Raw genomic sequence first — 72,089 nt, 5'->3', positions numbered from 1 at the left:
CTGCCTCTGCACATTTCCTGAGGGGGCTTTTTGATATTATAAGCCCTCATTTAAAATGGATCATTGGAGCTCAATATTGTATCTGCTCTTTACTCTGGAAACAGAATCAGGCTATAGAGTGCATGTAAGGCTCCTCTCGCCAGCTGTGAATACAAGTGGAGTTTCCCATATATAATTTTTATTTTCTCAGTTGCTAAGTAGCAAGAGTTAAATGCTCTTCCATGATCATCACACAGCTTCCCTTGAAGTCTATTCAACAGTATCTGCTTGTATTAAACTCCAATTGATTTCAATAGGGGTGCTGTAGTCACAGGGAGAGCAGGATAACTTTGAAGGAATGTGTTGTGTTCAATGAAAAAAAATTAACTCTTACCTTCCTAATGTCACCCTTGCTTCTGCTTTACCAGAGCTGGACTATAATTTCATGGTTCTGAAAACTTTTTTTTTTCTTTTCAACATATTGAAGCATATTTTTTAATATATTGAAGTTCAGCAGGGAAATTAAAAAGGTACTCATAGGAGAGAGTAGGAATTTAATAAACAAGAAAAGTGATATATACTATTTTGTTTATTCTTCTCTTTTTCCAGATTACTTGACTAGTGGCATTGTCACAGAATTCCGTTCTACTCTAACCCACCAAGTAGTTGAGCACAAATACAACTCCAAATGCTGTTCCACATACAGGCCAGGCTGTTATGCAGAAACCTGAACTCAGTGATTACAGTAGCTTCCAGTTTCATACTGTGCCATGCCTGCTGGTAGCAGAAAAGAAGCTGGTAAGCAGCATATTTCTTAAAATTAAAATTAACTAGCAAGCCTCAGATGTAGAGGGAGAAAAGGAGAAAGATTAGAAGTCACTAAACAATCTCTGAATTAATTAGAAACTAATCCTATACGGTTTAAAAAAAAGGAGGAAAATGATAAAAACTATGAGTGAAGTGAGCAATAAAAGGCACAATGAAAATCAATTCCTTTTTTCATAAAGGTTAGACTTCCCAATTCATTTCCTGTACAAATTCATTGTAAGACTGATTTAAATTACATAACTGCCTAATCTTCCACAGCAATTCCCTGTCTCACACTTCCCTTTCCTTGCTCCAGTTGATCTTTTCATACATGAAATTAAACTCTCCTAGTGGAAAGGTGGAAGACGAAACAAATGCCTGTCTTCCAGAGATGCCATCAAGAAGCACTGTCCTATTTGGAGCAGCTGAGAAGTATTTCAAAAGAAATCCCTGCTTGACTAGAAATGGCAATGGGTAAGGCCCCAGAAGAGCAGGTTTTCACACCTGAGAACTGAGGAATTTGAAGGAAGCCAACTTTGAAGCTGCTGATTAGAAGACATTAATTATTTGACATTTTTGTTGCTCTAATGCATCAGTAAGTTTAGGTAGAAATCCCCAGCACAACTTTCAGCTTGGTGAACATGTGAAATACCCACACACTGTGTGGCAGAAGAGCAGAGCCCAGTGGGCAGCACTGCAGGCAGGGTGCCCAAGGCCATGCTGCATCCTGCACAGCCACACTGGCAGTGTCCCCTGCCAGCACCAACTCTGCAGCCCACAGCACGGACACCTTGCACCCTCTCACAGGTGCTCCAGTGTCTTCTCCTTTAAAAAGCAGTATTTCCACCAAAATGTAACCATTTTAACAACTGCCTGCTGTCCAGTGAAGGCTGGGCCATCTCGTTGATCTGCCAGATCATCATGGGCCAAGCACTGGGGCAGGTTCTGGTGAGCTGCTGCTCACTCTGGACTAACAACCTGCCCCTCTCCAACGTGACCACCTCTGCTTCACCAGCTGAGGGTTCAGCTCATTTCAACTCTCACTGTTTGTGCCAAAGAGTCTTCTCTCTCAGCCCAATTTACAATAATTACCAGTATGTGAAAGTTGCCTGACAATTTTTTCCTAATTAGAATTACTTCTATTGTCTACTCAACAAATAGACAGCAATATAAACTTAAGATTTTTTTTTTCCCCCAGGGCAAAGAAAACTTGCATTTCCTTTTGCTTTTCAGTATCAAGGGAAGCAGCTAGAAGCAATGCTGAAGTCTCTACCTGACATAGAGCACTGAATATATTTTAATATTATTAATACTATTTGAACAAAGCTTTTTTTACATACTAATGACCATGAGTGCATTGAAACATTATCTGGATTTAATCTCCTCAGTTGACAGTGGGCCTGATTTGAACAAAGGGAGCAAAACAGGTAATATGACAAGCTCATACTTTCTCAGAACCAGGATGGGGATGGAATTTATGGAGAATTTGCTAAAACTTCCAAGGTTAGTGAAGAGGAGCCACAAGATCATCTGCTTCAGATTTTGCTTTCTGCTCTGTGTGAGATGTAATATGAGGTTTCCACCAATGCATCACTAACTCATATTTTTAGGGAACCTGAGTCAATTTCAACTAGTCACACCTTAAATGGTTTTCTCCTCAGGAGCCTCTCAGAAATGTACAATAATGAAGCTGATGTTGACATTCAAGAAATGCTTGAAATCCGCTCCATTTCTATTGATCTGATAGGCAGTGTTACAGAACTATCACCAAATTAAGTCACAGCAGAGATCCAAATGATAAGATTAGTGAATTAATAGTGATATTGAATTAAGTCAGAGTAAAACGGCAAAGCAAATACAGCAGATAATTAAGTCTTAAATCTAAAGCAACAAGCAATCTTTGTCTAACAAGATCTGGAGAACAGAGAAAATAACTTTTGAAGAAAACCAAGAAACACCAAATAACTCTGAAAGAAAAATGAAATAAACAAGATTTCTCCTGGAAGAGTGAAATGCTTAACTGGATAACACTACAAATGCCTATTTTGGTTCTAAACATCAGCTTGTGCCATCTTGCATGAAGCAAGTCCAAAGAGTAGTTCAGGAAGCAAACTGCATTTTTTAATGCTAAATTAAATCTTCTCCTCTGGCTCTCAGTGTTGTTATGGTCACTCAGGTTTCTTTCCCCATTTCACCCTCTGCCCAAAGCAAAACTGTTAATAAGCCCCAGACTGTTACTACACCCAAAATTTAGAAAAGGTAGGACTGAAACAGACAAGAAAATTTCCTGTTATTTTCAGCTCAGTTTCTTAACCTTACCAGCAACAATATCCTCAGTCATACAACCATGCTCTCAGAGCGCTGGAAATGAATTTTAGTAGCTAGTGACAGTCTGAGGCATCTCTTATTGAAGAACTTAAATGGGGAAACAGCTGCATATCTCAAGTGTGTAAACCACTATAGTTTGGGTTTTTTATAAAATCTCAAGTGCTTGTTTGCATGGATTCTGTCATACAAACAGTGCAGTTGATTGGTGGGATATACCAAATTTTTGGTCAGTGTCTCTAAAAGTATGCTCATATATATTTTCAAGGCTTTGCAGAGAGCACATAGCAGCAGCAGATCTCTCACTGAGCAGCACATGACTAAGATACAGCAAAAAAGCAAAAGAATATAGCTTTACATTAAAATAATTTTTAAAAATCATGAAACATTAGGTTCTAGGGTAGCTTGCAGCTTAATGTTGACAATGAAGAATAATTTGAGACTTATAATATGCTCACTTATTCTCATCTCAGCTCTATACACAGTGCCTTATCACTTTAAGAAAGACCTTTCCCTCCTAAATCACATTATTTCCATTACTCAGGGAATTACAATATTTGTACAGTTTATACACATGTAATACAATGGGATTTGCATAATATGAAAGGCATTAGTGCTTTGATTAGGAGAACCACCTGCACAACTTCTCAAGCATTAGTTTCTAGCTATTCTTTTAACCCAAGCGCTCCCATCTCATATGTTAAACCTCCCAGTGAACTGCCAAGTTTTGTCTGGGCTACAGTGACAGAAGCTGGCACTGCTTAAGGCTCTGTTAATCCCCAGAAAGCCAATGTGTGAGGACATGAGGTCCTCTTGACTCACAGGAGACACCATGCTCTGTCAATTCTGCTGCCAGGACAGAAACATCACAGATGTGGTGCCGTACATGCTCCTCAACCAGCAAAACAGAGAGGGAAATAAGAGACCAAAATCTTATTCTTCCTGAACATTGCATGGAGAGCAATGCTGTGTACTTTCATGACAGACACATCCTTTAAATCCTAGTGCCTTAAAATCCTGAATTGATTTGTTAATGAGATTCACACCCGTGGAAAGTCCTCAAATAATTTTTTAATTCTGTAAACCCTTATCTTGGCAACAATTGGCTTTCACTGCATCAGCTTACCAGGTGTCCTAGCTGTCTGTGGTGGTAAGGACAGGAAACAGAGCAGTCTCAATTCTAGAGCAAAGGAGACGTTTCAATAGTGCTGTAGTATTTGAGCTCACCATTTCTGGCAGGCAATCCAAGATTATGCACTTATGTTGGAGAAGACCAACACAGACAGCTATTTCAGAGGAAAGAGTGAATTTTCTCTTAGTGCCTACATTTGGGGCACAGGAAGGGGCTCAATTATGCAAGACTCTGGTCATCATCTCAAAGACTGCAGAGTTTGAGTCCTGATAATTGACAGTACCACAGCTTAGGATGAAAAAAATCCTTTCACACAGATTCACAGGGAGTGTGCTATTTTATACACAGATTTAGCTGTAGAAAATAAAGCAGGTTATCTCCTAAAAATGCAAATCCTACCTTATAAATCCTGAACACAGGTTGTCCAGATCAGCATTTGAAAAACTCCTGAAAACAAAAAACCAAAGTTGTACTCTTCAAACTTCCCAAAATAGTAAGGACTTAAATTTCTGCTTATTTTTACTCAGTGTCTTGTTAATCCAACACAGGCTTTAACAACTAAGCCTGATATTTAGCTTCCCAAGAAAAAAAAAAAAAGAAAAACATTCTCCACTGTAGCATGAATCTCCCCCTTCAGGAATTTTCATTGCCCAATTTTGACAGATCAGTTTACAAGTTTTTGGTGTTATGGATCAGATAACAAAAACAAATAACATCAAAATATCTAATCTAGCAAAACAGTTTTACTACTTGCATGTTTATGTTGGTTCATCACAGTGCAATGATCAGCAGAGTTTTCTGTCTCGAAACTCACTCTCTCTATGGAATTTTTACTAAAAAAAGTCCTTTTGAGATCAGTAAGAAAGACTGATGTGCCCCTACAGGTGCAGTGCTATACTAAAAGCATTTGTGCAGGTGCACAAAACCTGCCAGAGATCTCTGCAGAACATCACTTTCCAATAAGACATTCAAGGCTGCCCTTGCACCAGGCAGCCAAGGCTATTACAGGATATTTAGCACAAAGCCAGTTTGTGCTTACCTCCTTTACTACAAAAGCTGCTTCATTTACAAATCACTAACACCTTTAAGTGAAGAACAAAACACGCATCTCTGTGGCAAAATCAGAGGAATTTCTTTTATAAGGCTATAGACCTATCACAATATTTAAATAATGCTATGATTGTCTATTACAATATTATTAGGTTAATATTATGATTTCACTTTGTCAGTTCAAGAAAATTACATATTGATATCTTGTTTTTCCACAGCAGCTTACCCTGCTGTGTTTATTTTGCTTGGCAACTGGATTTTGACTTTTAAATAAGTGTGCAAGTTGGAAAGAATGAATTCCATTAAGTAATCTTTTATAAATAAACAAAAGGGATCACAAAAAAGTACTTTTCTGATGTCTTGAGATTTTCTGAAGTTGCAGTAAGCTCTTCAAAAGGCAGAGAGAAAATAACATTGTCTCAGTGAAACTTGATGCTAAAAATGGAAAGAGGAATGTAAAATTTAAATCTCTTCCTTCAATGCATTAAGACAAGATGAATACTTATTTTCCTAGTCCAGACATCAGGTAGTCACAACAGAACTACAATTTACTGCACCACATCTATGGGTAAAACAGAAAAGTCAGGTGCTCCTATTTTCCAGTGAAAAGACATGTGTTTTCTAAACAGATATCGTGCATAGTACCTGTGTTCTCCCTATGGTATATTTGTGCTTACACAGTGGTTAACCATTAACTAATATGTTTAGTATTCTAATTTTCTTCTAGAAATATTATTTAAGGGTCTGCTAGGAAAAAAAACACCCAAACATTTTTAGGTAATAATTTCATAATAAAGAGCAAATTTCTTAACCCCTTCCATTGTGAGAAAGTGATTTTTATTTTATGACTTCTTAACACTTACATTTAGGATTGCCAATTAAAGATAAATACATAAATCAGATCATGTGTTTTTCCTCCAAAATTTCATTTCCTTTATAGGACCAGAACCTATCACTTGCATTTCCACTGAGGATGTAACTTGCATCATGAGCAATCTTATGGATATTGTTAGCCTCATTTGCTCAATAGGGTAAGAAAACAAGTATATGACACAGATTTTATTTTTTAGAATGAAAAATTATATTTGCAATTGCTTTTACAAGGCCATCTCAGAAACACCAGCTCCTGATTCCAAAACAAAGGACACCACTCTTTGCAAGTGCTGTAGTTTAATACTTAAGACAAAGTAGCAATAAATCTTTTTAGTTCTATTAAAATACCTCTGCACTCAATTCCTCACTGTATTAAAATCACTTTAGAAGGCAGTTGTTTAGCTTCTCATTCTGTCTCCTGATCATATTTCTTCCTCTTTTCAAGAAGATGACAAGTAACATTAAAATACTGCTGCATGGGGAGGTTATAGAACATACCACAGATGTTATTGAGTAAAGAATGCAAAAGAGGGCTGGGGGAAACAAATGCATGCTGAGCAGACTCATAACTCAACTCTACTTGAATCTTCTTTTACTTGGAAAAAATTTATCATGGCTATATTCTTTTAATTGACTTAAAAAAAAAAAACCCAACTAATTTTTTTTTTCTTGCTCTTCATGCTTTATAGCCTATACCTGCCAGGGTAACACCAGAAAGAAGCACATCCTGAGCTCTCCCACCAATCTGCTGCCATCAAGACTAATTCTCTAGCACTAGCCTATTCAGAAATTCAAAACAGAAGTCGCAGGCTGAATATATAGTCAGGCATCATTTAGTAAGAATTTTCTCTATAAAATTACTATGGAAATAATATTTATTAAAATGCATTTTAAAGTTCTTGAATGACAGTGAGAGACTTAATAGACAAAGATTTAGTTGTGATGATTTACAACTAATATTTGTTCTATTTTACTACACTCAGCAAGAGGAAGAAGGGGTGTTACAGCCAGCACTTCATTCAGCACAGGGCAAAGCTCTCCAGAGCAGTGATGGTTTGGCAGTGCCTGGCAGCAGCTCAGTCAGCTGGGCAAAACCCCACCACCACTATGTAAGCAGTCTCTTTTCCAAGATAATTAGAACTCACAGAAACCACCAAACACTAATGAGGAAACAAATGCACACGAAAGAAAAGAATTCAGACATATTGAGGCCAAATCTGCCCAGAGCACCAACAAATGCTGTGAGCACATACCAAAGAAAGACAATCTGTGGCATCTGAAAGACAAATAATCACTCTGAGATGTTCAACTTTTTGGCAGCTAAAAAGTCTGCTAAACCCCAGAAATATGCAAGGTGTAAAGGGCTTCAGCTTTGTCAGAGCTGATTTTCCACATGGAAGCTGGCTGGGTTACAAAAACACACTCAACTGACAGTACAGTTCAAGTGTCAATTAAGATAAGACATCAAACAATTTACTAGTAATTAAGAAGCTACTCAGACATGACAAATAGATTTGCTACTAAAATTTGGTCATGGTCTTAAAAGATCTCTTACAATTGTTAGGGTGGAAGAAAGCAAAGACTGAAAGTTATGAGTGTAGGAAAATGAAGATTCAAAATAAATAGAGCTGAAATAAGAAATACAGTGAAGTTGATTGCTATATAACCCTAATATTTCAAAGGATATGAACTTAATCTGGACTTGAAATGAAGTTCAGAGTTAAGAAGAGCCTTGCTTCTGACCTAACAAGTAGCTAGAATATTCTCCAACACATTTTATATCACCATTTTCAGATTGTGCTATTACTTACAAACTCTGTTACTTGTTACATACCTGCTAGTTATCAATTTGTGAATCACCTTAAAATGTCATGGTTGCTGACCAAAATACTGTAAAACTTCTAATAGTCTTAACTTGTCTATATATTTATATATATAAATGTAATTAGGAGAATTCCTGAGGATATTTTTTGTTAAATTTGCTATCTCCACTATGTCAAGCCCTATTACTTCAAGGCAGGCATATCTGTTAATTTAACTAACACTCAGTATCCATATGCCTAAATGAATGCTTCCATTTGGAAGTGGGTTTGTCTCAACTGAAAGCAGGTCCTTGGTAAGCATGGTTTATTTTTGTATCCCTCACAAATGCAGAGATACCCTTGTCTGGATAGACTCTGACTCACTGGAAATGTCACTACAGACAGGTAGAGGCCTCAGGCAGAGATCAAGGTCCTGTTATCTTCAGCATTTTATAATCTTACTCTAAGGGATCACCACTCTTACAAAAAAAGATATCTTCAGGAATGAAAGGGCACAACAGATGAATGAAGTGAGGGAAGAGGAGGTGGAGAAGAAAGGGCAGTTAAACCAGCAGTAAAATGTTTTCCCGCTTAGATTGAAACCATGTGCAAAATTCAAGTTGACAACTGTTTTGGATATTTTGACTTATCAGATATATTTAGTTATTCAGTCAATATAACCCTTCAATTTCCCTCCTAATTGTTTTGGGGAGAAGGAAGGATGGGGAATTTTGCTCCTTTCCCAATTACTTTGATATATTTTTCCCCTATGTTCTGTTTCTAGAGGTATTAAGACCCAGTAAAACATCAGCAATCCCTCCTACACAGACTCTCCCCTCCTCTTCTTCCTCTTTATTCCTCAGAATATTAAATTCACCTTTCTAAAGAGATGCTTTTAGGGTAGTTTTTATTGCTTCCCCCCCTTCTTCTTTGACAGTTGATTCAGCAAACTGATCCAAGTCAATGCATACTGTGGGACAGCTGCTGCCAGTGCAAGAGGGGTGGGAGAGCCTTTGATGACAGTGTGACTACCCCTTTTCATCAGGACAGCAGCATCTGAGATGCCCTTCAGCCAGCCATTGAAGTATATCTTGTTCCATTCTCTTTCTTGGTCCTTAATACTGTGATTTCCAAACCAGCGCCTGCCCAATGCCCTTGTGGGTGGTGAGGGTCTTTTAATCCCCCCTCATTCCTCACAGTTGTGGGTTTCATTTGGTTCTGTTTTGTCCACAAGTGCTCTGCATGTTGTTCTTCAGCTCTTGCATTACTGTTGCCTCTCAAGCCATAGGACAATCAGGGCAGGAGGCAGAGTCATTAATGAGCAGGTAATGAAAGATTAGGAGACAATTAGTTTGATGTTGCAATATTGAGAAGGAGCCAGAGAAATGAAGGTGGGCAGAAGCTGGGAGCACTGGCAGAACAACAAGTTCAGAAAGTGGTTTTAGCAGCAGAACAGACAACAGGTAAAATTAAGAACAACTCTGCAGGCATTGGGGGCCGACAGGAGGATGTTTAAGAAACAGATGTGAAACAGTATGAATATGAAGGAGTGCCCCAGTCTTAGAAATGTTCTGCAGGAGAGAACTGGTGGGGCAAGGACACATGGGGGCACAAAACAATACAAAAGAGACAAAGCAAAGGGTTATTGCTATCCAGGGCACAAGACAGATGGAGGAAAGCTACATGGAAGAAAGAAGAGGAAAAGCCATAGTGTGGTTGAATTGACAGGAACATAGTGATTGATTTTATCCTTCATCTAACAAGTATCTGGGACAGTCTGAGTTCTGAACTGTGTCTGCCAAGGGAAAAAATCTCCCTCCTCCTGCTTCAATCCTTCCTGAGTGCCTTCAGTAAGCAGAACAGCCTCTCCTCTGCTCAGGATAATAGACATGAATTCATTAGGTAAAATTCACACCACATCATCCTGCTTCCTGGCTGCACAATCCTCTTCATCCTGATTAAAGTGCAGTCTTGCTGGAGGGATACACCAGCCGCCAAGCCTATTTTTGTCTCAGTCAAGCACAGCTCCAAATATCATTACCACATGGGGTTACCATTTCCTATCCCACAAGTTTCCGGAACAGCATTTTTCAGGTCAAAATACTGTTTCAGTAAAATCAAATCACTTCCTTCAGAATGCAAATCTTTATACTTGTTACATGATAGACATTCAAAATTAAAAACCAGCTTAATACATTACCGCATAAAACTGTTTCAAGAAGGCTAAGGAAACACAGCATAATGGGAGCTTTAAGAAAAATTACAAAAATCAGGCAGCCCCTTCCTTTACTTCTACTCTTTCTTCTATAAAGTTCCATCACAGCAAAATTTCCTCTTGGCCCCAGCCTTTCCCCTCCAACACCTTCTACAGGCTTGTTACTACTTTGGAAACCATTACACTATAATAAAACTTCAGATCTTTTGCCTTATTTACAGTTATAAGTATTCTGGTTTTGCTAACAGTACTTGTTCATTAGTATTAAAAATACTTATGTTAATTCAATTTTTTTAGTAATGACCAAGTATTTAGAATAATTACCTGTCCCCATCCTGTGAAAATCGCAATTTTTCTGTTCAGCAAAAATGTGTCAGTCTCCAGTTAAAATATCAGACTCTACCTCTCAGCCTTCAAGAGCTGCTGATATTCTCTGCTAACCAAGCACAGTGAGTTCAGAAAGTGGGACTCTACCAATTTATTTTGTCCGAGTCTTTATGTGTAGTAGATGTCTAATTCTGCAAAGCTGAATCAGGTAAGGTAGCAGACCTCACACTTTATCACCAATGAATTAATCATGATTCTAATTAGCCAGCATGATTTATTTTTTCTCTTTTATGATAAAAAGATAGTCAAGTAGTATGTTAATTGTGGTAGATTCTCCATTCCCTCCAGTTATTAAATTAGGGTACAGTTTTGTTCAAGCTAGAATTTACCTGTTGAAGGCATTATAGGTTCTTAATCATTTTTCTGGAGTTGCTCTTTGCTACCAGGTCTTGTCACCATTGCTTGTAACAAAAGATAATAGCTTCTATTTTCCACTAGCTGACAAAACATGCTAAGTTTATCTCTGTATTCCAACTGAAAACTAAGATTTACAGCTAGCACAAATTGAGACAGTTTACTCTGTAGTCGTGCACCTGATGGTGACTCTGAAGCTGGTTTTCATCGGTTTGGTAAGCCAAAGTTTATGGCACATTTGACAACTTCAGTAAAAACAGTAGTGTAGGATGTTGCATATTACATTAGTGAATGTTTCTGTAAGCTACAGGTTATTAGGAAGATTCATGCCGTGGCAACAAATTCACAATCATCACCAATAGGAACTGAAATTACCATCTCTACCATTTCTGCTAAGAATTAGAGGGAAAAGTCAGCAAAAAAAAAGTAAGAAATCATAACTTGACAAACACCAACCAGCAGAAATTCCAATGTACACCACTTCAGTAAAGAAAAACTCATTTTTCACTGAGGCCTGTGCATTGCCGTTACTAATAATTAATGGTACAAATTATGGGATCAGAGGAGGGTCCTTCTGATGTGAGAGAAAAGGGAGGGAACTGACTCACCCAGTGAGACTATCCAGAGTCTGTTACTGGCTCTAGTGCAAGATTTTAATTAACATTGAAATGCATTATATTTAGCCCTATATTTAATCTACAGCATCTAGCACAAATCAGTCACCTCATCATAGCGATTGTTTTTAAAAAAATAGTCTGGGCATGAAATCATGATTTAGTTTGTACATTAAGTCTCTAAAGCAATATAGTTCTAAACCTTATTTAAATGTCCAAAAGCATAAGAGAAACAGGATTATAAACTACAGACACATTTCAGGCTAGAAATAAATATTTTTAATAGATCAAAGGGTGATCTATAGATGTATAGATCAAAGGGTGGGTGGGGTCTACCACTATAGAATGAAACTATTTGAGCCTGTAATATTCTTTTACCTGCTTGACCAGCCAGAATTTGATTTTCTTGCCCTTACTGCTGAGCCCAATTACTTTTCCTTCTGCAGTTTGTGCCTGAATGGCTTGACTGGCTAAACAGTAAGGAATAATGGAGAAGAGACAAGATATTTCTCCTCTTTTCTTGACACCTGAAACATGCAGAAACAGAAAGGCAGAGAAGCAAATTGGTCAACCACAATAAAAAAACCAAAACCCTATAAGACATAATGAGTGAGGCAAGATGTCAGGATAGTTTGGTGAAGAAACAGCTCTATAGAGGATAACAGACACTATGGAGAAATAGAGATGTATTGGCAAAGGGCAGAGGAAAAGAGGCATGTTAAAAAGGGCACAGGTAGGTACTGGGAGCTGGAGGGACAGATGCAAGTAATTGAGGATGATACAGTGGCAGAAGCAGAATCCTACTGAAGGCTGCACTGCTACACAACTGTAAACTGAACCAGGAGCCTCACCCTCACATCATTCCTTTCTCATGAAGTCAGAAGCACATTTCATCTTTCTTCAGTACCCTATTCTCACAGAGCTACTGCATTAGTGCAAACTGCACAGGTGTGCACTGCAAACCTTGGTACTGACTTCTTCCTAGAACTGATTCCTTCACATCTAAAATTTCTTAAGAGTTTCCCACTCCAGAAGCTCTACTCAAGAGCATGTAAATCTAGCACATTTCCCAAGAGTCATCAGCTGCCTAATACAGAGTAACAACAGGATAATACTGCTTGGAGAATTGTTACCATTTTAATCCAAGTGCCTCTGCAAGCCCTGCACCCCAGGCAGAGGCAGGCTACAGCTCTAAAGCTGGGCTTGTGCACATGCCCAAGCTGCTGTCTGCACCACACTGACAGCACTGCCTCTGTAACAAGGCTTATTTGGTCCCAGCTTGTTATTCAGGCCCTGCATTAACCCACCACAAACACAACCCTGAACACTGAACCACCTCTAACTTCCTCTGACAATCCTTTAATCTTTAACAGCCCTTCATGTTTTCTCTGCATCAACTACACCTACAGATGCCAAATTACCAATACCTACAGAGCGATTTGCAGAAGTGACAAGTACCCATGCACTCACCTTACAATTTAAAAAAGTTTCTAACATATGAAGTGCTTCAAAAATGAAATTCACTGAGTTCTCAGTGCGAGACAAGCTTATAGTATTAACCTTGCTTCTCATAGCCTCGTGTCTAAAATGTATCTACAGCTAATGACAGACATTTTTCTCTCTCATACACACAGTCTCCTATAATAGATCCAATTTAAGGATGAGTTCATTAATACTTGCCACAATACTACAATTGATGACAGTGCCATACACAAGTCTAGGCATACATTAACATGCCTGGGTTTTTTTATGGCAGGGCTAGAATAGCAAGTAGTTAATAATACATGTGACCACACACTGAAAGATGGAGGAAAAATACCTTTCACAGAAAGCATTGAATAAGGAGGGAATAAGAGGAAAAGAAAGGAAAAATTAGAAAATGGAAAGAAAGGAATGATCATGCCATATACTAACATACCAAGTTTGGGTTTCAAAGCTCTGTTGAACTCTGAAGTTTTTTAATTTCTGTGCATTTCACACTGTAGGCTTAATAGCATTTCAAGAAGAGGAATATTGGCTTGTTATTAAGATGGTATCTAATAGTCTGTAAAACTACTACATAGCAAATCTATTATTCAGAAAATTGAAAATGTTCTAGCATCAGTGTTATCTTGTGTTTCACCTAAGTACTGGGAAAATACTTTCTGTGAGAAGTGGCACCATTTCAATATTTTCCATGACAACCATTATGCCAGATGTATTGTTTTCCCACTATTAATACATACTGATAAATTTTATGATGGAAGGAGAAAGATCTGTTTTAAAAGCACTGAGAGCAATAAAATTACAAAGCAAGAACAAAGCTGTAATTATAATGTACAAATTTGAAGTTATTTAGTGAAGTATTATTAAACATGTGTCAGTAAAACTAAAATCTTGGGCAAAACTAAAATTTGATGTCTACCCTCAGTATTCTTCTTAACAATATCTTGTCCAATATTTAAGTACTAGATCTACTGTCTAGAGACTTTATCCTGCCAGAAGAGAGAAAGCAATGAGTACCCACACCATAACAAGTTCATAAAATGTCTGTGTACTGACAGAAAACCTATTTCCAGTAACCCACAAATAACACAAGTTATGAAATCATTCATTATTTCAGCTGCAAGCAGGGAGCATACTAAGATGCATTTATAATAGAATGGGAAGAGGCATGCAGTGAGTAATATTTCAGTGCAATTAAATATAATTTCAATAATAAATTATGTACCATTGTAAACCCAGTGCTTTATATAAATATCACCTATGACAGTACATTAGAGTGCATTTGTGTTTTATTTATATTACAGCAAGGAATATGTAAAGGTTCTAGGATTTCCCTGTTGAAGTCAAGGGTAAAAATCAAGCAATCCTTGTGAAGACCAGCTCTGTTTTACTTTTTATTAGAACTCAGGCTCTGCTATTTTTGGTTTGAAAGACACTGCTTGAGACTAGAGCATATGTTGCTTTCTTCTAAGTTGTAATATTTTAGCCCAGATGTGTTTGAGTATACACATAGCAAAGATTAAAGGATTTGTTGCAATCACCTCTAATTTTTAAAAATGTATGAATAGCAGGCTTAACTATGCAAAAAAAAAAAAAAAAAAAAAAAAAAAAAAAAAATCCAAAAAGAATTTCAAGAAAACATTGAATATGTTAAATCAGTGTCTGGTGGCAGGGGAGCAGGTGCCATCAAAGACAGATGCTGTTTCCATCTCTTCAAACACTTCAGCCCTGGAGGAGAGCTTGAGTGAAGACATGCAGCAGAGGTGGGTTGGAGGAAGTGCACATTAGAGCTACTATGGCAGAGAAGAGGCAGCTGTCAGGCTCCTGAACCTACAAACTGTTACTGCACAGAGCAGTCTTGCGAACCATGAGGAAGCATTGGAAGAAGTTTGGACACTGTTGCCCAGCTTAAGCAGTTGCTCTTGTAACCTGAGACATGCAGATTTTGAAACAGATACTATTTTTGTCAATGAGTTACTGACTAAAGATTTAAACTGCTAAATGAAGTTACCTGACATGAGAGAGAGCTCTTGGGAAATCCAGTACTACTGATAGCACTTAGATTCACATCTGCAAGAGTTTGTAATAGCTTGAGTTTTGAAAGGGAACCTTTGAGAGTTGACTAAATGTTAAGGAAAATGGATTGACTAAAAAGTTGATAGAGCAAAGAAGCATTAAATTATTCAACAGCTACATCCTACATACTTCCACAGAGCAGTATAATCCTGATTTAGCTGTGCTCCCATGAGTTGCCTCTGAATATATTCTGAGGTTTATAAATATGCTATGAAATACGATATTTTCAAGAAGTTAAGAACTAGAAGCTGGCAGCAATTGTGTGTCCTGGGTCAACAGTCTCTTTAGAGATCAAAGGTCCCAGTCTAGATGCTTTATCCCCTCAGCCCTCCTGGTTCAGTGTTAGTTGGATAAAAACCTACAAAGTGAGTATTTTTATTTTCTAATCAACCATTCACACTGCGTTTTACTTTAGGAAAATCTATGAGTATTTAGGGCCTTAGACTTCATAGCCTGAAAGTTTCTTCCCATTATAAGCTCTAGATAAAAAGAGCATTTGAGGCTACAGGTGCAGACATAGCTTTAATCAAGGTTTATTTAATGCCCAAAGCAGTGAGATAATTCATCCATCAGCAGAGCCAAGAGGTGTGGGCAAGAACATATGCTCCATCATCTCGAATAGATGATCAACTTGCCTTTTCATTTCCCACCACACGACCAGCAGTCATGTTTTCTCAGGCAGAGCGTGGCTGAAAGCTCTCAAGGAAGCAATTTTATCCACTCTTCCCTGAAAGGGCCAGTGCCTTAAAGGCATAATTAAGTCCTAAATACATAATAGTTAGTGACATTTAGCAAAGCATGTCATCTCTGGCAAACTGCCACTGTAGAAGAAACAGCAAACAAATCTATTTGCATTGTTTTCAGTTGATTTGTAATTTTTTTTGTAGCCGTATTGTCAGCAAGTGCAGAAGAAAGTATGAGATGAAATAAGCTGGTTAACAGACTGAACTAATTATATTGATGCAATGAAAAGAAATAATACATTTTGTAGGAGGCACTATTTGGGGACAAAAATAATCTCTCTAAAGCCACACAAAATGCTTTATTCCTGCTACCAACACTTGTACGGCTTGCACTGCTTTTAATTGTAGAGCTTGACAAATAAAATGATCATTAGAAATTCAGAGCACCACCATGTCCTGCTCAGTTTTGGATTAGAGAGACTTTCCCTCAGCCCTGCCCAGCCTTGCACACACCTCCCCTTCCACGTTTGCTCTAAAGAATCAATGTTTGACTTTAAAATCCACAGCAGAAGGGTATTACTGGGTGAGAATGGCCAAAACCTCAAATACCTCAGTCTGCAGTCTCCTTGCTCCCAATGTGACACCACAGCAATTGACAGGAATACTTCGTCATAATCTCCCCCACGGGAAGAAGGGAAAAAATTAATCTCAGAAAAGAGAATAATGAAAGCAGAACATTTTAAATGTCTCAAACTCACAGCCAGTAAAGGAGAGCATGGAAACTGTCAAAAAGACACTATATTAAACGAGGAAATTCTGTTCAGGTGCTCCCCGTTAGAGATTACATGAATAATCACATTTCTTCCCTGGTCTCTCTTCCCACAATCTCAATTTTCAAATCATATCTAACAGACAACAAAATCATTTTCAGCTAAACACCCTAGGTCATACCTAAACCACTCAGTCCTTCTATACTCAAGAGCCTTCTTGGTGGAGGGAAATTATTTGTGTATCCTGTCAAAGCAGGTGAGTGCCAGCAATTATTTTCAGTGGTTTCAGAATTACTGCCTGAGCCTCAGTCATGCCCTCGGCCTGAATTGCTGGAGAACACAACTTCCAGTAAAGAGGCTGGGTTTGGTATGCAGTGGATACCCTACAGCATGGGGCTGTACAGCTGTTTGCCAACTTCACTAAGGCAACAGCAACCTTCAGTAAAGGAGGCGAGCGATATCAAAATTGACAACATGAGATTCAGAGCTCCTCTATTAATGGAAGAGTCTTCTGCATTTAGTAAGAAGATGTTATTACTAAGTGTCTTAGTAAGTGAGCATTTAAAATAACATACTTTGAGAGGATAGAAAATCAGAGTATTTCAATGACAGCAAGATGCAGCCTTATTGTACATGATACCCTCTGTAATATCAAGTTTAGATAAATTGAGTTTATATGTATATAAAGTTGCTCTTAATATTACAACTCAAAGACATTCACCATCAAGCCATAGTCATACACCTGTGCCAGAAACTGCTCACCACACAATACAAGATAAGGACAATCTCTTAGCTCCAGAGCCAGGTTAGAGAGACCAAGCATATGAACACTACAACTTCGCAACTATAGTTGCTGTGCAATTAGGTTTTTGTTCATTTTTTCCCTTTCAGCATGGGACTCCTAAAATCCCATGATAAAAACTTCACAAAAAGTTTCATCCACAAGAGTTACCTTCTCTTTAGCTGGTGGTAAGGTCTGATTTTCACTTTTACTTATATTAAAAAAGCAGTAACTATTAAATTCAAATTAAGTTGAACTACCCTGTTTCTTACACAATCTTTGTGGGATACTGAGGGACACTTTCAAGCCTTGCTAGCCTGCGTGTTACTAACACGACAAGTTCACATTTCAGTGCAGTATTAATGCCCCCGTGAACAACATGAAGCATGGAAATAATTTCATTACTTGAAAGCAGTTCACATCTTGAGCATCTGGAAGTGCCTGAAAAACCTCAAGAGCTGTGGACCATAACATGCGCAAAAAAAGAGCATGATTTACAAGTAGAGAAAAATGCTATTTAAAAATACCAGCTTAGCAAATGAGATCTTAATACCACTTAAGAGCTTTTTACACTACTAACTATATATCCTCAAAGCAATCATGCTTTTACAAATATGAAGATTAAAGACTTACTGAGAAAATACTTTGTCACTTGTGCAAAATGAGCAGTGTTTTCTGTTTCACATAGACAATGCTTTCGATACAACAGGCTACAGAGATTTAAAGCTATAAATAAGGAAAATAACTTTGTGCCTAAGATAGATATCTAATTCCTCACACTAAATACTAACGCAAAATAGTAAGCACTATTTTGAAATAAAGCACTTCCATAGGGCATATAAATGAAAACAGATTAAAATTATCTTAAAATGGAAGATGTTTTAAGCAGCAGGTTTGACCCTTATTTTAAAATGCATTGGATAAAAGAACATAATTTTTGCAGTTCCAGTGATCAGGCATCTACCCCATTCCAGGAGGCATGAAGCTCCTGTTGGGTGGCCTTGAAGCCCGCTCTCCAGCACAGCATGAGCAAAGAAGACATCTGTACCCTTATGGCAAAGATCAAACAGAGAAAGCTTCAAATTTCATTTACAATGTTTGTAATTTTTCTTCTGTGCTTTGCAATCTCAGGTCACCAGAAATGTTGTTTTACTGCACACAGAGGAGACACACAAGCCTCAATTCTCTGTGCTCCAGCTACAAGACAAGCAGAAAGCCTATGGAATCCTAGTCCACTCCATCCAAGAGTGACAGGTCTTTTCTAATCCTCCAAGCTGCATATAGTGCTCCAAGGCAGTGCAAGAAGGCTCCTGACAGTCAGAAGCTACTTAAAGGGAAAGAACAGCTCTCAAAAAGAAGAGCTGGGGAAAACTGGGTCATGAAAGGCAGTTCTCCTTCAGCTACAGAACCAAAGTCCAGCTAACAGGTAACTCCAGCAATGCTCCTCCACACCTCTGCTGCTGGGGGCAGAGCACTGTCCTTTTCACCCGAAGCAGCTGTCACCACAGGTGCCACAAGACAATGTGGCAGCACAGGGAGTGCTTCTTGTGACAAAAGCAGTTCTCACACCCATCTCAGCAAGTGGTACATACACAATCAAATTTATGCCTGACTCACTGAATGTGCTCCACAGAAGTTGGTGCTTGGCCAAACAGGCCTCTGGACCCCAGAGCCAGCTTTCCCATTTGGTTTTCCATGTGGCTGTGAAGGAGAGAGAGCAGGCACAGTTCAGAACAGATCCAACCAGATAATGTTAATTCATGATCTGCTGCTGATGCATTTACTTCAAAGTTTTGCGGTGAAGGGTTGGGGTAATTTTCTCTCTTTTTCTCCCTCTACCATCTGAGATTCTGGAGCCCCAGACCTCCTCACTACAGAGATATCACTTAAATGAAATCACTCCAGTGAGCCACCTGTTTTATACTTTTTGTCAGTTTTATACTGTGTTTGGATGGCAATTTCTCTGAGGACAGCACCTGTCTCTTATTCCATATTTCTGTATTGGCAGCACAAAAGGCCTCACACATGCTGGACCATGAGTCATTGTTTTAACAGAGCAGTGAAAATATAAGAATTATGCCACAGACATCAGTTAAAGTTGGGATTTTATTCTCACTGTTAAATAAAAAAAAACAAAAACACAGAAAACAAGGCAAGAATTCCTGCTTTTCACATACAACTTCCAAACACAGGGGCAATTATTGCAATTACTTCATGCATTAACCTTTGTGCTATCCAGGATGGAGGAAATGCAGCTAAATTGCTTATCAGAACTAGTGCATGCAAGTGAATTAGACACGGTGAATGCTGTAGCTGTGTCTGATTCTGGTTTAATAGCTTTGGATGATATTATTTGGCATTAATTTCTCTCTCTCATTTTATTTTGTCACACTTGGCATTTACTTCTGTGGTACTCAGCTTCACAGTTCAATACAACTGAAGTTACAGTGATGCTGAAAACACTGCTTTAATATCTTAATGGTTCAGGATATATTTGCACTTAGTCTTCCATCTTTGATCACAGCACTGCACAACTATCTCTGCAGTATTTATTGTTTCCAGTGATGCAAAGTGCTGGAGTTATTAAACCTTGTTTTAACCTTATGCTTTTGTACCTCAAAGTACTTTCTTTCCTGATGCAATCCAGAACTCAAAAGGTCAGTTATGCACATTACATTGCAAGGCTTCTGCTTTTTCCTACCTTTGAAGGCATAGGTTAAACAAAACAAAAACCTGAGCCACAATGACAGTTCAAATACAGAACTTTTCATTTATTTTCTCTAAGCTCACACAGCTTGTAAGACCAGAAGAAGCCCAATCAACATCATTAAAATAAACTGTTCAAAGTCTTTAAAAGCAAGATAATGGCAGGGCAGTTTGCAGGTGCCACAAACAAGCTAAAGTCTCCCATGGTATTTTGCTAACAGAATTCTTCCTTTGCTCATAGACTCTAATCTTCAACTAACATCCAGTCACAGTGGATGTGTAGAAGCAATAATGGAATTTGTCTGCCATTCACTTGGGTCTGAACAGAATTATGTACTTGCATTACAATATAACAATATTTGTCTTTTAGTTAGAAAAGAGCAACAAAGCAGGGAATTAAATCTTCCAAATAGTGAGCATGTAACAAGTACTAAGATGATAGTATTTAAACAATCTCCATCATCTTCTCCCTCCCTACCCAAATCAATAACTCAATTATGGAATCACCTCTACTCTTTCAGGACTCACACTCCACTTTTAGTTAGGGCACTAATAAAAGACCAAGTCTTCAGGGAAAACCAAAATTCCAGTATAAGTTATGCTCTAGTTTAGCGACCATTTAGCAGAAACTTTCCTGTAAAAACATGATGTGTAGCTTTTCATAGCTATTTTCTCTCCTCCTCCCACCTGAATAGCCACTCATGCCCAGGCAGCTCCAGCACCACAAAAAACTGCAAATGCCCCCCTGAGCTGCCCTACACCCCCACAGTGCTCCTGTACCTGCTGGGACAATCAGAGTAAAGTCACTTGAGAGATGCACATAAGGAAGTTTATGACTCATTCCTTCAATAAATGCTTTGCTGGCTCACTCAAACATCCTGCCTCATTCCACAGGATAAAGGTGTGCTGTCTACCTGTGACTATTTTGAAGCCAAAACACTTGAGTCAAAAATATGCCCAGAAAGGCACAATGTTTCTGGATCAAAGGATCATCAGAAATAAAAGCTTCTGAGAGGGAAAGTCAGCCTTGTTTGCTGCACACAAAGCAAATGCATTTTAGTGAAGAATGCATTTGGGCCCAGCACTAACTGACAGAAAAGCAATCCTCTGGGTGCCAGTAGATTCAACCACCTGGTTTTTAAATTCTGTTGTTCATAGCCAACCTAAAAAAACTGGCTCATTAAAAAAATTTAGAGCACATCTTCCTAATTTTCAGTATGTCCTAAACACACATTCAAACCTACACTTTTGGGGTTACCCCCATTCAACTTTAAAACTGATTAATGTTCATTGCCACCTAATTTGTTGTATTTGTTTCTAGATATCCTATACATAAATCAGTGGCTGTCAGCTTGCGTAACTCCCTTTTCCATTTTTTTCTATTCCATTGCACCTGCTGCTTCTCAAGAGTGACTACTTAATTGTGAAATAAAAGATCATTATTTAATACTTTAGCTAGGAGGAACAGAGTTATGTGGTCATAGATTAATAAGGACTCTGAGTTTTACAGTTTGCAGTTGGATTCATGTTAAACATGTTTTGTCATCTTCTGTAATAAGGTCCTGAACTACAGAAGGAAGACAGATCGCTCTGAGAATTTGCTAATGCCACTGGCATATTTTGATTCTTCCTTTGCCCCCTTCAGGGACCTACTTAAGATTTTAATCTTTTGAACTGCAGTAATTTCTTATGCCTTTGTGGGAGTTTTACTTTATTCCCAAAATATATTGTAATGTATCAGTGTTATAATCCTCATATTTAAATGACGAGCCACAAATACTTAGGGAAATTGGAAACATCTCCAGCTTATTCCTGTGATAACCAGTAATTTTTCTGGTTTCTTCTGTGTCCCTTTGAATCATCACAATAATAACACTGGGTTTTTTTGCTAGAGGAGTATCTTTAAAGTAATTAAATCTGTTTTCTCCCACTGAACCAAGGAGAAAGCAGAAATATCTGATAAGTTAATAGTTTCAAAGGTAATACAGTCTCTAGAAGCACCTATTGCCATCATAATCACAAATTCATACTCCCCAAATATTATCTGAAGCTCTTCACTGAGGATTTAAGCACAGCTGAAAGAAAACCAGAATTTAGCCGTATATTTTCACTTTTTTCCTTTTTTAAATATAGTGATAACAAATTCAGCTCTGAACTCAACCATCCAGTGTGGCCAGCTTTGCATCATATGCATTTACAAGCTGCTGCAGGTTGTCAGTCCACACCTCTAGTGTGCTCAGCTGTCTCTGAGGGCTTTGTGTTTGATGAAGGATTTCAATGCTGCTGTTAAATAATATATTTTTCCTTAAAGCAAACTAAAGTTTTTGTACGTAGGGTGAAGTCTCTAATGCTTCACTAAACAAATGAGCTATTACCTTGTGTGAAACAAAACTACAAGACTGACCAGAAATGAAATTTGTGCTTTTACTTACACTTGTGCAGTGTTTCCTTTACTGGCTCATGTAAATATCTACCTGAGAAATTGGTAAACTATAAAATACCACCTCAGTTAACACTCTCAGTTTTACAAAGTAGACTCCTATTTTGACTTTTTCTAAGCTAACAGGTTGTGTAGGCTACTGTTTTAAAGCCTTACTGTTAGGAGTTTGAAAGGAAATTTGCCCATGATAAACTAGTTTTGAGGGTAAGATTTTCTATCCCAAGTGTCTTTGCAAGCTACCCAGCTGTCTGTGCTAATGCAGAGCCTGTTCTTTTTATCACTGGATATTCACTTACACCAACACAGGCACTCAAGTACAGGCAAGTGAGTCTGCACAGGGAATATCAGCGCAGGCACACACCCACAGGCCACCTAATCTGCAACTAGCATGGCACTGCAGGGTCACATCTTCAGTAACTACTGACAAACTATTGTCCTTGCTTTTTTGTACACATCAGCTACTCACTGGCTTCTCATCCTCCCCCTCTCTCCCCTAGCAGGTTTTGAGATCCAACCATAGTTCTTCAGGCCCTTACTAGATGGCATTTCATACTCTGCCATGAACAATGTCTGGAGCTTGGCCATGCCTGACAGACTCATGCTCAAATCACCATTTACTTTTCTGAACAATAAAAACCACCCTGGGTGTGTTTCCCTCACACCACCTTAGGAGTGCAGTGGGCTATATTCCAGTACTGTTTTACACCCATGGGAACACATAATGGGGAAAAAAAAAAAAAACAAACCCAAGCCCAAGAGTTTTCAGTCCAAAAGTCAGCTTTTAGAAGTGCTGAGAACAGATTGTAAAGAAATTATCTGGTTTGTTAAGTTAAAAACCAGTTACCAACCAAATAATTACTGTTTCTTGGGGAAAAAAAGTTATGTATGCCTATAATTGTCCATTCAGGTATCAGGTCCTGTTTTGCTTTCAAGGTTCCATACAATTAAGCTATTTTTAAATTACAAGCCACTCATCATTACTTGATTACCCATTACCATGTAAGTGAATTAGGAAAACAACACTCAGAATTTAATAAAACATAAAACAGATTAGCAATTAAATGCACAATTGTTCTATTGACTTGTTTTCAACAAGCTTTCTCAAGACTTAAAATATGTACGAACGCTGCCATTTATAGTGTTCATTTTAGCTTTTAAAAAAAAATGCTTCTTTATTTCATTTTATAGAAGGAACCTGAAATTTATCAGTAACACTATCAATGTGACAGTGAAATGAACTGAATGCACAACTTTATGTATTAGAGTGAATCTTCCTACCTGATATTGTTGTATATAATTCCTTCAGATTTGAGCACATGGTTAATGTAATCAGCAGTACTCTTTCAGGTTCTGAGTATTCAAACAAGCACAAGGTTCCTTAAAAATATTTTTAATCCCTGTGTTATACTAGAAGATATTAATTGCCATATATTTTTTTTTAATTTAAAAAGGAGGGGGAATCCTTGCTCCAGCAGCTGTGATTTTCTACATAATGGCTCACTTAATTCCTTAATTTTTTCTATAAAACTATGCTTTATACATAAGAGTATCAATTCACCAGAAAAGCAAGCAGTGAATAAACCCTTCTGTCACAGCTTAATTACTTGATCAAACAGGATAAATATATTGGATGGCAATATCAAAAGTCATGTGAAATAAAATACACAGGGGCAGTGAAGAATATAATCCTGCCTTAAACCTTGGTCCCACTGGAAGCAAGAGTAGAACTTACTGCAAGATCAGGTTCTTAGCCCTCTACCCTTGTTCCCACTATGCAAGAGCAGATGTCAATAGCAGGTTTGGATAAACCACAGCAGGGACATGAGCAAAACAACAGTGCAAGCCTGTCTCAAGTCAATACAACCAAGGGAAAGTAAAAACATCTGGGGAAGAAGCATTTGTTCCACATGATCAGCAGAAAGTCTCTGCAAGGGGAGGAAAGGGACAGTAGATGCTTTATTTTTTGCAAGGGAGAGGAAATTGCAAAGTACAGAGCAAGCTACACTGCTTAACACACCAGTCTGGGGAACTGGGGCAGCTAATTAGCCATCCCTCAGACAAAGCTTCCTCCTTCCCCTGTGCAGTCACAGGCCACACACATTTAGCAGGACCAGCCTTGCTGAGGAGCTGCCAGCACCCTTCTCCTGTCCTCAGCACTGATGGTGGGCACAGGTCCTCCGGCTTATCCTGCTGGGAACTAAGGAGAAAGATATTGCTGGTCCTCTTCCTGGAGGTGTTTATGCCTGCTCCCAGACCAAGTTCTTCCTTCAGGTGTCTGTCCTACAGACATCTGGGTGGAAATGGCTTAGCAGGAGGGCATACTACACCGTACTTAGGAGTTCTCGGCTTCAGTCAGCTGTTGATGTCAAGAACACATCAAACACCAATGCACAAATTAGGCATCACCATATCATCAGAGTGCTTCTAACATGGTAACAAACTGCTTTTAGCACACTCAACTTTATGGTGAAAGTAAAAGCTTTTTCTACATTTTTGTTGTTTATTGCTTAAGTAACAGACACATATGTTGTTCTTTTGCTAAGTTGTATGGTACTATACTTGAGCAGGAGTGGTATTCATATTTGTGTCACCAAGGTCTGAGATGATCCTTTCTTCCCAGGCAAACACATCTGTCAACAGCAAATGTCACTGAAATTACCTCCCCCACCTCTGGCTTTCACTCCAGCATAGTGAGATGAAGCCTTTGGTTCTTGTGACCAAGCTAAATTCAACCACATACACTTGCTCCTTTCCCCTCTAGTAACCACATTTGTGAATTTACATCTCACTCCCTTCAAGACATTTTAGCCACATGGAGTCCCTCTCAGCTTCCAGTTGATGCTGGGCAAACATGAGTCACTTCTCCAGATTCTCTAACATGACAGGATCCTGCTTCCCACTGCAAAAGTGACACTCAGTTAAAGCATTTGCTGGTGATGTTCCATGGCAGTGCAAGGTATTTCACTATGGTCATGTTACTTCTCTCAGGTTACATTCAGCACACAAGTGCTGCTCAATATTGCTGAAGTCCAAGTATCAGTGTCCCTAGGCTGAGAGGATGCATAACCTTCTTTTAGTAAAGCATCTTGTAGTGCTACAAAACAGGCAGCTGAGCAATTCCCATTTGCAAAGAGTGAGGATAAGAAAAAAGATGAAAACCAAGGCAATTGGTCCAAGCATTATGCACTGAAGTTTTTTGAAGCAATTAGATTATTTAGGAAGGAGTAAAACATTAAAACATTTATAAATAAAATAAAAAATAAAAAACCCAAAGTCTGGTTAGCCTGACAATTACAACTTCTGTTCAACCAATTAGTAAAAATAAGAAAATAAGTTTCAAAGAACATTAACTTGAAAAATACCAAAGAAAGATATTTAAGATGGTAGGAATAGCTACACAGGGATCCACCCTATTACATATTGCCACTGGACCATTGCTTAAATCTAATTTAGAATCCTTCCATCCTATAGAGCTCGTAGAATTGTTAGAAAAACAATTTGGAAAAACCTATCTCCATGGAATAAGATGTCCATAATATCCCACTGTTGCATAAATGGTTTAATTTATTTATCATTATTTTGGTTGAATTGTGAAGAAGCTGGTTTAACAAGGAAGCCTTGTTGGACAAACCTAAATGCCATTTCAGCACACTTAATATGTCTTACAACGCCTAACAGAAAAAATTCCTTTTAATATGAAATGATCACACTGCATCTTACAAACACTGGAAAGAGATGATTCAGTCAAGAGTAAAAAAGTAATTTTCCTTTCCTCTACTGTGTTTTTCCTTTTCTCCCAGGGTATATGAGGGAATAAATACCTTTTAAAGAGTAGTTGTTTAAGACTGATCTTATCTTTTACCTCAGGTCACAGCACAAGAGGATACATTGCCTTTTTCTTTCAGCTGCAAAGGATTTCTTGCTAAAAGGACATGGTCACTCTTGTTCCTAGGAGAAATTATTATCAAAGAAATAACACTATAACAGAGTGTGAACATGCAGTCTGGGGCTATCAACATTTGTCCTTCGTCTTAAACTTGTCTTTGTTAATAATAAATTGTCTAAATTGATTCATAATAATGACAATCTTCCCCACAGGATAAGAACCAAGATAGTTGTTTTCCTTCCTTTTATTCTGTCAGTGAAAAAGAAATCCTCTTTCTTTCCACTGGGCTATCTGCTAATTATGAACAATTAATCATTACTCTGAGATTTTACACTATGGGATTTTAAAGTACTACAATTAACAAAAACTGAGCATAACATTCAACTATTTCAATAATTTTTTCTGCACTTGCCAGTGTCTTCTGTAGTAGTTTCATTTCAAATTGGATGCAATTCAAAGAGACAGGAGCAACAGCAACTAATGCCAGGCTCAGGTCAGGTCCAACTTTTTTTTTTAGAGTGTTGGATAATCATGTTTTATTCCAAACCAAAAATATGTTTAAGCTGGAACAGAACCAGAAGGACAGTTTGGGAGAGCTGTTTCACAGTTTAAGAATACAATTCATCAATAACTGATGAAGAAACAATTAAGAAGGGGATTTTTATCACCACATGATGGAATTAGAAGCAAGCACAAAGAACATTCATTAAATAACTTTACATTATGATGACAATAATCAACTTAGTGTATTTAGTACACCCTTAAAAATATGAGACTGAGATTCATGACATGAAATTCAGAAGGTCTAGAAGTTGAGATCAGATAAGCATTCCAAGACAACTAATTAAGAGTAATCAGTCAGATCCTGCATGAGCCAAAACTGCTACAAGTCATTCAGCAAAAGGTTTTTTCAGAATGCAATAGGAGCTGCAGTTTTTTTTCTTCCACTGGCTCAGCAGTTTGAAACAGGCTGAGCAGGGCACCAAAAATCCTACCCATGAGATAAGAATTCCCAGTGCTCTTCTATTGCACCCACCTAACATCAGGGAACAAAGCAAGCCGAGCATGCAGTATTTCAGCACTCACACCACAATCCTATTTTAAGAGGTTCAGCTCCCTGGTCAAAACCTTGTCAGACAAGCCCATTAAATTACATAAAAGAACCTACAAATAAGCTGTAACATGATTTCAGCTCACCAGATGGTGGTATTAAGGTATTGCAAGAGGCACTAAACAGTGTTTGAGCAACATTTATTGTCTGCCCCAATATGTTTCTTTAATAGTGCTGGATGTACGAGGAATACAAAGTGCTCCATCTCTTGCTCACTTAGTGAAAATCATTTTCCAAAATCTGCTCCACATAACAGGAATCATCAGCTCTTAAAGCAACATGCCATATGGCATTCCTAAATTAGAGGTTAAGTGGAACAAAATCCCATGAAGTCTAGGCAATAGTTCAGGGAGAGGAGATGTTTCCAATCATGTTTTCAGAGGCATTTGTCTGACCAGGCACAGTGGCTCAAGTGGAACTCCTGCTCAGGCCTTTCCTGCTCCATTCAGACCCTCATAATCACCCATAGGACACGTACTTAACTGCTTGACACTGCAGGCAATTATTCTTACACATTAACTGGGTGTCTTGTCCTTTCTATTGTTTGTCTACCCAATTTACACATAAATCCTTACTTTACATTTTATATAAGACAACTGGTATGAAATAAAGGGTTTGCTTAAAAGTTAAATGACAAATGCAGCTTCTTCACTACTTTGTATCAGTGTTTTACGCCCCATATAAACTGAGTTATAGGCAGAAGACAGATTGGGACTTTGTTCTGTGAAAAAACACCAATATTCCTGAGACTGAAGAAGAGCAAAAACGACATTTAAGATACCGAGATCTGGGAAAACTTATCTACTTCCAAAGTTCCTATAAAGCTAGGATTACTCTCTCTATTTATAGTATAATAACAACCTACTTTCTTTCCCCCAAAAAAACCAACAGAAAACTGAAAAATACACAACCAACAAACTGTACCAGATACCCTGTGAGAAGAGCCATCTAAATATCACATATAGTGATAAAGATTTCTTTCAAAAGTTTGTGGAAGTTACAATTGTGTGCTGTGAGCACAGCACAAAAAGAGAACGAATTTCATGGCACAAGTCACAGTGATATCTGAATACACTGCACTGCTAACTGCTAGTCACCAAATCCCAGGAGAGAGGACTTTTTCTTTCAAGGATAGGTCTTAATTGCTAAACAACAAAAGGCAGCATCAGCACAATGTGTTCTACCAATAAAACACCAATAACAGGAGATGCATTTTTTGTGTGAGCTGGAAAAAAAAAAAAGGCAAACCAAACAACCAACAAAAAACCCACAAAAAACAACAAAAGTTCCAAAGCAAACAAACCAAAACCAAACCACAACAAAAGCAAGAAACAGATAACTGGGGAGGGCAGTCAGAGAAAAGACCAAACATTACAGTATCATTTCTGTTTCATATCACAAACATTGAACTGTTCAGCAATTACCAGACAAGAGAAGGCTTTTTGTTTTCTTGAAGAAACACAGGGTAATTATGCCAAGTTGCCTGAGACACTGCTGTAAGCTTGTAATGATTAGGCTTCATAATAATGAATCATCACATAAAGATAACACTAACCAGCCCTAATACCAAAGTTAGAAGCTATTATTCATGCAGTTCTTACACTTATTACTGTATCAATAGATTGCCTACATATTTTCCATACCATCATTAAAAGCCTGTTTGTGTGCATACACATTTATGCACTCAGCCCACCAGGTCTTCTGACTGGATCTGGTACACAATCAACTTTAAGGTTACCAGCTCTTCATCAGGAAAGAATGAAGGCCAAGAGTATTAAAAATGCTTTACACTTTAAAAGCCCAAGATCTGAAAGAGGCAGGCAGACGTGAAGGCATTTTTCAAAGGACTAAGAGCTGGATTAGGCTCTAGTCTGGAAAGTACAAAGGCTGCATATATTATATAAGAATTCTCTCATTACAGAAGGCACCATGAATCTTGAAGTAGAGATAACTACAGAGAATCAAAGGACTAGAGAGAAGGAATTCCTGCTAATGTACTTGTATTCTCAAGAGTGACTTTTTTTAAAGAGCGAAGCCACATTCCGTCACCTCCAAATCTCAACAACAGGCGAAATTGTTCCAGGAAGAGAAAAGCAGTTCTATTTACTCTATTTACCTCTCTTTCAAACTCCCCAATAAACTTGAAACTCAAGCTGGTTACTTCTGACTTTAAAAAAATCACCATAAATGTGGACTAAAAGCACATGAAGTCATACCACATTTACACATCTTTTAATTCTGTGGTCTTGGGAACCACACAGAACAGGCAAAGATCTGAAGATGATGCAGAGCAGCTGGCCTTGGTTCAAACCCAGTCCCCACTTTTACTCTTGGCACTGAGGCCACAAGACACACTACATTCCTGGGTCAGATTCACTGGCCTGACAGGTGTATGTAACACTATTGTTAGAAACTACGTGAGAGCCTGCAAAGCCACCAATATCCAGTGATCAGAAACACAGAGTTAACATGATGCTACTTCTAGGTCATCACTTTAAAATACAAACTCCACAGTTTAAATCTTCCTTTATTCTTTCTTCTTCTGAGCTCAGTGAATTTTGGCATGGCTGGCTGTAAACAGTCAGTAATGTTTCTACATAATAGAAAGATAGTAGATAACTAAACAGAGTGCTGTGCTTCCAGTTTTACATTAACCTCTTGAATGGCACTTTCTTAAACTGGGCATACTGCATAATCCTCTACCTTTGATCTAGACATAACAACCACTTTAAAAGCAAGGATTCTGCTTTATGTTTTATGACATGCAAGGCTGATTATACTCAGCTATGAATTGTTAGGTGTCTGTCCTCAGCTATGTACTCAAACATTTAAACACAGCCAGATTTTTGAATCCTTCCAGAAGTAGTTCATATTAATAAATCCAGATGAAAGCCCCAGCTTTCCCTATCACATTGAATGATTACACAGTCTGAGTTTGTATGAACTAATAAGACATGTATTTCTGAAATACTAACCATTATTCCATCACGTTCTGGGATTTTAAGGGTATTTCAGTCTCCCCTTTTAACTCACATGCCTTCCACTTACTGGAGAAGAAAACCTTCCGTTTCAAAGGATGACTTTGAACAGGTCATTTTTACACCATCCAGCTCTAGCTTGTTGTCACAGCTCAAACAGCTTGTCAGAACTTGGACAGACTGTGGGCCTGCTCAGTCTGAGCCAGCATTGCCTGCAGATGACAGCAGTGCCCAGCGAGTTACAGCAGTGTCCTGAGGGAACCTGTCACCTACAGCAATTCACAGGAGGGACACCCAGACAGGTTTGCTTCACAGTGCGTCTTTACCATTAGGAACTAAAGTTGCCCAGAACAGACAGTTTTTCTCCTGATCTATTGTCACAGTGGCATCACAGTGCTCTACATAACACCTCCACATGTTTTAATCCACCTCACCACTCTGAACACTATAGGAGTGACACACTTTGGGACAGGTCTCCTTAAATCATGAGCACATGTTACTACAGCACAGCAACACTCCTGTACTGTACTGTGTTGTTTAAGGTCCATGAAGATGAATTGGTTCTTGCATAATTTTGCATGTACATTGTAGTTCTGGGGTTTTATCTTTGTGGAATGCAGAATCTACATTGTTCTGGAACTTCTATTATTTTGTACTCACTCCACCTCTGATAAACTTTCACATTTTAGCTTATTGAATGTGTTATTGTGGGACAGTGCTAAATCTATGCAATAATTAAATTCAAAGAGGTGTGGTGGTTTAATGTACCACTGTCTGAGTCAGACTTTTTGATAGGCTTAATTATCAAAGTAAAAAAATAGTTTGGATTCAGTCCAAAGTGAGAAAAACAGTGGTTTAGGAAATGATCAAATATTAGCTGTCTGAAAATAGAAAAGAAGAACTACTCACAGCATTTCAGGCAACTCCTGGCATTCATAGAAGGAAGGTAATCTGAAAATTTGAGTCAGTGACTTATACACTAAAAATCTGTCTCTTGAGTTCTTCTTACCCAGATGTACTTAGCTAATGATTTTTACTATTGAGTATATGCTCTCAAGCTTGCACATCAAAGAAACAAAACAATGTAAAATAATATAAGGTAACAATTGTGAGACAAAACTCCAGGAAATAAAATTAAGGATGTATGAGGGAACAGAACACTCAAAAATAATAGTAGAACTTTTTTCAAGGAGACAACCAGATGGCTCAAAAAGAGTGCAGAAACAGGAATCTACTATTTACACTTTCTGTCTGAATGTTTACAATAACAGTCTCAGGGTAACAAAGGTTCCTCTTTTGCATAGCATCTATTTCTATTAGAAACACTGGAAAACTGATGATTCTTTTATTTAAAGGACACACTTATTGACAAAGTCATTAATAAGTTAATTGATGGCAGTGGATTTTTCCAGTAAGGCTAGATTCCTTTACTTATATTCATTCAGTAGGATTCCCTTCCTTCTCAGTCTCCTTTGGGGACTTTGGGAAGTCTTTCCAAGGTTGTCATGGATTTACTTTATCTGCAAAACTACAGCTTCCTATTGCAGCCTGTCAGCTGTACTCCAGGAGCTGCTGTGCTGAGCTGGGCTGCCAGGCTGACTCTTCATCTTCCCTTCAGCATTCTAGTTCAGGTTAATTTCCCTAGAATATAGATCAAAACCAGAAAATTTGTATACCTCTTGCAGGTATACAACTCCTTCAGTAATCCTACTGAGCAAAATTAGCTCTTAAGTCTCCTTTGTGAAATCTTCCTCTCTGCAACGGCTTGAAAGTGTTACTACCCACTACCACATCCAATTCAGCTAATAAGGTCACAAGTATGAAACAATTTCTCAAACTACATAAAACTGCTCTGCACTACTTAGTAAGCCTTTTTTTCTGCTGAATATTGTTGTTTCAAAGAGGAGTTAAAACAACCACCATTAGGAAACCAGCCTTGCAGATGACGCACATAAAGAGGAATTCAGACCAAAGTATGAAGACAGGGTAAAGATACATACAGCAGGCCAGTGCAGCCCTCTCACAGCCAGCCCTGAAGCTGGTAATAGCCAAAAGGTATTATCCACAAACAGGTCAGCTGCATTCACTGGGAGGGATGTAGGTTTAGAGCAGCAGGGAGATTACATAAAGCAGCTTTGCAGTGCTGTGAAAAAACATCAGAGAAACAGCGATCTCATGGGGTGAAGACAGGGAAGGAGAGAACCCTCTATGTATGATTAAAAGCAAAACTTTTTAAAAGTCTTTCAGAGAAACAGAAGCAGCTTATTTCAGGACAGTGTTATACAGACTACATCTGTCACAAGTGAGGAAAGGTTTTTGCCAGAGGGACTGTCAGTAGTCAGCTGGCAGACAGACATGACAGCTAGTAAAGCATCACATTTTGTGGCAAGGAACATGAGAGGGATGGACATGCAAAGGACACCAATTGCAGAATTAAGTGGGCATGGTCTTCCTTCTTGTGATGGGATAAAAGACTTGCTGAGAGGGAAGATAATTTCCATGCAGCAGAGTTAAAAATAAAGTGAGAAATCCATGATTGTAAGCATACTGGGGCAGCGCCAGGACACAGAGTTAAGACTACATGGCTAATGTACTTTAATTCACTTTCTCCTCCTTTTCATATCTATGCACCTGAAACTTCATCATATGCATCTTCCCGAAAAGCAGGAAAGCCAGAGTTACATATCTCCCTGTTTTGACCTCTTAATTATTTGGCTAGAGACAGAGGGAGCTTAGAGACCTTAACACAAGAAGGAACAGCTTCTGTTTGCAGAACCCACTGAGTAGCAGATAAAATAATAAATCTCTACCATCAAACAAGGTTTCACCAAAAATGTGTATTTATTACTTGGCAATATATTCAAAATGCACAGAGTGGGATGAGCTAAGGGAAGCACATTTTCTTTGCTGAATTCATGCAAGGTCCTGCAAATAACATTATTGGGGTGAGAAAAGCATTTTCTTTCTGTTCATATCTTTGGAACCAGCCAGCCACTGGAAAGAGCAGCCACCATTTTGGAAGGCAAAAAGTCTAAGATCAAAAGGACACAATGCTAAGATTAAAAAAAAAAATAAATAAATAAAAAAAAAAAAAAATAAAAAATTAATAGATAAGTGCTATTAAGGTGTGCAGATGAGATCTAGAAGAGACATGCATGGTGCCTCTTTGTGGTGAACTGGTGCACATAATTTACTGGAAGTAAGGGCACATGGAAGCACTGGTGCAATGCCCTTCAGTAAAGGGCAGTCAAGGTAGGTCAACCAAAGGCTGAGAAAGAAGCATTGAAATTCTGATATCAGCAAAAATGTAATGCCAACAGAATATGATTAATTGTTCATTTCTGTGATAAAACATCTTTTTTCCCCCCAAACAACAAAAATTGATCAAGTGAAAACAAGCTGCCAAAATTACACCCACAGATGATTTCAAGGACAAGCTGCATCTAGAATACTCATGCACTTGCAGTAAGGGAGTAACCACACTTCAGGCTACTTTTTTATGTAACATACATATCCACACACAAATTACAGCTGAACATAGGCTGAACTTCTCACAGTTTGAAATGTGGCATTCAGATGAAGTCCATGTTCTCACAGCTGATTCACTAGCCCTTAACTAAGGGGCTCCTACCCTATATAAGCCTGATCAAGCTCTGAAATAAGGCATGGTACAGCATTTTTGCACTGCCAGGCCTAAGTGGTGTGTTCCACAGAGGAGCACAGAAAGCTAGAAAGGCACTTCGTTTCTTGGGAAAGAGAAGCTAGGAATTAAGAAGAAACAGAAGAGGGATGAAAAACTTGCTGGAAAAAGAAACTTGCTGAGAAAATATCTGGGAGTTATGGAAAACCAGTGACATTAATCTGGTTCATCTGTTTTCCCCACAGCTCCAGCAATGGAGATGTGGAAACGATGCACTCACAGCACCTCTGGTATTTGAAGTGTATAATTTTTCAGTCAGCCTAGCTTACATTTTCAGACTGGAACAATCTGACAGTATTTCCTTGGGACAGAGGCAAGAATATATAAAGCTATTTCAGTAAGAATTATGCTGAAAGGATGAGAAACAAAAATAAGCAGTTTTAGTGGGAAATAGTCAAAGCTTTTTTTTCCCTCCCTAATAATTTATACCAGGAGTTGCATGGCCCAGAGCAACATGAAAAGCTAAAAATTGTTACACGCATAGCACACTCCTTTTTGTGGGCTTGGCATCAGCTCCTGCTTTATTTGTCACTTTGGTCCCAGCTCAGAAAGCTGAACAGCAAGAACCAGCCCAGCAGGCTGGTGGGGAGGCAGGACACCCCTGGGGGTGCAGGGGCAGGCTCAGGAGAGCAGGGGCTCTGCCTCAGGGACTCCTCCCTCCCTCTCTCTTCTTCTTTTATCAAGTCCTGCCCATCTGCAAGTGCTGGCCTTTCCTTGCTGAGACACACACACATACAGAAACATTGCTGTGAACTGACTTTTCAAAGAACCCCCAAATGCTCCATTAGTCGCAGCAATCATTATAATAGGAGAAGATCTGCTAAACATCCATAACACCAGGTCCAGAGCAAAAAGCAGCCACAAATAATACATGCTACTACTCACCAAAATACTACTTTGGGCTACTTTTTTTTTTCTACAAGAGATTTTTTTTTCTGCAAGTCAAAAAATCAAAACAGCTCTCATTGCATGGCTTTCTGGAACACATACTATATACTAAGTTAGAAGACCTACACTTTTTGGTGATTCAGAAATTACCACTTGGACCATAGACTCCCACAAACAGCTCTCAAGTTCCACTTATTTAAATAACATGACTGCCCAGAAAGCAACATAATGATCAAGGAGCATAATATACCATTTCTGGCCTAAGAAAGGTGCCACCTTAAATTAGCACATTAAAATTAGCAAAACCATTTACCAGAGGCTTTTATAGCCTCATACATTAAAGTATAAGATGCAATTCTGCTTGCAAAGCAGCCCGAGACAAACAGTATATCATTGAGTTAATTCTTTACTGTATCACCATCTTTTTCTCAATTTAGAAAAAAACCCAAAACACCACAAACAAAACACCCAACAAAAAAAAAAAAAAACAACCAAAACAAAACAAAAAAAAAACCACCAGAAAAACAAAAAAACCCCAACCAAACAAACACCCCCCCCCGCCCCAAAAAAAAAAAAAAAAAAAACATGGAAGAACTGATAAAGGTGTAGTTTTTCTAGCCCCCACACTGAAAATATAGTAGTCTCTTCCCACTGTTACAATGTGATCAATACTAGAGGGTAATGTGCTAACAAGGTTTTAAGAAATGAAAAGGTTGTCCTTCAGCTTTACATAAAAAGCCATGAACAAAATCAGCAACAAATTCTTTCCAGAAGAACAGGGCTTTGCTGTCATATTTCAGCTACAATAAATCCTGTTACAACTCCATAAAGGCATAATCCATACAACAGGACTTGAAGCTTCCCCTATTTGCCAGCCTATCCCCAAGACAGAGGGAAGGGCAACAGAAGAGGAGAATCCCAGGACAAGAAGACTGGTCCTCACCAGCTCTCACACACCTGAGCTTCCTTCTACAGAACAGGCACAGCAGAGCAAAACAATAAAACACACATTGTAATAGGGAGGTCATTTGTGACCTGCAGAAGTCATCATCTAACCACGAAGCTACCAGCGCAGCTTCAGGAATGTAGGTATCATCTTGCTTACCCAGGAGGTGTTTAAATAAGCTCTTGGGTTTTGTGCTAGCTCCAGTCTGAGCATAACTTAAGTTTACCTGAGTACAGGAGCTCATCCCTTTGGTTAAAAAAAAAAATAAAAAATTAAGTGCCAAGGACCAAATTTATGAAGAGAGAGCTTCTTTCTGATGGCACGACTTGGCTTTTTCATCAGTTGAAGAGTTTTGGAGCTCCCAAGCAGAAATAACCAAGGAACAAAGGAACTCCCCACACAGGAGGCCAGACCACCAGAGCACCCCTGGATCTTCTCCTGAACAAAGCTTTTTCTTCTATAAATACAACAACAGTTTTTACTTACCAACAAACTCTTATTAAACAATCTCATTATTTGACTCTTCAGGTCTATTTGTGCAAAACATACTATTAGGATCATTCTAGCCAATTGACAGAAGAAATCACCTTGTTTCATGCAAAGGTGAAAACCAGAGATCAGGCAAATTCAGTGTGTAGAGCAAGTAGACCAACACTTGTGACATGTCAGAAATGAAAGACCCTCCAAGACTTTTCATTACTGCTCATGAATCATCTCAGTCTCTCTTCACCCAGCAGTAGCTAACCATTTTTCACCTATTATTTTACCTGACCCTTTCTAAAAGCCAGCTCATAAGAACACAAAGAACTGGTCAGCTGCAAGCTGTAACCCAAGATGAAAACATCTCATCCCCACTAAGTGCTGAAAGAATCATTGAAACACATTTCCAGGAAGAAATGTCAGCTTCTGTCTACTGAAGAAGGCTGCTTGCAACAAAGTCTGTCTCCCACTTAGAACAGAACAAGATCATCCACTTTTGGATCCCGAGTCAACATACTAGAAATCTGTCTCAATGCACTTAATTTCACTCTCTGGAGCAAGTGAGACAGTCACTATGCCTCAGGCTGACACATTAGAAAAACCCACCAATTCACAGGATTTAAATACATGAACTGCACTGGAAAAGTGTTCGACAACACTGATTGTTACTGTCATGTTACTAACAAGACTTAGCCTGGTGCCTTTCCTCTCTTTTTGTGCCCAAATTAAGTTTGAGAAGTTTGGCTACTGCTGTCAGGAGACTAACAGAAAGTGGGATGGTTATCAGAGACAAATCAGAACAGCTGCAACTTTGAGCTTCATCCTACATTATATCCAACACTGATCAGGTAACGTTGAATTAACTTGAAGTTGTAATGCAGACTGAGTACATTCACAGTGGTAGAACTCTCTATGAGACTAGACTGATTGCAAAGATTTCAGCAGGTCAGCTGTAATGAAGCAGTTCAGCCATTATATTTCCTACTTTTGACCTATACTCCCAGTATATTTTAGAGTATATTGCACTCTGCCATTTTAATTGAGAAAATTAATCTTTTCTTACAGCAGTAGAAAGGTTGAATGGTTTGCAACAGTTCAGTTTGCCCTTCAATAATATTCCAATCCATTTTTTCTTATCTCAAGTCTGCACAAGGCTTGCACCCCTAATAGTATAGAGTTTACTGACATGTCAGTGGTACTCCCTTCCCTTCCCCCAGCAGCCAGGGAAAATATCCTAATATCTAAGATGAGGCATTTCCCTACCACATTCATATATATGCTTACTCTTGGTTTAACTCTCCAAATTGGTTTACTCATTTGCATATGTAAATATTTTAAGGACCTACAATTTCATTTGATAGATCTAAGATTGATGCTGTTGTTTAAACTTCTTTTAAAACTTGAAGTGATGCATTTATAATAAAAGAAATGAGACTTCCGGGCTAAAGACCTAAAAATATTGAGGAATAGTGCCTCTGCCAGTGTAACTCAGCATACTTCCTTTGATAAAGCTCTGTTAGTTAGCAGCCAGGATCCAGTCTCACCTGGATTGCCTCTAAAGTAGATAAAAGTAGTGCTGAACTCTGAGGCATAAGCCAGCACCAAAGAGATCTCAAAGAAACTGCTCATGTTTCCCTAAATTAAATTCAGATTCAAGCTACCCATCTAAAGAACCTTCCTTTTATTCAAGCATAGTAAGTCCTTGATAAACTTGCTTGAAAAAATTGTACATGGAATAGTCCAATAGATACACTTCTGTTTTGCAAGGTATCAAGGATCAGTAATTATATACTCTTACTCTGAAATGTACATGATACTTGATGTAAAAGTGAACACAGCTCTGAGCAGTCATTAAAAAAAAGAGAACCTGTCAAACTAAATATCATAATACTGTGTAGTCGGATCATAAAATGAAATACTACTGAAAACTGACTGAAGGTTTTGCTATACTACAAGATAAGATCTTGGCAAATAAAGCTGCTGCAAATGTTTGAGAGGATCTTATGCGTGTGCTGGATCATGTAACAGTTTAAGGCACTTCCTTCCATTAAAGAGCTGGGGCCTCTTTCTGTAAGTAACACACTTGAATTTTATTTTAGGCTGTGTAGGAAACTTTTTCGCATTGCAAAATCCTTCTATACTGTACTTCACCAGAGGTTAGAATAAAGTTTACTTGCTTGCTTAATAATGACTGAGAACATTAACTTTCTGTGCTGGTGGGAAAAGGTGCATTATTGCCCAGTATTTAATCTGTTAGCTGTGTTTCAGCAGTCTCACAACTTAACAGAAAGCAGAAGAAATTAAAAGGCTTGAGTCCTACTCCTGCAGGCAGTCTGTGCACAGTCCCATGCAGGAAGGGACAGTGTGAGCTAAGCTCCCAACCCTCAGGATGGAGGCCAGGTGTAGCACTGTGTCCAGCAGCACCCTGCTGACACTCCTATCAGTCACAAATGTAGCTTCAACAAAAAGAGTTGCTTTTCACTCAGATGTAACAACAACATCCAACCTTATCTACACGAGGCAATGTACACAAAAGCGCAGTACAAGGCTGAAGGAAAGCCATTTTTATTTCTTGTAGACAACTGAAATGGGATTCCAGACAGTGAATGATATTGCCTTTCCTCTTTTCAATGTCTTCAGCTTTGTGAACAATAGTCTAGCTCAATTATTTGTAGATGATATATAAAGGCTGCTGCTGGAGGACTACAGATCAGTTCTCAAAGATATCATATGAATATACACAGTGCCTGCTACAATATTCTAAGATTTATCCTTGTGGCAAACTTCCTTGCCAGATGAAATAATTCAAATAATTATGCAACTACAGAAACATATATGGAAAGGTTCATTATGGATTATTTCATTTACATTCACCCTTCATTGCTTCTCAGAATCTCCTAGGTCACTCAAGTACAAATATATAGCTCAGAAGACAAGGAAGTCACCTTTTTTTAAAACTTTAATAGAAATAATGTGGCAGGTTTTGTAGATGCAACATAGCCAGAATTTAATACACTCCTGACTACAATTTAGGGATTTTTTTTCTTTGCTTTCTGTTTCCTTGATAGTCTCATGCCTTCAGGCATTTTGCTTCTTTAATTTGGGAGGGGCTGGGAATGCATGCACACTGAAGAACACTATGCTAATTTACATAATTTTGGCCATTGACTTCAATGAGAACGAGGCTAGAGCCAATAAGGCACGTTATCATAACAGCAGTTTGCACACTGTAACTGCTCATTCTTCCCACACTGTAGGAAGGTGCAATTAGTGATGCCATTATCCTCACCTTAAGCTGCAGAAAGAATGGTAACAGGCTGAGAGACTGCCAAGGGCCTTGAAGGGAAGCAGTGTTTGTACAAGAAAATAGACTCAGAAGGAAGCCCATGGCTCAAAGGGCAAAAAGCACTTCTCATTGCTCTGAAGAGAAAAGCAATATATGACTAAGAATAAGCCTGTCAGGTGTTTAGGTGGAAAATTAAGATAGGACAAAGACAATAATAAAGTAAACTCTTTATTCATATCTTAGTGATATCTAGCTATTTTAACATACCAAAAAACATCTTCTGTAGATCAAAATGATAATGGAGTGAGAACAACAATATAAACTTCTACCACACACTTAATCTGCTGAGAACATGAAGGAGATGTTTTAACTTGGTGTGCAGGTGTAAGTTCTGAACATTTTAGAAACTTAAGCGAAGTTATGTCAATTAGTACATAAAGTACATTAATTAGGTTGCCCAGTCATATTTACATACATGCTTGGCTATGAAAGCCCATGGAAAAGATATTATAAGCACTAGTGCCACTCAAATTTCTTTGAGCATTAGGCTAGTGTTTCACTCCTCTGTAGTCTAAGTATCAAAGGAAATCTTTGCTTCCATGCACATTCAGATTTTAACATGAGATTTGTTATATTTAATCAAGGCTGCTGTACTGTTGGCCCCCTGAAAAGATGATAGCAGCATGGAAGGTTTACTCTAAAAAAAATTGCTCCAGTAAGTCAGCCTAAAATTAATACAGTCCCAGTGCAGAAATCCACAGAAATTAATATAAAGACTCCTTTTATAGGCCTGATACCAAGGCAAGAAAACCAAACTCTGAAAATTACATACACACACCTCAGGTAGAAAACCTGAAGAGAAACTAGTTTTTCTGAATGTCAAAAAAAAAATTGGTTTCAGTGACCTGCTAACATTTAGACTAATTTCTAGGAAAGATACTATAGGTGAAATCCAAAGGGTCCTGAAACCACTAAAAATTATAATTTTCTCTTTATTATCTGCATCCCTCTAAACACATTTCTTTTGTCCACCAATAAGTCAAGGCATGTAACTTCCTCTTTCAAACTATGGTCTTTGCATCAGTAAGAGGAACTGCCCTAGTAGCTCAAACAAAAGTAGCTGTGGCATTCAGAATTTGCCATCTGACCAAGATTTGAAGATTGATGCTAGGTGGCAACAGATGGGTCAGAGCTACCTACTCCACCTCAAGTTAATAACCCCTCCCCAAAGGAGCTAATACTTCTATATTGTATTCCACCTGAGAATCTATAAAAACACTGGGAGGGCAGCAAGGGGGTGGACATGGAAATCTTTGCAGAGAAGGAGGAGATTGGCCATAGCTGCACCACTGGGGGAAGAGGGAATTCTGCAGTAAGTTAACCATGCACACGTGTATCAACTACACTGCTGCTGAGCTGCAGCATTCAGAGGCCTCATGATAAAAAGGATTAACCACAAGTTAGGCATACAATTTGTCCCCATGTAGTTCTCTGGAGTGGACCCTATGTATTTAGTGAAATACTGAGCACAGGAAACAAAACTAATCAATGAAAAGATAATGGCACATCAATTAACAGGTAGCCAAGACAAAAGGTAAAGAGATCTGCAAAATAAATTTTGCTTGAAATTTCAAAAGGCAGAACAGAGTAAGCACACCTTGCTCTTGAGCAAGCTATAAATAAGCACATGTTAGTGGTATCACTGAAAGACAACTCAAGACAGAGCACTGTCAGGCAAGTATATTTTTGTAGGATGTAGGTCTCTTGCTTATACTACAACGTAGGCTGAAGCACCAGACCTAAAATGAGAAGTGGCAAATACAGGGCTTTAAATGTTTAACTCCAGGTCAATACTACTGAAAATGATTCTTACTTCTACAAACCTAAACCCAAACTATCAAAATTACATTTAAACAGATTTGCTGATATCTAAAGCCTATTGCCTGCCTGTGCAGAGCTAGTATGTATGCAACACAAAGACTAGTCTGATGGTTTATAGCCAGATTTATTTGATATTACAGCTTCAGCAACTGTACATTCTAAATCTGTAAAAATCATAATCAATATAAAAATAATAAGAAAAATGTCTATCCAGAATCATTATAGCATAAGAACTAGAATGGATCAGATAAAATGAGAATCTTTTCTTTTGATTGCTCAAGTATTAGTTTCTATCTCAGGGACTGGATTATACAGAAGAGTGGTAATGAAATACAGATTGGCAATGAAAAAGCAGCTTTTCATCACCAGGCTGCTGCAAACTCCTATCCCATCTACAGAGATCCTCCTTGGCCTTCTGCAGCCAGCAGGGCCAGCTCTGCTGCTCCGCTTCTTACTGGATGAATTTCAGTACCAGAAAAATGAAACACTGCCTGGAACAGAAACTGCCCTGGGCCAGCATTGTCCTCTCACAGGCTGCTGGCCAGCCTGAACACAGGACACTGTTCTTACCTTGCTTGCTGATAAAAACAGGCAACAAGCTTCAGCTGCATGACTTTATTTCTCAACATTCCATTCAGCTACAGAGCACTTCTGGGAACTTCTGAGAAATGGTTGCCTGTCTAAGCCACATTGCTTTGCCATGTTCCTTCCTCTTTTTGAGAATCATACCAATACTGTCTGGCACTTGGACTGCTCTGCCTTGTGCAGACTCCTCTTGCAACTACACTCAATGCTGTTTGCTGGGAGGTTGAAAGCTCCAGCTGCAGAGAGCCTGCACAGACCAGCTGCTTGCCAGCAGCAGAAACCTTGGAAAATTAAGTAGGGAATGTAATTAATGGTGCCTGTTCCTTTGACCAGGAGAACACTTGGACCCAAGATATGAAGCAGCAATTACTGAAGTGCACTTAGAGAACTGTGGAAAGGAGCTCTAATGTAATAATGAGCAACAATATTCTACAAACTGGGTACATGTGATGCATCATTCAAATGATTACTCACACTGATCACAGGCAAACAGAGGCAGAGATACCACACACTCAAGGAAACAGTGCCAGGAACAACCTGGCAGAGAAAAAAAAAACCCAAAACATTTCTAATGAGAAAGGAGACTTTTATATCTGGAGATGACTGGGCTTCCCAGGACACTCTACTTTCACAGAAATAATGGCTCTATCTGCATTGCCATGTCCTGGACATGCTAGAACTAGGCAGGTCTTGGCTGGAGCTATTTCTTCTATACTTTTATGATGCTTTAAAGATGATTGCCATTATTATCATATCTGCAAGTATTTCTTGGTGACAATGACATCATAAAATGCCAGGCAATGGAAGTCACACCTAATCTTCACTTTACAGTCACAAAAATTTTTAACACAGAGCAGACACCAAGAAAAAGAAAACTCCTACTCTACCAGCCAATGGTATAATTGTCTTTCATGTACCTCAAAGTCTGGAAGGTACATGAGAAATACATCAGTAACTCAGGAATTAGAGTACTTCAGGCAAGATGTGCCACTTATCACAAAAGTCAGGATTACTGTGCTGGACTGAATTGTATAATTATGAGGAGAGAAGACTCTCTGGAGGAGAAATCTCAAACTTGGAACTGACAGAAAACTGCTCAGGGTACTCACCTCAAACTTTGCTTTTCCACTGCCAGAACTATTCCACTAGAGATTCTTTTCCTTTTCTTGTCTCAATCAGCATTTCACCTGAGCAAGGTGAAAAAGGGAAAGATGGTTTCTGAGGAAGATGCTTAATTTTCTCCAACTTGCTCTTGTAATTTTGGGTATGGTGGAAGCCTCCAAATGCTGGAGAAAAAACCCCCAAAAATCAGTGGTGGAAGCAATCAAACTTGCTCAGGATAGTTATTGTATGTGATGATTTTCCTAAGATGAAGTACAGACTACACCAATTTAAAGGTCTGAGGTATTAAAAAAAATACAAAAAAGTACACTAAAATCTCAAAACTAGTAGGCAAAACCACCTTCCACAAAGCAGTTAAACCTAGGCTGAGGCTGTGGGATTACTCAAACCATGTTTGCAATGGCTTGGCAAGTTCCTGTGCAGTTGGTGGTTTGAGAAGGGTCCTTGCCAGTCCTGGACACAGACCCACAGCAGGATGCCTCCACATCTGGCAGTATTTACTATTGCTCTCCTGCCTCTGGCAGGGAAGGAAGGAAGGAATGGGGACTGGCACATTGCCAGGGTTCTTTAGCTGGCCTGAGAGACTAGGGGGAAATGGCTTTCCATCTTCTCAGCCATCAGCTCCAGCTGAGAGCTGCGCTGAAACAGCTTCATTTGCTGGCTTATCCCAACTCTGTAATACTGTAGTTGACATTAGAGATTCCTTTAGGCACTATTGCTATCAGTGTTATATTGCTTCCATAAGCACATCACAAACCACTCTAAACCATCAGTTTTAAAAACCAAATTTATTCAGAAAGGAAAAATCTCCAAACAAAGACAACTAAACCCAGAAGAACTTTAATTTGTTAAGAGTCTGATAAACAAATCGTGACAAAGGAGTGTATAGAGCTATCACCTCAGACTATAGCTTTTCTTGGTGTCCTAAAGTGGAAATATCTTGACTTGTCAATTTTCCAATCTATTCAGAAGTGAAACTAAAAATAATGTTAATTAAAAAAGAGAAAAATAAAATATACCTCTTTGGACAGGGGAAAAAGGGTGAATTGCTTTTAGCTTGCTTGAGGTAAAAGGCTCTCAACTCTAGAGGAAGAATATGAGTGACACAATATCCCAGAACAGAGCATTAATTGAGAAAGTGGTGATTTACAGTAGTTGAGAAAGAGGAAAGACAGGGTGAAAGCAATACCTAGTTGGTAGAGTTTGTCTTTTTACTTTTCCACATTTCCACACTCAAGCTGGTGCCTCTCTGAGAAAAGACAAAAACTACAGTGTTGCAGAGTTTTTCAGAAAATCTCCAAACCAATCTTAAAATAAATCTCAATGGCCACAAATTCTTTCAGTGTGCACCTGTAAAATATTAAACAATGATCCTTACAAAGGTCCATTTGTTAATGTACTCAGACCCTCCTATAAAGTCTCAGGTTGGTGAGATTAATTCATAGACTTCTTTCAAAGTTAGCATTCATAAACTTTGAGTGTATTTTACAGGTTTTATATCCAATGAGATCACTTCTTGTTTTCCTCTATTCCAAAGCACACAAAACTCAGGCCAAATTCCATCCTCATTTAAATCCAAACTGGTTGGTTTCAGATGGGAGTAAAGCCCAGGTCACAATTGGATCTACTCCTGTATTTCCTGAATGTAAGAGACATGATCTCATCAGGGCATTAAAGATCCTCTATAAGATGAGTCTTCACCTGTCAAACACAAAGCTAGTGTGCACAAAAGGAAACACATCCTACATGAGTCCTCACAGAAAGGGCAATATCCCACTCATCATAAAAATGGAAGAAAACCCAGGTGGTAGAAGCAGCCTATTACAGTGTTAGGTGATTTGACAAAATTTGCTGATGTTGAAAAAATGCTTTTTGCTCCCAAAATGTACTGGGCAGACTCAGTTTGACCAGAAAATACTTACCATGATGATTCAGGCATGCAAGAGAGGTGGAGAGGAATTTTTTACAAGGGCACAGATCAATAGGACAGGGGTTAATGGCTTAAAACAGAAAGAAGTTAAGTCTGGATTAGGTACAAGACTAAACTCTTCACTATGAGGGTGATGAGGCACTGGAACAAGTGCCAGCAGAGAAGTGGTGGATGCCCCACTCCTGGAAGTGTTCAAGGTCAGATTGGATAGGACCTGGTCTAGTGGAAAGTATCCCTTCCTCAAAGGGATTGGTATTGGATGGTCTTTAAGGACCCTTTCAACCCAAACCATTCTATGGTTCAAACTTGAAAGTTACTTCAATTGCCAAAATTTATTGGACATTGTACATCCATTCCAAAGTCTTGCAGCAAATAGTATTTTTAAGGTCTTATTTTCAACATTTTCACAAGGAAGTTTTTCTGCCAGAAAATCTGATTTAATTCTTCTTTATATACAGAAGGTTAATATTCAAAGGCAAACAAGTCAGCTACTGTAAAAGAGAAAGTCATACTGAGCAATAACAACAAATAAAAAATAACCCCTTCAGTGAAAGGCTGCAAACTTGCAACGGATTATTTTTTAAAATAAAAATTAAAGAAAAATACTAAATTCTCTAACAATTGAATCAAAATCAGTACTTAAATTTTTTAAAAATCCATTTTTGCTTAGCCAAGCCCCTTCTTCAATAAGATTAAGCTACTTAAATAAGTGGAGCTAATTTTTGCTTCAGATAATGCTGAAACACATTTGTTTTCAAATGTAAGCTAAACTGCATTTATTCCATCTAAAAGGAATGTATGTCTTGACTACACTCTTTCATCATATTTAGTGTCATGCACTGTTAGTCTCATGCAACACTCAGTCTCAGAGCAACACAGACTGGCATGGTCACCTCCCCTCCAAAAAATTAGTGTCCTTATGTGGAGCCACAGAAAGGACACAGAACACACAGGTGTTTCAGGCACATGCAGAGGAAATGGCCTGTACAGCTCTTGGCTCTGCACAGATTCTCACTCTTAACCAAGCTACAGATGCACATTAATCCTTTTGCTGCTGTACCAATAAGCATCAGTATGGAGAGTCATTATGCCTAATTCCAGAGCTCAGCACAGTTATTTGTCATTTGTTATTTTGGGTTAGCATCATTCTGTTTATTCAGTCACACTATTATAAGTGAGATCTTCAGTACAGTTGACTGGGCATTTCTTTTGGACTTACCATCTCTCACAGATACAAATGAATACAGACTAAGTACTGAAACCACTGAAGGCACACTAATTCTTTGGAGAATTTCTGTTGATGCACAAAATTACTTTTGACTGCAAGAAACAGAGTAGGTGGTTCCCAAGTGGATCAATTTTAGGATGTCAGCTCCCCATGATCACCTTTTCTCCACTGGGAAGCTCCTATTTCTTCCCAGTGAGAAAAATGAGGTGCCTAGGACCTTGCATGCAGCCTTGGGGCTAATGCTGGCAAGGGTGAATACTGCTCTTGGTGTCATATTTGATTGGCAGGAACTCCCATAATGGTTTGGTCCTGCTTCTTTAATGTGATATCCTACTCAGTAGCAAGCAGTTAAGTAGTTAATCAGTTAATCACTGATAATATTTCTAGACAGAGATTAGAAACAGCCTTCATATTTTGTGGTTTCCTTTCTCAGCTTTGGTCTTTCCATATCCCAATTTGTTTGGCTCCCCATGGCTTCTCCCCAGTTTCACCAATAGGAAACATTGTAAATAATACAGATGCTCAACTGTCCCTCCAGCTTCCCTGTGCATTGACCTTCCTGCAGTACCATGTACAAGGCAGCCAGGTTACAGACCTGTCATTCTACCACACAGCACCGGGAACCACTGTGGTGATGGAAACCAAAAATCCAATTCAGATTTAAAGGCATTTAAGATATGGGAGAACAAGTATAGACTTTTCACTTTTTATTTTGCCTGACTTTTCCACCCCAATTCCTCAGACAAATTCCAACAGCACTGACCTATGTCAATAGCTACTTTTACTTTGCACTTGACTGTGTCACCTTCACTGCAGGCTCACAAATTGATCTATGATTCCCCTTTTCTCCCGGTAGTTAGACAGTAGCAGATTGTCCACACATCTCAGTTAAGCAGGAAATTCTATAGTTTGACATAAAGGCAGGGGCATCCCCACTGAACACCTTCCCTTCTTTTATGTCTAGAGGATCTGTTTTTCCCTACCATTTTGCCAGGTCTGAATCAAGTGTGGTGCCCTGTTATAGCTTTATCAGTTAAAGGTACAAATGCATTTTATACACAGTAATCCTCACAAATTCTCTATAACACAAGAGCATTACTCATGCTCTTTTTATTTCTACTCAAAAACATTGTATTTCTACTCTAATATAATGCTACACAAAGCTGATAAGAACAAAGTCCAATTACTGTAACAGGACAACATGCCCAGAACTCAAGAGCAAGGCTGATAAGCAGCCAGATAACATGCTAATGAGTAAAGTTCCTGTATTCTATTAAATGGCTAATGAAGGTATCCAAGACCTGTAGCATTTTATAAAGGAAAATATAAAAAAGGTCCAAATATAGCATTTAAAAAAAATACACAAACTCACAGTATATTCATTTGCCCACTTTGAATGTGAATAAACAAATTAGCAAAAAAATAATCTTTTGATGATACAAACCTTACCTGGTTCTATAAAACTACATAAAGAAAACTGGTCAACATAAGTATGAGAAATGCAACAGGTGAAGACCACTGCACACTCAGATGGCACTGCATGCATGTTCACCAAAACACCTTATTGTACTTGACCTTCATCTGTCCTGACTAAACAAGTGCACCTGCAAAGTGGAGCAAGGTTGAGCCTTGGGAAAGAACGTGTGAAAGATTCTGGAGCAGCAGTTGTAGTCACAGGCAAGCATGTCCTCCCAGAATTGTGTTTTGAAGTGACACTGGTACTACAAATAGCTAATGCAGTGGGCGAAAAAGACCCTGGAAAAAATAAATACCAGCACTATGGCTATTCTGTTGCTCTTCTGACATGAAATTAGTGGTGAGAGGAGCAAGGCAAATGTGGACCAAAGCTGAGATGTGTATATGACACAGAACTAATGACCACAAAGTATCTGTAGCACAGCTTACATTAACAATATTATCCACCTTAACAAATATTCTGAGTTATAAAGTCTGCAACTATCATAACTGCTACTCTGAAGATTTTTTCTCTACCTAACTGATAAGTGTGCTTATTTATTCCTGTTTGTTAGGTAAACAACTAGCAGTGATGGAGCAAAAATCAATCATGACAAACCTTACAAAAAGGCTTGTGATAAATGGCAGGAGTTAAGGCCATTGGAAAATAACACTGAATGTAGTGATGCTCTCTAGCTCCCCAGCCAGTTTGCCCTCATGAGGTGTGGTGAAAAACATTCATCCCAGTAACAGCCATGAGAAAGACAAGCAGTGTTTTTCTTCTAAAACTAGCCAGAGCAGCCAGCAGGCAAAAGCATCACAGGCATGAGTACGCTTGTTTTTCCTCTATGACCTTGGGCATGCCATTTATTTGCCTGATTCTTTTTCGCCTCCGCAAAAATGGAGATAACTACACAAGAGCTCTTTAGAATTCACTAACTCTTGAAGGCTCTCAAGTACTAGACTGAGCCAGCAACAAGTAGAAGAGAAGAAGGCTGGCAGGCTGATGCTCTTGCAGCAGGGCCTTGTGCCGCAGGACAAGAGGTAATGTTTTTGAGCTGTAAGACGGAAGATTTAGACTACATAGAGAGAAAATATTTTTTACAATCACAGTGAGACATTGAAACAGACTGGCCAGAGAGGTGATAGAAGCCCCATCCCTGGAAACACCCAAGGTCATACTGGACATGGCTCCTAGCAACCTGCTCTAGTTGAAGATATCCTGGCTCATTGCAAGGGAGTTGGACTAGATGACCTTTAAAAGCCCTTTCCAACACAAACCATTCTATGGTACTTTAAGCTGTAATTTCACTGCCCTTGGTGTTTTTCTTTTCTTGCCCACTCTAAGATAAAAATCTGCTACTGATTTAATCACCAAAAAAGGAAAGTCAGTTTAACAGGCAGTAGTTTAATACCTTGAGAGAGCTTAAATAAAAACTTGCCAATAATGAAGCACTGACTTGGGCCTAGTAACCTCATACTTTGATCTCAACAGGGAAAAAGAAGTGCAAGGCTGCTACAATGCTGGCCTTAACATCAATTTGCCCTCCCTTTCAAAGGTTTGCATTTAGGCCTCAAAAACTCAAAGATGACATTTGTGCTACAAAATATAATCAGTATTGCTGTTTTAGGCACACCAAGTTGAGGCTTCCCATGCCTGTCAGTGTTAGATACAGAGGTGGTCTGTTAAGACAGCAGCTGCAGGCAGAAGAGAGGGCAGTCACAGCAGGGCTCACCCACCCTGCAGCACATCCCTCTGCTCCCCCACAGCCTCCAGACCTTGCCATGACTGCCCAGGGTACAGCACAACCCAGGTCCCCACAGAGATGGGGCCTCCTGTGTGCCCTCTTCCACAAGGGCAATGGGAGCAGCTCAGACAAAGCTGCTTTTGGAGCCACAGACAAAATCCTTGCCTCACTGAGTCAAATGGGAATGTGGCAATGACTCCCACAAGGCTAAACTTCACCCTTTGCTGAGACTATGAAGTGTAAACAGCCCTGACTCACTTCCAACACCACACTGATACTTGGAGGCTGCAGGAATATGCACGTATTCATTGTCCTGTGTCACTCAAAGTGCATCAATCTGCATTTTTCTTTCAGAACAATTTCCAGAAGCAGGATATATTTTAATTTTATTTCATGTTGAATTATACTTTAAAATAAACTCCTATATTTAATTTTATAGTTATTATTCATGTTATTTCATGAGATAGGTCAATGATAACATTAAATACAGCACATTGTACTAAGCCATGTCATAAGCTTTATAAACATAATGACATGACAGATTAAGGCACACAAATATTCTCATTTTTAAGAGTGACTACTGGTACTTGGAACTCATGAAACTTCTTAATTTATTTTCTAGGTCAAAATATTTCCTTTTCCCCTCCATAATAAGACTTATTGTTATTTTCCAGATCAAACTATTTCTAAATGGAAAAACAGCTGCTTTCAATATCTTCGAGCTTCTAGTATTAAACTAAAACAGCCTCTTTCAACTATGGGATCTTTCAGGAACTACAATTACTCAGAAATAATGAAAACCTGTATGTTTTAGCTATATATAAAAGCACATTACATTTCAAACTAAAGTGCTCTGTTAATCAATTTAAAGTTTCAAGTCCCTTCTAATATACTTAATTTCAAAAAAAAAAAATCCTAATAGAACATTTTTCTGTGGACCTGAAAGAAAACATAATAACACATTCCAACTTCTAACACAAAATGTTTCCATGTAAATCAGCTCCATGTCTGAGATAAGAAATGGAAGAAGTTGAAAGAATCCAGTTTATTAGAAAAGGATAGTTTAAATTTTGATTTAATAACTTGGAACTTGTAAACGCTGTTCATTTTTCCTCCACAGCAGAAAAGTTGCTAAAAGTTTCAAGTTTCTATGTGACTCTACTTTTCCAATACTTTCAAGTTTTTATTTATTATTATCCAAGAACGAGCTTCTAATACTAGATTTTTGCCAAAAAGGGAGTCAGAGCAGCACAGTGCCAGGGAAAGACCAGGAGTACCTGCTCAGACCAGAGCCATGCTCTGGCCACTAACAAATTTTCCATGAGCAAAGGAATTTCCAGAGCAAGGAAGTTACTTACTGGACCTACATGTTCTCCTACTGCAGGCAAACATTTCCTTTTCATAAGGTAGCTCATCACTCTCAGTACCAAATAACTTTCTGAAACCAGCTTCCCAAACAAAATATTGGCATAAGATTTTACTCATATTGCTTACCTATCATGCAGCCTCAACAGTGCCCTGGTGCTCCCAGGAAACCAGCTCCCTCAGGAAAAGGAGTTGGATGGAATAGTGAAGTCCCAGTTCCTTTGCTCACCACAAGCTGCAGCTCCCCTCAGATTTCTTTTGACTTGCTCCAGCAATATCAAAATGAGGACAAATAATTCCTAACTTGCAAGCCTAGCTAATTAAAGCCCTACACATCCATTTTGACTAAGTGGAAGAGCACAGGCCTTCTCCTGGCCACCTAAGTGCAGAACACTCTTGTGAAGAGTGAAGAAATCACTGCCTAAACAATGAGAAGCCATTATGATTTTGTGGGCAAAATAATGCCTGTAGACAGAACTGTGCTGAAGTTGAATTATACACATCAGACCATGGTTTCACCTGGGATTTCTCTCATTATTTGGGACAACCCAAGGAAAAATCAAGGCAGAGGACAGAAGGCTGAGCAGAAGGCACAACAGGAAGAAACAGCAGAACATTGAGAGGACGAGTGGTTTCAGCCACAGCAGAACCAGCCCCTTTCTCTAGGCTCAGACACAAGCATTCCCAAGGACAGCACCCAACCACGGCCACAGAGGACAGCCCTGCTGTGGGTGTGGGGCAGCTGGGGGGACAGCCTGCAGCTCCCACTGCCCAGCCCCAGGGGACAGCAGCCACACTGCTCCTAAATATACTCTATAACCACTCACACAGTGACCTCCACATGGCTTACTCTGCAGTAAATCCTCATCAGCATTTAATTCTGAGGAATTAAAGGATTACTTCACTAGAACTGCCTGAAATAAACACCCTGAAGACAACATCTTTAGTAGTTTACTAAGTGAACAAGCCCATTTTAATTTATGCATCCCTAAGAGCTGAACAAGATTAAGCAGTGGCCTCCTGTTGCCCTCCCCCAGTCCCCATCAACCTCACCCTAGCCTAGGCCAGAGCAGGCACCAGGCTCCTCCTGCACCACCTCTCAGCTCCTCTGCCAGACTCCTCACCTTCCTTCCCACTGGGGCAGCACCCAACCCACCTCTCCTGCTTTTGAGCACCAAGAACTCCCTTCTGCTTAGCTGCACTAGCCCTGAGAGCCAGGCTGCACGTGTCTCTGTCAGCAGACTACAGGGCTGATCCCACAACCCTTTATTGCTGCAAGCAACCCTGCCAAGCTCTCATTTATAACTGGGGCCAGACAGACCAGGAGCACAGGAGAACTAAGAAGCATGCAAAGAGGCACAGAAAATGTTGGGCTCTTGCAGCCCAACTGCTATGAACACACAGTGAATGTACATTAATCTAAGATTGGATGTTTTTTAAAAAAAACATTATATGAAGTCTGGAAAAGTTCTAAGCATTATTTTTTCCTTTAAATCAAGTGTGGCTTATGTCCAAGTGCTTCCAGAATATCAGCTGAAAGCCCAGCCAAGCAACCTCTAGACTGCAGATATTCAGCACCATTACATTATAGAGATTTCCAAATTCCATAGTTTGTGTCACGTTCAAGAGACACCAAAGAGAAGCTCAGTGAGATGTTATAATTTTTTTTTAAAGGAAAAGAGAATCTAGTCACCCTCTCACCCTCTTTGTTATCTGAAATGCACTTGTCCAAAAAGAGAAGCCAATGCATCCAATGGAGACACCTCAGCTGAGAATTCATTATTAAAATCCAATTATTAGTGATCCCCTCTCCTTTTAACAATGTGTTCTCAATTTCATGACATAAGCTTCAGACATGAACAGTGAGGCATTCATTCCTAGATACTTATCAAAGTTGAAAGAGGCAGAAAAGGAATGTCCTTCCCAAATGACTTTTCTGTATGTTAAGCATGGAGACTCCTGCACCACTGACCTCATCTTTCCCATCTATTTCTTTTGCCTGGAAGGCCAGAAGCTCCATGCTCACATTTATTCCAAGCCAGGTGCCAGCACAGGTGCACCTAAAGTTAAGACCTCCAAGTTCCAATTAACACTGCTTAATCTGTCACTAATGGAAATACACAAACTTTCCAGCTGCTGTAATTCAACATAGGAAGGTTGTGACTTACGGCTTGAGCTAATGCCAGGAACTAAGGAAATACCCAGGCTCTCCAGGGATTCCATTTTGGCTGCTTCAGACAATAAGCAAGCTCTGGACTAAGTCCTGTGCCAGCTATTACTAAAAACAACCATCAACCCAGCCACAGCTACATCAACCATCTCCACCAAAGCCCAGTGATAACACAAGGAGAAAGCCATACACTCTTCCTCACTATAAGGGAAGTCTATTTCTGGAGCCTTAAGAAAACCACAGGAACTCTAATGAATTTAGTGGTATACTCTCCTACTTACATCATAATTACAGTGTCCATATACATTCACAAATATAAATTATTGTTAAAACTTTGGCTAGTCTGCTTCTTTCTATGATCATCAGAACCTGTGTTATAGAAAAGAACTTTGGAATACCAGGTAGTAAAACCAAAACATTAACAGCACAACTACAGGCGCTTTTCCTGCAGCTACCACCTTTTTTTTGTATTTATTTTTGGTTGTTCCTTCAGTATATCTTTCAGCCAGTACAATATATTCAAATAGTCCTCAAATAAATTAAAATTAAGAGAAAAAATAATTCCCAATCATTTGCAATAGCAGGACTAAACATTTCATCTTCCTTACCAGGCTTCCACACAGAGCACATGGAAGCAAAACTGGAGGAGCCCATTTCATCTATGTTTGAAATTTTGAAACAAGAGGAGTTTTGGCATCTGCTGCTAACAGCTCAAGTTCACAATCATTTGCAGTCTGCCTTGAGAAGTGTCAGGCAGTAGCTACAACAATGTTCTGTGGGATCTCAGAGATTTCAGTACAGGTTATGTATCCATACTTTCATCACTTTTTATGAAGTGTTCTAACAGTTAATAATGAAACCGGCCAGAGACTATTAAATACTGACTGAAGTGACAGCTCTGCTATATTATTACAGTGTTTACACAGCAATCATTCCACAGGTTAAGTTATTTTAGGATGAGTAGTGTTTAAATTAAATATAGTCCCCTGTGTTCTTGTTTCATTTAAAGTCTACCACAGACCAACTGCCTCAACATTGTGCAGAGTCAGTAAGTTTTGCTTACTGCGTCTCGTTTGTTTTGCTTTTACCCCTTAGTATTCTTTTGCCAGGCAACACGAGGAATTTGCAAGAGCCCTGCTGTAATATTTCACAGTCTTTCATAGCACAAACTACCACAGAGCATGAATGATGGTGGAAACCAGGCTTAAATAATTTAACCCAAATAGTGCACACAAAGTCTGAGCACTATCTTCGTCAATCTAAGTTTCCAAATTTCTCTGCAAAAGTCAGTGCCACATTGGGCCAAAGCAGACAAGGACAGCAAATCCCAGGTCTGTTCTATCCAAGTCTTTCTCTATAAGCACAGATAACAGACATACTATATTTAAGTCAGAAAGAACAGCTTCCACCTTCACTATGCTGTTAACATGGCTGTACACAAGTACTTATAAACTCAAGAGCATTTTTCAGAGGCATATTATCTCCTTCAGACAATTTATGGCATTAATGAGATTTAACTAATAGCTTTCCTGAAAAGTGAGCACATTGCAATAGCTGTAATCCACCTATTTCTCAACAGGGAAATATTTCAAGTTGTAGTTTATACTCCACTTTCCCCAGTGGGTTGAAAACCATAACAAACATTAGCATTGTATCCATTATTAATACTTACTCAAGCACATTTTAATAAACACCACATACATATGCATATAAGTATATACTCTACATCAGCCTTTGAATGCTCATGGCAAGGTATTTCCCAGAGCATATACTGTTCCTGTTCTGGCACCAAGAACATTTACTGTTAGCTGAGAGACAGTTCAATTTGTAGGAGTAGAAAGAGTAAAAAGATCAGCACTGTGTGGCTGCAGAAGAATAAAGATGGAAAAAAAAAAGGCAATGAGTTGGATGGAGGCCTGAAGGATGATCCCTTCCAAAAACACTGTTTAAGAATAAGCATAGCCCACAGTGGGTGAGGAGGTCACATTCAATCACAGGGCTTATTTTAATTTTAACATGAAATAACTATACTAAGGCTGGAGTAGGTGAGGGAGAGACAAGAAGCAGGATACTCTAATAATAACTTTTATTACCATGAGATTTGTAACAAGAAAAGACCCAATGGAAACAGTAAAAAGAATAAAAACTTCTCCCTGACATCTGAAGATACTCCAGCAGGACAGGGACCAGTGCACTCAAATCAGCAAAGTTCAAGCTAGTCAAATCCCAGTACCAGTAGTTTTTCAGAAACAGGACAGACCACAACCAAAATAGTCTGATCCACACTCAGCACTATACCTCCATATCTATGCAGCCATATAAAAAAAAAAAAAAAAAAAAAAAAAAAAAAAAAAAAAATCAAGCACGTCAAATGACATTTCCTTAGGAAACACTTGTGTTATCTTAATGCACTTCAGCCCCTACTTCCTCTATCAAAGCTACTCATCATCCAGAGCCTGACAGCCTCAGTAACATAAAACCAAGAACAACTTACCTGCCCATCCTGTAGAAAGGAGCCTATACAAAACTGAGGACAGCTCCTGTACTACAGCCAAACTCCCCATCCCTCGCAAATAGCTGGGCAGTGGGAACAACCTAAACACCCCCAGCTGGGACCCAGAGCTGGAACCCACCAAAGGGAGGCACAGAGCCCACACCTGAAGCACCACAATGCAATGGGGTAAATCCTACATAGTCAGCTGGAAACAAGTGAACACAGCTGAAATGGGTAAAGCAAAGTGCTACATCACAAGTTTTACTGTGGGAAAAATTTCGAAGTACATTCTGATTTTTTTTCCTTTTATGTCAAACTTCAGTGTGTGGATCTCTAAACCCACTGTGTGGAAAGGGCATGTGGATGTTCCTGAAGGAGCAGAAGACAACCAGGAAGAGGTAGCCCAGGGAATGCTGGGTGAGGGACACCAAACACAGTGAGGAAGCTGAAAAATTTGTGGCATATTAATACACGTTAAATCACCTCATCTATGAAAAAGCTCAGTCCTCCAACTCAACACTTCTATTCACCTCCTTTTTGAAACATTGAAAGCTGGGCTTCGAGTGGTTGGGCAAGAATGACATGAAATTATCAAAACATCTATTTCACATTTACCTGAATTTGTATTTGCAGAATAGTAAAGCCTTTGGAAATCATCTTTTAAAAAGATTTGTTTTCTGGATGCTCAAAGGAACACCTTAGAAGGATTCTGCAGTTCTGAGCAGACAAGATCATCACTTCTAGAGCTAGAATCTTTTTAGCTGTCATGAGAGGAAGGTTTCAAATCCCCAGATAATTGAAAATCTTGACATGCACCACATATTCCCAGAGTCTGCCATACTAGAAACACTGCTGAGCACAGTAGGCCCCCTCAGCTGAGTATTATTTAAGTCATGTGTAGATATTTGCAGGGTCAGGGGCCTAAGCAATAAAGAGCTCATGGGATATACTGTAAAAAAACTTGGAACTAGCAAATTCTTGCTTGAGTAGCATTTATGAAGATTTATTGTAAATATATGTAAACATTAAGTAATAAATGTTGTAAAATATCAGAATGTTACAGGCTTTAGCGGCTCTGTGTGAAAACATTTTACCTAAGATAGCTTTTAAAATAGTCCATGAATATCCATGCTTTGCCATCTGCTTTCGAATTGAATGATCCCTCGAAAGCAGCACCATAAATATTTCCACAAATGAGTGATCTGTTCACATTATATGCCCTAATGCTATCTTATGACAGAGCAAACAAATAACTCACATGTCACATCACTGCACACAGCAACAATAAGGTGCACTCTGACTGGGTTTTAGCACATTACTAAGAACTGCATCACTGGTTGTCTCTGAGGATCTAACCTGGCTTTTAGAGACATATTTCTTGACAGCCTGTCAAGAAAGGCTGGAGATGCACATTGAAGAAAGAATACCTTTAGCATCTCATTTTTTTAGACATGATGAATTCTAATCTGGGCTGAGTCTCAAAAAGATCTGAACAAAAGGATGAATAGGAAGTAGCAAAAGAGGATTTACAAAGGTGGTTTTATAAAATGAAGTCTTAAAGGCAGAATATGCAAAAGGGAATTTTTATGCATCAGTTATAAAATCTGCTAGTCTAGTCAATATTTTAAAATATAAGAAATTAATTTGCTGTAGTTATACAATTGTTAGCTTTTTCAAAATGCTCTCAACAGCTTCTTGGGAGACAATGAGCATTGTAGCAGCCAAGCAAACACACATGCAAGGTTCACTGAAGTTCATTGACTGAAGAAAATATTTCCTGGTTGATGTTCACAAAACTCCAGGTCTCTGCTTGATCTTTCCAGCAATGAATTCAGGCTGAAAAGGGGGCTTTGGTATGCTTTTGGCAGGTTTTTTTTCTGTCCGGCATTGAGCAGATCAGTGGGTCCAGAGAAGAGAGGTGCTGAGCGGTGTGGGGAGGATGTTCACCATCCCTTCAAGAGTTTTCTCTCCAAAGCCCCACTGTCAGTGAAGTTTGATGAAATCAGCAGCTTTGCCCTAGAAATGGCTGGTTTGGGTGCCTACACAGAGGCAAAGAGAGCTTAAAATAGACCTTGTCCCTGGTGTGGCAAGGCCAGGGAGGTTTTCCAAAGCTCTGTACCAGCCAAGTGCTGCGGCACTTGCTGAGTCTGTTCAATGTCTGCAGCTCCCTAGTGGGAAGCTCTGTGGAAAACCCTGTTGTTCCTTTTATTTTAAAGTAACCACTGAAGAAAGCCATGTGGTGGGGGAGTGATGTCAAATGCTAAAGGCAGATGAACAAAACTAGTCTGGTCTACACTTGACACCACATCACTTTCTGATTTTTTATTTCAAAAATGAATGAAGTAAAGCAGTGCTTTAATAAGGCTCCTTTGTTTGTCAGAAATAAAATATAAAGCATTCAGAGGCACAAGCGGGGAAATTACAAAGGAAGAGGAGTTCAAGTGCACTTCATGCAGTTTTCCTTATAGAAGCCATTCTTGTAGCAGCAGATGGCCTGGTCTCCCTGCCCTTCTGGAAAGAAATAGTCCTGCAGGTGGACAGTAAACAAAACTTCAACGAGATCGATTGTTTCAGGAGACACACCCTATGCTAAAGTAGCTAACAGCACTGGCTGACTAACCTCAAAGCCGGTTTTTCCTGTGAGGAAAGACCTTTTCCTCTATGCTGCTGCTGGAGAGTGTCCTCTGGGGCTAACTGTGCCTGGCAATTAGGAAGCTGACTTTAACATCACAGCATCTAATGTTATATCTAACTTTGCCCTTGGGTCAACTGGTAGCATCAAGGACACTACCTATTGGCTAACAAATAACAAAAATGAGGCATGGTTGCAGAAATAATAATACTCATACAATGGCACAAAGACCTATAGGTTCTAAGAAAATTAAGAATACCAGATGTTACTGTTCTTTCCAGTTGCCATGCAACCACAGCCACCCTGCTATGCTTCACCTTCCTAATCTCCTTAACAGCTAACTCTAAAACAAGTACAATTAATTCCACAATGAACAAGACAGGACATGACCCAGTCCTGTGGTTACAGGAGCACTTTGATTGTTTGTATATAAACACTAAACAGATACAGCATCAGCACACAGCGTGGCACAGGGCTGGTATTTTGTACGACAAACACAAGTCATTGCTGCAAACAATGAACTTTCCTGTAGCACAGGTTTTTACAACTACTCCTAACAGATCTTTCTTATGCTGCTTAGGAGACAGTCTTTGCCAGTTCTCTGGTGATCCAGGCAGCCTCTTACCCTAGAAACCCAGATAGAAATTAGTGTGCTGCACTTCAACTGAGCAGCATTAGAGGCATTAGGACACGAGGAGCCCATTTATGCCCTCTGACAACAGCTTTATGAATAATGATCATATTTTCTCTTTTAAGAGCAATGTCTCAGGTGATCTGCTGTGTTGTGGTTTTTAAACAAATAGCTTCTGTACCATGTGTATAAAAACATGATTGTTATAGCTGTGCTTAATCAGATCACTTTCATTATCAATAAAATGGATGGTGAGCAATCGCTTCTGCTTCTAACAAATATTTGTGTGTGTTTATTGATTTAGAGAAAGTAATAACTACGCAAAAATCCTTTTGATTCTGATGTAGTTCTCATTTGCACCAGACATAGACCCATGATACTAATATTTCTACATAGCTTCCTGACACAGTGCAGAGCTGGTGAGCAGCCACAAAAATTATTCAATTAGCACTGAATATGAAGATACCCCAGGGTTTCTGATTCAGCATTTAAGATTGTATTGTAATGACTGTAGATTGTACAAGTGACATGCCAGTTTTGCGCAATGCCTTATTTCACAATATGGAGGGAAAAATACATGAAAGGCGGAAAAAGCTGTTCCATTAGATTTTGTGTGAATTCAAGCTTGGGGGGAAGCATGTATTTGCATATATACTGTGTAGGAGTAATAATGATATTTAGTATTTCCAAAATGAAAGCTTTCTGATATTTTTAAAGGTGTTCTTAAGTGATAAATACTTCAGTTAAACACATGATAGATATGCTCTCAAGCATTTACAAGTGGTGAAAATTCTCTGTGCATCAGCTGTAGAAAATACTGTATTGGAAAGAGCAACATATTTGTAGTGCAATAGGGTAGTGTTAAATCCTTTCTTTTTCACACCTCCTGTGAATGTCCCGTTCCCTCTCAAAACTTCTCATGATGGATTGCTATTCCTGCTTTCAGCGCACTTTCAGCCAGAAGTCACCACGTTCTCCCGACATAATCAGATTTCCCAGGCCAAGCTGTCCACTTTTGATATAACAACCTTGACAATCCTGCAAAATCCAGGAAAGAATTAAACAGCTACGTGTGCCAGGGCCTCCTCATCTTCAGAATAACAAAATTATATGTTGGTCAAAGCACCAAAAGCACACCCATGCCTGGAACTCTTCTTCCAAAGAAGATTTCTTCCAAAGGCTTCTGATACATGGTTGGAAATGCAGCACTGTAGCCTGTTGTGTTGGCCAACGAAGAGAAGAGTAGAACTGACAGGCTACTCCCAAAAAATATCAATAAGTACATGGTTACCTGTCAGTTTGGGGCTTTTAGGATAGAGGCTGACAGGAAGCAAGTTAGCATGGGCAGGGATGTTAGAATTTAGTTGGTCTGACAGGGAGCAGCATCTCAACTATGTTATGTGTAAGTCAAATAGATCTTACCTTTGGCTTTATGGCACAAGTATGTACTTGTCCAAATCATGCTTTCATGAGTTCATCAGGTTTTAGGGTTGGCCAGTTTTCATGCACTGTTATTCAAAGCAAGGTTCACAGAAAATAATCACATGCTGTCTACATAAAAACTCTGCATAGCTGTGTTCTAGAGCCAACTCACACTTCAAAGTCAGAAATGATCATGTTAGACTGTAACTTTTCACAGCAGCAAGCACTGGTGCCATGATTTCCAATTACTGTTTCTCAAGCACATGGAAATGCACAAAGGAACTTTTCAGTGTCATATGAACTAATTCACAAAGCAGTTAAAACAATATTTTAACATTCTGATTGTATACTTAAATTATTAATTGCTAGTCTAGTCCTCCTTATATTTTCCCATCTCCTCGTTATCTTGTTATTGTAGTGGATGATTAGGGAGAAAGACAGACAAATTTGAATGGTACTGTAGCCAGAGGGGCATTTAAAATATTGCTCTGCACCTAGGAAACAGGTTTAATTACTGGTGCTGTCAAAATGCTTTAATGTAAACAGGTTTCCTGATGGATCAAATTTGCTTACTGAGAACTATCATAGCCCCAAATACAATCCACTTTATGATGGGGCTTAAAATGCAGGTATCGTAAATTAGAACAATGAAGCTTTTATGATTAAAGATGCTTCATCTGCTTTTAATGCCTGAAATTATAGAAACTATAACAAGCCTTCCCATTAAAATTTAAATAGGATTAAGAGTCTAAAATTCTCTATAAAGTAGGTGTCATAAGCCTGGTTCTTTCTGAGTTGGTACAGAGAGGAAGACAGCTCCTATGTCTTTCTTTTGGGCAGCTTGGACTTGGTCTGGCTGTTGGTGTGTATTAGAGAGACTGAGTGCCCTAACCCGTACACCAGAGGCCGTCTTTAATGTACCAAAGGAATACTCAGCCATGCCTGAGTATGTCTGTCAGCTGGTGCTTCTCTCTCTGGAGGCACCACAGAGTTGCTCCCTGCCCCTGCACACTGCCCTGCACCTCAGGTGCACTTCAGCACCTTCAGAGGAGGCAGCACACCTCCTCTTTATCTACTTCTAAAGAGGATTCACCACAAAAATACCTGCACGTGAATTCAGAGGTGATTCTGATTACTCTATTGTATTTGATTTATGTAAGCATCTTACCCTATTCACGTTACTCCTGGTAATAACTTCTGAGAGCTGGTTTCATATTAAGCAGTGTTTGTCAAAAGTAGATTTAAAATCTGTAATTATAACATCTGCTTCCACAACATATTTATATTCTGCTCATCCATTCAAGACACAGAAACATGGATCTTATTTGACCAAGAACCATTAGGTAAGGAAGCTCTGCTTTCATATCTGCATATATACCCCAGAATTTAAAGAAAAATAGAGTAAAATAAATGAAATTATTTCACGTAGGTGGTACATAAAAGAAGAACCTCAATTCATCTTATAAATTATTCATGGTGAATTATTCACTTGACTTATATAGAGACAAAGCAGGTGCTTTTTTATAGTATAAAATCTACTCAGACTTAAAACTTGTATTAATATGAAGTAATGTGTGATCAGAGTCGGAGATGTACTTTTCAATAATTTTTGTGAAATCCGACTTTTACTAAGGGCATTTGCTAAGTATGCACTCTGTTCCCTGGTAAGACCAGTCACGTGGAAAGCATGCAAGTGAAATGCAGATTTCAAGAAAAACTAAACATCACACAACTTGGTAGACCAAAGTTCTTTCATTCTTTTGAGGGATAAAGCAAACAAGAAAAGTCCAAAACACTCTAAGGGCATTCCTCAAGATTTTTGATTTCTGTTGTGAGACCAGAACCTTGACTGTGTGACACAGCAGACTTTAGAAACTGTTTGTATTTTTGGTAATATTTAGTATTTCAGACTCATAAGATCCTTTTGCTAAATAATGGAAAGTCAAAGCCCTGATCCTTCCAGCCTTTAATCATATTAAGAATGGAACTGTGAACATTCCCACTGATTTATTACCAGATTTATAGTTTAGGCGAGTGAAAATACATCCATACCTGCATGTTAGCAGCCTTAGAAACACAGGATGGAAACTTTTAGTAAAACGAGGCAAATATTCCAACACTGAAACACTACTGTCAATCAATGCCCTACTAAAACAGAGCTCTGAATTCAAAACAATCCTTTTCTTAGTAGTAATCTCTTCCACAGCTTCACCACTATAAAAATTTGGAACATTTCCCCCTTATTTCTGTTTTATATTCACTCATATTTGTACCATTTTGGCCTGCTTCTGCATGTAAGGATCAGGACTGAACTTGAAGATGTTCTAGGTTCAATTAATACATCATTTTCTTAGCTGAGGCCCAGTCACACATCTCACACTTGACTGAACACACCTGTATCAGTGAAAACTCATCTCCAATAACTAAAATCCTTTGCTGATCAAACATAACTCTGCTAAATGAGAGAAGCTGAAGTATTTGGCAGCTCCAGAAAACTGTTCACACAGAACAGCAGAGACTGGAGAGATGCAGTAACAGCTTGCTACATGCCTAGCACACACACCAGATAGTTCCCATGATGATTTCATATTTTAGGGCTATTATTAACACTAGGAAAATTGGATAGCTGGGAAAGCCATCTAGATGGTGGGATGGGATGGGACATAACCTTTCTCTAGTGATGAGAGCCTCAAACCCTTCCAAATTTATGGATCATTGCCATATTTCATCCTTCCCAGGAATCTTCTGGCCCACCAACTCAACAGTCAAAAACCAATGTCATACTTTACTGTCCCTCTCTCCAGTGAAAAGGATTTCAGTGTAATATTGCTGGGCAGGTTATGGCTCCTCTTGGTCCAGTTTACTAGATCACCCATAGGTAGCCCTGGCAGCTAACAACAGATTATACCACACCAAGCACAATGTTACCCATGGTCTGCCATCAGACTTTTATAATAAAAAAAGCCCATGTTTCCTGAAAAAATATAGGCCAAAATCCAGTATTTTATGAATGAAGGGAAAAGAAAAGAAAGTATAGTTTATAATTTAAAATCAAAATTGTACTTGCAATAAACTTATAAGGGTGGGGGTCAAATTGAGATGTCAGAGTTGTTTAAAATCACTCAATGATATTCAAATTCATATGGTTTTTTTCTGAATGTTAAGATAGTTTATTTGTTTAAATCAGGGTCTTTTCCATTGCTTCTGTTAACCAGTGGGATTAAGGCCAGTATGAACTTCAGCCAAGTATCATGCTTCATTGCAATAGTAAGACTGTCACTAAGAAGATTGATAAATTGATGCAAAAGAAACCCAATATGCAAAGTTGTCCCTAGACCTCTTCAACAGGATGTCAGATATTTCATTCTGCTCCCTGTATTTTATTTAGAATGATATAAATTTTGTTCAGATGATACCTTTCTACTTCAACTTATGAATAACTGCAAGATCTAAAATTATCTTTTTTATAATTCATTAATATTAATAGGATTGAATTCCATTCAGAGGTTTTAGAGCACTGGTTATTTTCAAAGAAATAGTATAAATCAGTAAGATAATAATCATTAAATTGTGATGCTATTGATGCTATTGTAATTTATTACAACATCCAATTCTAGTGGAGACATAGCTCAGAATTAGAAATTCATCAAGGAGTTTTTATTTTAAATCCTAACTAGATGACCTTATGTCTTTAAACTGTATTTTTGCTTAAAAGTATGCTTTTTAGAAATGGTATGCCTTAGAATTGGCAATTAAACATTTTAATTATAATGCAGTGTCTTAGCATAATTTGTCTCACCTCACCTTCTTTCTGTCAAGAAATCTGCATCTTTTTCCCTTTCAGATATATTTTTATGAATTACTATTAATTGAAAGTACAAAGTCTTTTGTGCTTTACTTGTACCTTTCAACTTTTAATCCAAAGAATTAAATGCACTTGCAAAGGATTTTTCCTACAATAGACACATATTAGAGACAGGCTTAAGCTGCAAAGTTTGCATCTGTACCTTCATTTTCTTTAGAGACACTAGGAAAACAACCAATAATCTGCATGACTTTGGAAAAGAAACAACGCAATGACAATAAGAAGACAATTTAAATCACTTAAAAAAAATTCTTCTCGTGAAAAATTATTAAAAGTTTCCACTCTTGAAGATCCAAAATGCAGCAATGAGATCCATAGCTGATCATCTCCCAGTCCAAACAAGACAAAGCAAAGAGCAGGAAGCTCTGTGCCTCTGCTCCTTTCCTGCAGCTAAGCAGTCACTCTGCTCCTTCTAAAAGTAATCAAAAGGGATTTGGACATTGCTAGCAGACAGACATAGAACTGTCATCACAATATTAAAACACAGAAAATAAATGTAGAACAATCTGAGAAAGTCTAGCCTTGAAAAATCAGCTTTTATCCTTCAGTTAATTAATTCTGGAGAAAATTTTTGATCAAATCTCATTTTTAACCTTGCTGTCAGTTGGTGACTTGGCCTGTTTTTCTCAAGTGGGTGTTGGCTGATAGCAATGTTTTATGTCATACATCTTCAAAGACTTGCTATTTTTTAAAAGAAGACTTACATTGGGAAACGACAAGAGGTCTTTTGAAATTGCACTGCAATCATATATTTAAGTTTACTTGTAGGATGTTTCAAGTTGTGTGTGCCCCACAATGTGCCTCTCATGAAAAGTTTTTTTGATTTATCACTGAAGGAGCAATTTGAATATCCTTTTCAGAAAGGACAGGTCTTTGTAGAACAAATTGTTTCATAAATACCAACAGAAGTCATTATTTTTGTGTTCTTAACCCAAAACTTTTATATTTTGGGGAGGAAGGTGGGGAGCGGGAGAGCGTAGGAGAATACTGATCAGCAAGTACTTATTACTGAAAAGAAAGAAAATTACTTTTGGTACTGTAAGAGTGACAATAGCAAAATGGTTCCTGCAACTACTTTCTAAAATGATTCAGAATTACACAGTAGCACTGCATACTGCAAAGTTGTTTCTGGGCTAAACATCAGCTTGGACATGCTCCCATTTTTTGGACTGAAAACAAGTATGAATTTTTCTCTAGAGAACTGCATTGTGGGAACATTTGTGTTACAACTGTGACATAGAATTTCATATACTTCGGATGCTTGCTGGAAACTGACCCTGAACCCTAGGTTTGAAATTTATTATGTATTAATTGCAGTTTTGTGTTTACACACAGAATAGCAGGCTATCTAGTACTTACATTTTTGCTAAGAGAAATCTTCTGGGAATGTGAAACACTGACTTTGGCAGTTCCTTTACCAGGCGACAGAGATGCAAAAAAACATGCAAGTTAATTTGCATTTGAGCTGTGTCAAATGTTGGATTGTAAGAGTCCATGATGCTTACTAAATTACTATTTTGTGTGAGGGAAGAGTAGAGCAGTGCTAAAATATTGCACAAAATTCAAAGTTAGCAACTTTTTACAAATAAAAAGGTGTCTTTGCAAAACCTTTCTACAAATTGTATAGGGTACAGATAAATAAAACCAATGTACAGACAACTTAAATAATGTGTGGATTATTTAGTCCTTTCTATTATTGCTTAAGTGAGGACATTTTCTGCATGGTTCTATGAAAACCCCTTGTTGAGAACAAAAGTTTTACAAAAAGCTTACCTATTGACAGTTACTTTTTCAGGAGGCAAACCTAGTGAACTCCCATCTTTTCAAAGAAAATTTCAGTCCTGGATAGAGAAATTATATTAGAAGTTAAGATCCATCTCCTTCAAGCCAGAACCGTCTGCAAATATCTCCTGAGCCACTGTGCACCTTGGATCCTGCTAAAGAGGACCAGAAGCTTTAATTCATGTTTTATAAATACTGCACAGGGCACTTGTCCTTTCTGTAATCCTTCTCTGTAATTCCTTCCTGTGTGAAGTTCCAAGAACTGGTTTTTTCCCACATGAGGGTCAGGGTGGACACAGAGAGCAGAAATGATGGCTGACCCTGGTAACAATGTATGGCCCATATTCATTGACTGAACACAGGCTGAGGACTAAAAGGCCTCCCAGCCTTCCAGATGCTGGTCCCTACCATTACCTCAGTGCCCCAAGGCCTCAGAGCAACTCACTGGTGCAAACTGCTCTGGCTGTGACTGCTCAAAAATAGAAACTTAGACCACCACATACAAATTCCAAAATAGATATTTTTATAACCACACTTGATACAGAAGCCAGATTTCTTGTATTTTAGTGAGTGCTAAATATGACCCACTCTATGGTCCTTGCTGTCAAACAGCAGAATGGTTAAAATACCATTAGAAAACCCAGATATCCATCTTCATCATATTTGCTGCATTGCTGCTACCTACCCTTCCAGTTAAGCTTAAAAAGTTGGTTGTAGAATAAACCTATTTTAAAAATTGCCATAAGCTTTATTCTAATAAAAGATTAGCACTTTTTTTTTTTTTTGTAAACACAATACAGCATCCGAAAAGATATTTTTCTGAGTGACAGCTGAAAATCCATTATCTATAACACGTGCAGTAGAAATTTCACATCCATGCTCATCATAGCATTAAGGGCCTGAGAAAAATCTATCCAGTTCAGTGACCTATTATCCATGGTATTTGATTGGATGCAGCCAATGCTTTTTCATTTGGATAAAACTCAGCTTTAAACATTTTTAGGATTTCTTTACCCTTTTAAGGGAAATACAAAAGATATGCTGTACTACAGTTGAATATCATGCTAAAATGGTGTGAATCATTCAATATGGATTGCAAAAACAAAGAAAAAATCTGTTCCCTATACATCAAGAGAATCTTGAGATTCTTAAGAATGGTGAAAAAATAGAACCTGCAAAGGACTTTAACACCTGAAATGGAAACATTAAGGTGCAGAGTTTGGAAACACAGCAGCATCTGTAGGTACAGAAAGGCATATTGTGGAATTTCAAAAGTCCCCACACATGTTTTCAACCCACATTTCTGTCAGTATGAATGTCATGATGGACATGTGTCTGCACCTTTAAGTTTTGGTGAAGAATGGAAGCATTCCTTTATTTGTAACATAATAGTTCTGCACAGAAACAGCCCATACAGGAAACAGGGCAATTTCTCACACCCTCTCACTTCAGGGTTTCTGCTGCCTTTTTTCCTCGAGTCTGCCTGCATCTGAGCAGGCTCAGCTGGGGGCTGCTCCGAAGGAGCAGAGGGCCAGCCCTGTAAAGCACTCTCTCTTTGGCAGCATTATTTGCTCCGTTGTGTACAGCAGCAGCTTGTCCTCTGACAGGCAGCAACTCTGCAGATTTTTTTTTACTGTGGCTACAGGGAAAAAATCCTGAATAGTGATGGTTTTGGCTGAAGTCATATCGGAAGGAGCCCAGTGTTTCCTCTTCTCTCCCCTCCTGGCAGTGTGCACCTTAGGAAGGTGCTGTCCTTGTACAAGGGACACAGACTTTGTAGTAGTGATTAGGCAGAATACAATTTTGGCAGACTGCTGTATTGATTATGGATGAACTGCAATGGTATCAATGAAGCTGTCTTCAATACTGACTGCTTCCCATTGTATAAGATAAGACCATTCACAGTTAAAAGCTGTTTCTTCATATGTTCTCAGAAGCCAGAATTATGGAGGCACTTGTGCACCCACTAAAATCAAGCTGGAATTATGTCTAAAACTTTTCTACAGCCACAGGCTGTTAATGACTGCAGTGCTCACAAGTCTGTTTTTATATTTAACGGTTTATGGCAATATATACCAATAAGATTTTTTCCACTCCAGTTAGACTTTCAGCTTTCAAGACACATTTTTCAAACCATAAAACCTATGGATAAATTTTTCAGTGGGTGGGAGAGTACTCAAAAAGAGATTAATAGGAGAAAAAAAGACAAACAGGTTGCAAAAGGGATTTAAGGGATGAGAATCTCAACAAGGATACAGAACCAGAGAAGCACCCTTAAAATTTCCATTTAACATGTTAATAAAGGATATTAAGTACAGAAGTATCCTGAGGGAACAAGACAGATGTAAATATTAAGAACAAAGTAGTAGCTAACCTTCAGGTTTTGGATTAACATATGCTATGATTCAAGAAAGTCCATGAAAGCCTATCAACTACAGTCTCCACTCCTTTCCTTTCTCTAGGTCCACACAGCAAAGAACAATTTAATACTCAGGCTAAGAGGCTTAAGTATTGGCTTTTACACAATTTTACTGCTTTTCTGTCACCAGGGCTACAGCTCTGACTATTGCTACTACTGGTAAAGAAATAAAACTTCAGCTTTTGCTGAGTGCTCTGAAGTATTTAGGCAGACAATGCAATTAAACATAAAAAATAATAATCAGTTTCTCCCAGGGAATGTAACAGAAAAATCTAACACAATTCAAGGTCAACATTTTATAAACAGATTATATAATATTTGGTGGATATGACAGAAGAATGGAATAGTAAAGCAGAAAGTCAGAAGTGACTACTATTAAATATCTTTGTTCAGTTAAAAAGCAATTTCTGATTGGAATGTAAGCAATACTGGAATAGAATTATTTGTATTTACCCCAAAGAAAAAAAAAAAGTAAGTTCAGGTAAGAAAACTGCAAAATTAATTTTCTTTACTGATGGTATTTAATGCTTTTTGTAACTAAATTTCAAAGCACTGGGGAGTTCACTATCACTATCATATTCATTTTATAGTCATGGAAATTGAGATACATGATCAGAACAAGTAGGTTACAAAAAAATATGTATCCAAGAAATTGCCAACACTGAAGAACAGATTATGGAGCCAGCAGGCAAATGGATATAAAGAAGAGAAGGAGCGCACATGTAAGCCATAATAAGCACCCACAAGGTTACTATTTGTCTATTATCCTCCACACACAATGATCTCTCTTAAAGCAAAAAGGTAGCCATACAAATCTCTATCTGTTTCTTATTGCACATAATTGTTTTCCTTCATTTGATAGAAGAGATTTAAATTACTGCTGCATTGTCAGATTATGTTTCTCTGGCCTATTTTATCAAACACATTGGCTAAATGTGTGTCAGGCAACAATTTTGCCTGGCTGGATTTAATGTGACTGTCAGACATATAGGCCATTTCACCAGTGCCTCCATAAGTATGGACCACCATTCCAAATTCCCAAATAACTGACAAGTGCACAGAAGTTTTTTTTTCAGTTCAGCAAATTTCCTATCATCACTTCTGCTTTTTTGTTTATTATGCAAACCCAATGGCATTCAGTATTTTGTACAGTTCATAATTACTAATTATGGAAGGAAAAATCTCTGGAAGGAAAAGTATCTCATTGTCAATCATGGAATCAAATGAATTGAAAATATTCCATCAAGCATTTAACGAAAGTGTAGGAAAAAATGGACTAAAAATAAAAACTAAGTGTTCTTTGTATTGACAGATCATTGACAGAAGTAAATCACACAAAATTCAGATCCTTATTGCTTAATCATCTCACATTTCATTAATCACATCTGCCAATTGTCTTGTGCAATGTGAATTGCTTTTCCTAATGAAAAAAAATCATAGGCTGGAAATCAGTTTCACTAAGATGCAGTGTTAGAATGCAAATATTAATTTCTGAATTAATTCATGACAGAGGGCTTGGCCAACCTGAGCTAATCACACCCCTGGGGTCCTCTAATCCTCTAAAGCTGATTATCTCATGATTGTCACACCCACCGGGAGTTGCCTTTGTCATTAGCAAATTCGAACCTTAGTTTGAAAAAAAAAACCAACTTGTTTTGATGCTAAGGTTGGGTAGTGAATAGCAGCTCCAGCTCTAATCCTTTGGCTGGCTGACAGGAGGAAATGTACTCTAGCATGTGTCATTGCTCCCTCAGAATTACTAGGATTGAGGAAGAACAAACAACTACCAAGTCAGGAGGCAATATTATATACTGATACGACAGGTTTGTCCCTCCAAACCTAAAGCAGATACCAGTAATAAATACATGCTATTATCCTTTTTTTCCCCATTCATCATTTTCTGAGTTTGTTTTGAAGGCAAATGAGTATCAAGACATGAAGATATTTGTGCAACAAAAATTGTGAATATGGTTGTACAACATGTTTCATGACGTTCTTGACAAAACCTGGATTCTATCAAGACTGTACAGGCTGCAGGTGGAGCAGACAAATTCACAGGATGCATGTGAAACAACTGGAAGTGAACAGGTGACATCTGTCTCCAGCAGGTACTTCTTAATTCTATTTAGTAGATTACATCAATAGAGAACTAAAGTCAAAGATTAAAGCACACTGCTGGGGCATTTACACATACACAGTCAGCTCCATCGTGCAGGAGTTTCTCCATGTGAGATAATTTTAGTTGTGTTCTGTGAAACTCATGTTGTACAAACACTATAAAATTTGAATCTGTGTCAAGCTGCAAAATTGTGCAGGGAAGCTGGCACTGAGGGTATGATTTCAATTATTCATCACAGTTGTTCAATTTGCATTGTTTTTGTGCCTGCATTTCCAAGCTGCTGGAATTTGCTTGATACATTAGCTGTCTAACCACTGTATTTAAGTGCAGGATAGTGGCTTTCCACTCCCTAATCCAAACACTACTTGTGTCTCATTTGAACTGTTTACATTTGTCATAATGTCTCTGTATTTGTGGGATTCTTTTTTTCACTGTTTGTTTTAAATAAAAAGCCAGTAATTGTAGGTGGGCAGAGGTGTGCATTCACTTGCAGTTATGGGATATGGTAGACTGTAAAATCTATCAACTTTTGCAGCTGGTATATGAAAACACTGCTGGTACTTTTTTTGCAATTCTCAGAAATTTTAGTATGACATATTTATTTTGAATCTATACATATATTTAAAGTTTCACTCAGCTGTAGTGTCCAAACTATATTGCAATATGCAGTGTGTCTTGCTTAGTGAGATTCACATGGATCTCCGGAAGTTTGCATTAGGAGATTTATCATTCCCTCTGCATGAGAGCTTGAATAGTGCAATGAAATGCATATTTTGTGAAAACATATAATGTGATGTGGAATGTTCATAGCATGGCTTATAATGTTCCAGTGTTATAGAGAAGTGCAAGATCTGCTGTAAAAGTTTAATTGTGTGTGGTTTGCAATTAATTTTGCATGCAACCTGAAATTTAGGCTACAAAATTTGTGTTCTTTCTTGAATGAGCTGAGGAATTTTTATCAGACAAGTTAAGATCTATTCCACCTCAGACACTGGTGATCTGTTCTCTGTCTATTGGTACTGCATACACGCTGCTATTCATGTGAACATTTGCACTTCCCTCAGGTATGCTGCAGGGCCTGTGTTCAATGGCCCACATTAGATATGCATGCTGAGAAATCCAAGCTGCACAATGAGAAATTTGCACTGAGTTTCCCGTGAAGGCAACACTTAACTCTCGCACAAGGTACTCACAACATAAATGTTCTATGAAATTTTCATTGTAAACAGGACATCAAATTTTACCAAAACAAAGGTAGCACTGTAGTAAAACTGTGCTAAGTACACAAAGACACAGATGCACACACAGAAAATAAGGTCTTGAAGACATTATAGAATTTTACCAAAACTCTACCTACAGGGGTAGCAAGATTTTTCTTCAAATCTTCCTGATTCTGCATGAAATTGGAAATGTTGTTTTACATAAAATATTTTAGGCATATTTTTGTCATAAGCTTTTAATGGGCTTGACAATCACAATGAAAGTTT

This window comes from Zosterops lateralis (assembly GCF_965231275.1).
Source record: "Zosterops lateralis genome assembly, chromosome: 7".
Lineage (NCBI taxonomy): Eukaryota > Metazoa > Chordata > Aves > Passeriformes > Zosteropidae > Zosterops > Zosterops lateralis.
The sequence above is the reverse complement of the archived record's forward strand: the minus strand, read 5'-3'. Positions refer to the sequence as shown.